This window comes from Tasmannia lanceolata, unplaced genomic scaffold (assembly GCF_043159265.1).
Source record: "Tasmannia lanceolata isolate RefF3 unplaced genomic scaffold, GAP_Taslan_0.1 ptg000009l, whole genome shotgun sequence".
Taxonomy (NCBI): domain Eukaryota; kingdom Viridiplantae; phylum Streptophyta; class Magnoliopsida; order Canellales; family Winteraceae; genus Tasmannia; species Tasmannia lanceolata.
Window position 1 is genome coordinate 68,103 of NW_027518686.1, and position 72,089 is coordinate 140,191.

The window sequence follows — 72,089 nt, forward strand, 5'->3', positions numbered from 1 at the left end:
ATTGTGGGAGAAAAAGAGGGAAAAAGGAAAATGTTGGTTTGGATCGGAGGGCTAGGATCATCCGATCGAAATGATTTTTGAGCACAACCTAATTAAGTTGTGATCAATCAAATGGACGGTTTTGATCATCCTACGGAGTGCACGTATAGCACTTTTTTTGGGAAAAAAATGGTTTTCATACATAATTTCGGTTATTCGGTTAACCGATTTTTTTTTGAGATAACAGAAAACCGAAACTGAATAACTGAATTTCCAAAAAAAAACCGAAACTGAACCGAAAAGAAAAAAAAACCGAACCGAACCAACCGAACCAAATCGGTTCGGTTCGATTTTTCGGTTATAACCGAATAATGAACACCCCTAGACCCGACCAGTGTTTTTGCGGGTTGGGTCACCCGCGGATCGGTTTTGACGGGTCACTAAAAACCCCACCCATACCCGCAAATTTGCTGGTGGGTTGGGTCGACCCGCGGGTACAGGTCGCATTTGCCAGGTCTACTAGCATGGGCTGTAATACCCGGCCCTACCATTGGGAAGTTATTTTCTTCTAAATGGGTGTCCGTATAAAAAAAATGGTAATAAATTAAAAACCCAGTATGGACTATGGAGTAGGGGTGCAACTCGGGTCGGGTTGAGGCCAACCCTAACCCAACCCGAGATAGCATTCCCTCAACCCCAACCCGACCCGACCCGAGCCTCGGGTTGAGGATGGTGAACCCTAACCCAACCCACCTCCAAATTGGGTCGAGTTGAGTCGGGTTGGGATTGGTTTCATGTAAGGTCAAACAGAAAAATACAAAAAAGAAAACATAATGGGTGGGGGAATAAGTGAATTTCCTTCAATTAGCATATCTTTCAAAATTCAAATCCTTCAACTAAATTATATCCATCTAAAACGAAATGGGTGGGGGAATAAGAGATTCAGAAACTTGGTAAACTCTCTTGTGTTTTGATGTTAGAGAGGAAGGAGGTTTTAGTTTAAAAGAAATTGAGGACTTTAGTTTTCCAAAATCAAGGGGCCATTCACAATATTTTAGGTGGTAACCCAAAAGACGAGAACGAAGGACGAAGAGACAAGAACGAAAGACTAGTCTGTTCTGGTGTAGAACTCGTTGGAATGTCAATAGGAGGCGAATTGGAATTGGAATTCGAATGGGGCACTTTGGCCATTTTCGCTGCCGGAGATGACGTGAGTTAAGGTAAATACCATGATGGCCGCCTAGCATTCGCGGGAGATGGGAAAGGGAGAGCTTGATGCCTCTCCTTGTGTTTGTGAAGCATCTGATCTTTTGAGCCTTTTTGTGGTTGATTTTTGCTTGTATCTGAGTAGTGCTTACGCGGAGGGCTCTATGTGCAGTGTTATCCTACGCGGCCATGCACGTGTTTTTAGTGGGGGAGAGTATTCAAGATGGCGTTTTGAACGTTTTTTTAGGGTCCCTTTGGAGTTTGGACTACGGATTTTTTGTCCGAGTAATCTATTCCTTTGTTTGGAGGATAACGTAAGCAGTGTGAGGACCAACAAAGTGGTAGTTTTGGACGTTGTAGCTACTGATATTGACGCTACCATGTTTTAAAGGATTTGCTAGCGTCCATGGCATAATGCATTTCGCGGAGCGTCTGTTGAATGAAAGAGACAAAATCTGGGACTATTTTGCTGCTCTCTTATGCAACCCTCATGTTTTAATAATTGCACAAATTTAGCGTAACTTTTCTTAATTAATTGGGAACCTTGACAGCTCTTTAAATAATAAAAGAGAAGATGAGTTAGTACAATTAAGAAAAACATGGTTGTGTTGATATCATTTCCCTTTATATTGGGTTCTTGGGTTCTTGACTAAGGGTGCAACTCGGGTCGGGTTGAGGCCAACCCGCCCGAGCAACCATTTGGTGAACCCGAACCAGACCCGACCCAAGTTCCAACCCGACAAGGTTCAACCCGACTTCAACCTGAGATTTTTAGCTTAAAATTTTTTTAAAAATATTAAAAATGTAGGGTTCACTCGGGTCGGGTCGGGTTGCCCAAGCCCTCAACCCGAACTCAACCCGGGTTGAGAAAACCCAACCTGAACCCGACCCAAACTCAACCCAACCCGACTTTTTCCCGGGTTGAACCTGTCGGGTTTGGGTTGAGCCCGCCCAAGTTGCACCCCTAATTAATCTTGACGTCATATTTTTGTCTCCCTTTTCTTCCCTGAGTAAGCCCCACTTTATTGTATTCATGAGAATCATGACTACACATTTAGACTACAATTGGGTCACCCAAGCAAGAAAAAGCGTGCCTTTGTGAACTTAAATGACTAAAAAAAAGGGCTTTGTACTGACTATGACATGGCAGGAAGGGTGTTTTCTAAATTACCAATTTGAAGTGATGTTGACAGGTTTGGGTGGGTTTCGAACGAAAATGCTCTCAATTTGAAAACTCAAACGTCTAAACGTTAAACTTAACGTATATGGCGTGTTTCCCAACCTCTCTCTCTCTCTCTCTCTCTCTCTCTCACCAACGGGAACAGTTGGTGGGCCCAACAGGAAACCGGAAACGTGCCATGCCCATACTTTTCAAAATGAACGCCACACCATAGGACGATCAAACCGTCCATTTGATGGCGTACAACGTAAATAGGTTGTGTCCCAACATATAATTTTTATAGGCTGATCCTACCCCTCTGATCTAAATAGAAACTACATATAATGCAACCTCTATAGATTGGAGGGTTGCGATCATCCTATGGAAATGATTTTTGGGGCACAACCTATTTACATTGTGGCCCATCAAAGGGAGTTTGGATCATCCTATGGAGTTGGTCGTATAGTAACATTATGGCCCAATCGTAGACCCCACCCATATTTTTCAAATGAAGTGTACGGTCCACACCATAGGATGATCCAACCCGTCCATGGTTTGGATCATCCTATAGTGTGGTTCGTGCAATAACATTAAGGTCCAATTGTAGGCCCCACCCATATTTTTGAAAATGAAGTGTATGGTCTTGTAGACACCCCATTTTGACTGTGCCCTAAACCATCCAATTTTGTGCAAAATTCAATCAAATGAATGAATTAGGGTCCCAAACTTCACCCTAAGCTAGGTTAGGGTCCCAGCTAGGTCTCTGCAAAATTTTGTCGAAATCCATGCGTGTTTGCATAGCGAACGAGTTGAGCAAAGTCGTAGTGCAAATTCAGAAAAAGGGGGGTGAATTATCCTGGAACGGTGTATATCAGGGTTCGAATAGGACACGATTTGGTTGTGCGTTTATCAAAAATTCGCGCAAAAACCACGCGCCCATCAATTAGTTGTGCCAATATCATTTTCCCTTTTTGCCTATAAATATGAACTTAAGTTTTTTTTTTTTTAAAAAAAAATTTCAGAAAGAGAGAGGGAGAGAAAACCGAACCGAAACCCTAACTCTTATCCCTTCTTCTCCGGCCAGATTCTATGTTTTCCGCCAAGATCGATTTCTGATCAGCCTATTTTCTTTGTGCTCATGTTTATCCTTCTCACATACTTTGATTTTCCAATCCTATTTGATTCTCTTGAAGTTTTTTTTTTAATTCAGCCATAGAACCATGAATTGGTTTAGAAACCCTAACTTGTGCTCCGATCAAGTCTTTTCTTCTCCGTTTTGTTAGATCCAAGAGATTGCAACAGTTCAAGAGCTTTTATAGGAGATTTCAAGCATAATCCTAATCAGATCCAAAAGGAATTGCAGAGAGAGTTTTGGATTTGGAAAGATCCAAGAGGAATAAATAATTCATCACCTCACAGCTTCAGATCTGTGCTTTGTCTTCTCAATTTCCACTATTTCATCTCCATTAGCAACCCTAACCTTTTCCCTTAGCTTTACCCTATTTCTTCATTTTCCTTGGAGGATTACACGATTTTGTGGTGGATCATTATTCTGTAATAATCAAATTGAAGAGAGTAGAGGAAGGAAGGAGAAGAGGTCTAGAAGTATGATTTCTTATCTCACCAGAATTTCAGCAAGGTTTTGAAGGAGAATTGGCAGATTTGTTGGCTTATAAGCAAGTATACAAGGTTCAAGGTGGAATCAGTTGTTCTTCTGATCTACAATCAGCGGCGAAAAAAAAAGGAAAAAAGAAAAAGAGGATCAAACATTCGGAGGACTTTTGGTGCCAATTTCATCATCTACGGTGTATTTGAGTTAGTCCTTTGCTCTATCACTCTGAAAAGAAAGGTAAGTACTCTGCTTTTCTGCTTTTTCTCAGAAATTCTACTGGATTCTTATTATTTCTCAGGTTTAATGGTAATTTCTGAATAATGCTTGTTTGATAAAATAAGATCCTGATCTTGTTGGAACTTATGATGATTTTCTTAAACAAGATGATTATGATTTGCTTGAATTTTGTTATAATTTTCAAAAGATCTATGCAGGTTTATGATCTCCACTTGCAATTTGTCAATAATCATCCTTGGTCAGTTCATAAATTATAATTTTGATTGTATAGGTTAGGTGTTTAATGATACTATTGGTTCTTGCAAAAAAGGGAGGGAAGGGCATATAAATTGGATATTTGTCTCACAATGTAGTGATAAATCATTCTCAAGTTCAATTCCTGTTTTTGTGCATTTTATGAATTGGGATAGCATTTTGGTCATTAGTGTTTGCACTGTCAGGCTTAGTTGTTCATGAACAAGTCGTTTGCTTTAATTGCCATAACTACTATAAACTAGAATTTTCTTGTTAAAATGATAGCTATAAAGATAAAAAGGAGGGGGAAGAGGGGGAAAATACAGTTACCCCATTTTGGTCAAGCTTGTCCATTCAGCTCACCCTACAATAGATTCCTCATATCCCTAATTTACCATCTCTTTCGCCCTGCTAATATTTTCACTTCTACAATCATTCGATCCTCCTTAAAACATTCATCATTTCCTTCTCCATTTCAAACCCTTTACCATTATCAACCTAACTAGCACCATCTTCATTTCCTTCTAATAATTATAAGAGAACTGCTTTGAGATTTCAGTATGAAATGAGGTACGAGTTAATGAAAAATAGAATTATTGTATCTGACTATGGTTTCTTGGTCATGGTCGTACCTTTTGTGAGATGAAAATATATTGCTTCTGTAGAGCTGTGATTGTAGCTAAGGTTTGGATTATATTGGGGTTAGGTGTCAAGAAATTGAATTGCTATTCACTTTTCATCTGTTAGATAATACGCCATTCATATCTTTGACGAGTAGTATGCATTTGGAAAGACCAGGTGTAGAAATATTTATTTTGATATATTAATATTAACTGTTGCTGTTATCTAGTAGAGAGCATATAATTGTTTGAACATTTGCCAAATTACTTAAAAGCCTAAATGGATTGATGTGACTAGCAGGGTATGTGATTAGATTAACATAGTGATGGTTACATGATTGACTCTTTGTGAATTTTGATCTATAAAAAATATATTAGTAAGAAGGTTTGCCTAGTCAAAGTATGAAGATGATTATAGTAGCTTCTTCATGGGTTTCTATGTACTGTTGAAGTTACATAAATGTAGTTTATTATTTTTGTATAAGGGAGTGGTACTGCAACTATATTTTTCCTTTACATGTTTTCTTAGTTTTCTTAGAATGTCTTAAATGGATAAAAGGCCAAAAGAATTAGAATGCTACGAAAGCTTGGTAGTAGACACATCCTTCTCTTGGATCAATTGTTGTAGATTAATATAACTGTGTTGTCTCTTACATTTGTGTGAGCATTGAAATTTAGGAGCCTGATGTTTAAACTGTATTCCTTTCATATTTCTTTTAAGAATTTTTTTTAGTGGTGATAGTAGGGTGGAGTAGAAATGGAATTTATGTATTTGAATTTATTAGAAAAGGGCGATGAAGGCGCTAGCCCAAGCCCATCCTTTAGAGAAACCTACATAGACATGGTAGTGCTCTCTTCCTTCTTCTTTTCTTTAGATAGAGACCCCTTATCCTCTTAGGTACCTTAAATTGTAAAAGCCTAGTCATTGCAAGGGCAATGAAGGCGATAGCCCAAGCCCATCATTAGGGGACTTGCTTAGTCCAAGTAGCACTCCCCTCTTCTATTGAAAAGACTTGCCCAGTCTTTTAGATGAGTATCCCCTAGACATTAGATCCCTTTGTTCATTGCAAGGGCGATGAAAGACTCATCTAGAGCTCTTTTTTAGGAGACACGCTATGTCTCGTGCAGAAAAGTTTACTCTCAGGGAGACAGGTTATGTCTCATGCAGAGAAAGTTGTATCCTTTAGAGACAAGTTGTGTCTCATTAGTGAGTCCTTTCCTATGAGACATGTCATGTCTCGTTAGCGCCTCTCTTAGAGTCACTAGTCTGAAAGTCAGTCCATTAGCATAGGAGTCTGTCCTTAGCTAGAGAGTCAATCTTTCAGGAGTCTGTCCTATCATCTTAGGAGTTAAGATTCTGTCCAACCTCTCACCAAGTCATGTGATTTTTATCCACTCCTGCAAGGTATAAGATGTTGTCCAACCCTTACAGAGTTGTGATTCTATTCCCCCGCAAAGCATAGGATGCTGTCCAACCTTTGCGGGATATTAGGAGTCTGTCCTACCCTTATGATGATAGGATTCTGTCATCTTGTGTCAAAAACACTTGAAAAGCATCTGAAAAACTAAAAATCTAAAAAATCTTGAGTCATTAAGAGAGTAGTTAGGAGAGTCTGAATCCGAACTACGTTGACTTGATCCCTTTCCACAGGGTACGTAGTGCAGCTTGGGATTTTTGTCCCAGGTCCAGCCAAACCTTTCAAAATAAACATTTCAAACCTTTAAAAAATAAACATTTCAAAACCCTAAAAAGTGAAAAACTCTTAAAAATCAAATATTTTTCAAAACGATCTTCCCCTAGAGTTAGGAGTCTGTCTTAGATGTTTGGGGTGTTTTATAGTTAGGTGGCTGTCCTATTTGTGTTGATATGCTGTGTCTTGTCGTGTGAGTATCCCTAGAGTTATGAGGCATCGAGTCCTGGTCGGTTAGACATTTACGCGAACCGATGGCTAGACTAGGAAGCATATAGTCAACCCATGGTTTTCTTTAGAATGCACAGCCTAGTTACACATAGGATGTAGGGCCCACCGGCATTATCTTAAGGCTAATCAACTTGCATTAGTTAGGGCATATAGGGAGTCCTAAGAGTTACAATTCACACGAACTTAAGCAATTATACAAAAAACTTTAAAAATCAGTCGAGTCTAGTGGATCGAGTCTAAGATAGCAGTTCTAGATGGTTAGGCATCGTAGTTTAGAATAGGTCATCGAACTATGTTGATCCTGATTCTTCCCGAGGCCGGGATACGTAGAGTAGCCAGGGTGGATGGCCATTCTGGTCCGAGTCAAGTATTGTATTAGAGTTTTAGGATTCGTCTTGTTAAGTCGTGTATAGAGTTGATTTGTGTTGTGTGTTTTGTTGTGTTTTCTTACTTTCATGTACAGACCCTATACCTTTAGCTGTAGCATGCATGTGCTTGCACACCAGAACTTAGACACCAATTAGGTATGACACTCATAACCTAGCTATTTTTAGGTGATACTTATTTCATTTCTTTTATGTGTCCTTACTTTTCATCTCCGAGACATGAATGATTAGGTAGACGTCTTCTCGGAGATATGTGTTCCAATTTCACATGACTTTCACCCAAAACTCTTCAAAATCAATAAGTAAATGGCATAAGAGACCAGGTGTTTGCTCTTCTGACCTTCCAAATTCGTAACTAGGCACGAACCTTATTTTATATCTCTGGTTATCCGTTGCAACAAAGCATAGTATGGGATCCAGGGCCCACTTCCTTGGATGACGACTCTTCTTCGTTTAAGGTACGCCTCAAATCTGGGCTGGTCCCCGAATCGAGAGGTATCTCATCTTACATCGCCACTCATGCTGTGAGAGGTATTCTTCTTTCGAGAGTTCCTTGGTAGAGCTCTCCATTCACGTGGATGATTCCAGAGAGACATTCTCGTGGAGGCTCATCCCCCACCTCTCTCGGATCGGGGTCCACAGGTCTAGACCATAGAATGATCCAAACCATCCATGTGAGATCCCACATCGGTTTTGTTTTTCAGCAGAAAATGCGTCTACACAGGGAATGGGGGCCTACACATATAACCCAGGAACTTTCTCTCTCCGCTTCCGATGTGGGACTATTACAATCCATTTGATGGGCCACAATGTAAATAGGTACCCCAAAATATCATTTGCATAGGATGATCGCAACCCTCCAATCTATAGAGGTTTCCATAATAAACAGTTTCCCTTTATATCAGAGGGTTATGATCATCATATGGAAATGGTTTTTTGGGACACAACCTATTTAAGATGTGGCCTATCAAATGGACGGCTTGGATCATCCTATGGTGTGGGCCATAGTTCATTTTGAGAAAAACTGGAGAGAGAGAGAGAGAGAGAGAGAGAGAGAGAGAGAGGAGTTGCATAATATGTAGTTGCTATTTAGATTGAAGGGCTAGGATCAGCCTATGGAAATGATATTTTGAGATATATGTGTAGACACCCCATTTTGACCGAACCCTTATAACTTTGTTTTAGATAAAATCCAAGTAAATTAGTGAACTAGAGTCCCAAATTTTAATATAGAGTAGGTTTGGATCCCAGGTAGGTCCTTATAAAATTTTAGAAAGATCGGATTAGAGACGGATGTAGTTTGTAGTGTAGTTTAGTGTAGTGCAACAGGGGGTTGATATATCCAACAGGGATGTGCCCATACCAATTTTAGGAGGCAACAATAAGAGTCAAATGACCTTCTCATATTTTTTTAACTCAAGCCATCACCCCTGTAGTGAAAAGAAGTGGTTAAGTTGTACAAGAGTGTGCCCGTACCAAATTTCTATTTACATCTAACAAAGAGAGGGATGGGGTAAAATTATCAAGGTGAGTGGTGTTAATAATACGGACGTGCCAATATGGAATGAGAAAGAGTGGGTGCCATTACCATTTGACCGCCGAAAGGCAAAATAGTAGTACAAAGTACACATCAAGCTGGCTGTCCATGGTGTAAAAAGGGGTGAATTGACTAGATGGAGGGGTTGACTAAGGAAGAAAAGAAAGCCATTATATCTTTGATTTTTACTTACCCTTGTATTTTACTAAAACCCCCTTTATAGTGTAAAATGGGTAGCTAAGATTTATTTAAGGTGGCTATACATGGAGGGAACAAGGGGGTGCCAATTTAGCACTTCCTGTAAAGCCATCCGATTAGAGTTGATACGAGGGAAAGAGGTTTTCATTTGGAGATTAAAAAAAAAAAAAAGGGAAAATTATCAATGGGGGACAAACATTAGACAGAATTATCAACTGGACCCAGGCTTTTCAGAAATTACAAATGGGGGACAAATCTGTCTTTTCAGTAAAAGCTGGACGAAAATACCCTTTGGCATATAAAACACGTTTTGACTTTGGAAGGGGGTTTTCAAGTCTCTACGATTGGGGTTATTAGGTATCAAAATGGGGTTACCAATTTCAGAACGGGGTTTTCAAGTCCCTGAAAATTGACCGAGAGTTCTGGAGTTTTGGAAGAGGGTTTTCAAGTCTTTAGGAATGGGGTTATCTAGTATAAAAAAGGGGGTTACCAATTTCTGAATGGGCTTATCAAGTCCTTGAAAATTGGCCGAGGGTATTGGAGTTTTGGAATGGGGTTTTCAAATCTCTAGGATTGGGGTTATCAAGTATCAAAATGGGGTTACCAATAACCCCAATCGTAGAGACTTGAAAACCCCATTCTGAAATTGGTAACCCCATTTTGATACCTAATAACCCCAATCGTAGAGACTTGAAAACCCCCTTCCAAAGTCAAAACGTGTTTTATATGCCAAAGGGTATTTTCGTCCAGCTTTTACTGAAAAGACAGATTTTGTCCCCCATTGGTAATTTATGAAAAGCCTGGTCCAGTTGATAATTCTGTCTAATGTTTGTCCCCCATTTGTAATTGGTGCAAAAAAAAAAGTTGAACGAGAAAAAAGCAGTAAAGCACGTATGTATACTGGAGGGATACATTTCAGCCATACACCCTATTTTGTGAAAAAGAGTAGTCCATCAATATAATAGGAAGGGCTGTCCAATAAAGAAAGAAGGGGACCAATACATCATTTCTTTTTAGCTACTCCTTCCATTACCGAGCCACCTTTTTGCAGGTGAAATAAGTAGTGTCAAACATGTAGAAGGGGGTTGAATTAGGTAGATTGGGATGACTCTTGGCTACAATAATACATGATAAAACAGGGGTATGCTAACATCAGCCCCCATCTATAATCTTAATCGATTAGAGATTGAAAAAGAAGAAATATTTTTTAGTCTCTCATTTGGGCGAATTACATAGAGAAAGAAAAGGGGAGTGAATTATTCATAGAGGGAGTTGTCCAAGTGGAAAATGGGGTGCAAATATGTCATTTCCCTATAAAAGAAGGGTTGAGGAACTCATCAGGGGGATTTTTTTTGTTTAAAAGAGATGAACGGGGTGCAATTACCAGTGTATGGGGGTGCTAATATTAGCACACCCCTCTTGCCTATAAATAGCCAACGATCAGGCTTAAAAAGGGAGTTTTCATTTCAGATTTTTAGAAACAAGGAGGAGGGAGAGAGTAAGAGAGATCTCATTAAAACCCTAACTTTTACTCCTTCTTCTCCGGCAATCCGGTCAGGTTCCGGCCAATCTCCGGCAACATTTCTATTGTGGTTGTTATCTGTGCTTTCATCTCTACTACAGATCCACATTGAAGCTCGTTTCCATTATTTTTTTCAATTTTAAAACCCTAACAGAGCTTGAGAGAGAGAGAGAGAGAGAGAGAGAGAGAGAGAGAGAGAGTTGAGCTCTAGATACTAAGTTTTTGGACAAAAGGCATCTTCTCCGGCAAATTGTCCGGACAGATCTTCCATTTTTAACCCCTGTTATTGTAATTTTAGTCTTTTACACCATTTGTATCTCTAAAACCCTAAGTTTACCCTATTCTCATGCTATTTTCACACAAGCCATTGAGCGGACCTAGATCTAGCAAATTTTGAAGAAACAAACCCTAGCTAAGGTTTTAACATCGTCCAACCTCAGATCTAATCCTTATAATCATAGATTTTTCTGAGATCGGAGGCTTCTCTGCAATTTGGATAGCCGAGTAAGATAAGAAGGGGAATAAAAGCGGAGAAAGAGGATCTTTGTTCTTCAATTCAAATTCTGCCTATGGTTGCTAGTTCAGTTGAAGTGAATATAGGAAATTCCTCCACTTCCATTCCCATCCGATCCTCAAATTCGTCCATCCCAGGAAACTCATTCTCTAGCTGGCTTTCAAGTATTACCGGTGCCTGTAATACTTCAAGATTAGGATGTTCATAAGGCAATCGCTATTGTTCTTGCTCTTGCTCTTCTTGATTATACTGTTCTTGTAGTGGGTTTTCGGGGAAAGGAAAATTGAGCTTCGGGGCCCACGGAATTCGATCGCCGCATTATCATATGACCTAGCGGCATCTTCCGCAGTGTCAAATGTGCCTAACCAGACTCGAACTGCTCTACGGGGGTCCCTAATCTCGGCAGCTCATTTACCCCACGGCCTCTGTCGAACGCCCGATACTTCTCATTTTCTGTGAATAATTGGCAACCCAGGCAACGATCGATACCGCAATATTGACAAGTCTCAGCTCCGCCAGAAAATGGCAAAAGACTAGTAGAACTTCCAGCATTGTCAGTGCCGGAGATAACCCGGGTGAATGTGGATATGATGTCTCTCCTTGTGGCTGTGAAGATTCTGATCTTTTGAGCCTTTTGGAGGTTAGAAGTTTCTATCTTAGAAACTTGCTAACCTTAGGTGTGGCCTTGCATTTAAGCAAGCCTTTAAGTTGGAAACTAATCATCTCGGTTTGGAATGAATCTTAGGCTCCAAAATTGCATTAAGTGGCTTGCTATTATTGTGCCTAAGATGCCAAATGAATTTGGCTAAGCTTAGAAAGTTCTATGGGAGCTCTCTTAGCCTATAAATATAGACTATCGGTCCCTCTTCCTCTTACCATGAAAAGTGTTTTTCTCTTTGATGAGAAAATACATAAAAGGAGATTTCCCAGAAGCCTAATGGTAGGGATAATGAAGAGAAGAACAAGGGGCGTTTCTGGGCCCTTCGCCGTGCTCGGAAAAGCTACGATGATCCTTGGATTACACACCAAGGAGGAGCGACAATGGCTCAAGGAATTTTTAACCCATCTCGTTTAATTCGGATTTTTCTTTGTTTTTCATTGCCCAAGATCCAATGGGATCATTAAGTTAATGTTTAAAATAACATTAACCCATCTCGTTTAATTCGGATTTTTCTTTGTTTTTCATTGCCCAAGATCCAATGGGATCATTAAGTTAATGTTTAAAATAACATTTGGTATCAGAGTCACAGGTTGTAGGTTTTGAATTTCAAAGAAAATCAAGTTTTGGGTTATTTGTGCTCGTTTGGAGGCTGCCGTAAATTCATTGCCGCCAGCTAACGGCGATATTTTCCTGTGATCGGCCTATAGTTTTGTATTCCTCTCCCACCAATGATTCTCCCACTAAAGTTTCGCATAGATCTGACATTCATAGAGTGAGAACTGAGCTTCCAAAGTCGATGGCATTTTTGGTAACTTTCAAAATTAGTTTCAGGTTTAAAACTGGATAGTGAAGAAGACGACTAATTTATGAATTTTAATATTAATAAGTAATTTGCTAGCCAACTTCTCTAAAAGCTATTAAGGCATGGTTTTGCATATGTTGAAAGCATGTCAGTTGAATTAAAAGAATAAGACATGTGTAATGGCATATTTTGAAATTAAAGAAGTATAATGAACTGGTATTTTTAGTTACATACTTTTTTAATCGTAAGTGCGTCACCCGTGAGAACGGGTCATGTTTAGAATGGGGTGATTTATCTTAAAGAGAAAGAACGTTCATAATGGGGGTGATTTATCCTGAAGAGGAATGACGTCTAGAAGGGGTGAATTTATCCTGAACAGTTTTCTAAATTTTTTTTATGCGGCCAGTTCGGCCTTCTTCCGTCCAACTCTTGGCGAACTGAAACCGGTTCCGGGGCCCTCTAGGTCCCCTCTATCTTTGGTAAAAAGAAAATATTTAGGCCGTAGCCTTTTATTTTCTATGAAATCTGAACCTTTTGGCATATTTAGGTTCCCCTAATACAAGATTTTTATGCCGTTTTTGGAAATTGTTTTACAAGATATGATTGTTTCCTAAGGTTTTCCGGCGTTCCGGATCCATTGGTGTAGGTTTCGAAGCCATCTGAGTATCGGATCTTATAGCTCATGTGTAAATATGCTTGTAGGCCTCCCTTTGTGAGTAGGTTTTGGACCCTTTAGAGTTGCAGTTTTTTGTTTCTCACAACTGATACTTATTTGGTCTTACTTAGATGCATTAATTGCAAATGTCTTTTTGTGATATGCATGTTTAGTTTACCTCAAACACATATTGTGGATGTTTTATATGCCCCTAGATCTTTTAACCCTTTTGATTCCTCGATCTTAAGCTTTTCAGGCATACTATTAATTGTGTGCATCTTGGTTTTATTATTGGATATGAATCTAATATGAAGATATGCTTTCAAGCTCCTTTTAATATCCAATTATATTTTATGTGTACTTTTGTGTTTGGATTTAGTTTGATTACTTAGAAATATTTGTGCATGCTTACTGAATGAACTTTGAATGGATTGAAATCTTGTGAGTTGCATTATTGGTTGGCCGTGGATTAACACTGTTGTTTCACGTGTATCTATTTAGTTTTCCTTGTGTACCCAACTATAGTTTATGCATGCTCATTATTCACATAAAAGATTTTTGTGCCTATATGTAAATGATTCTTTGGATTCACGCAACAAAGTTTTCAAAGGATCCTAATTGGACGTGAGGTACAAATTGAGAGGCTTACATATGTATTACACAGTAAGAGCTAGTTTGCAATCTTGCAAATTGCGTAAGGGTTTTGATCTGCCCAACGGAAGGTCATTGCTCATATGTAATTTTGTGTATGTGTTTGAAAATTTTCAGAATTATAGCCTCTAAGCATGTGAATGAGATGTTGTATTTTATAATATAAATACTTTGTTGGATCTTATATTTAGGGAGCTGATATTTCTGCTCCACTTTTAGACCAATCCACTCCAACTTGGAGTGGATTGGTCTAAAAGTGAGTTGGAGTGGATTGATCTAAAAGTGGAGCGGAAATATCAATTCCCCTATGCTTTGGATATTTCCGCTCCCCTTTCAGACCAATCCACTCCAACTTGGAGTGGATTGGTATAAAAGGGGAGCGGAAATATCAATTCCCTATATTTAATGGCCAACTTTAATTATGTAATCTCCTTAGATTGTTGTTTTGGGTGGTATAAGGAAGTTGCAAATAAATAATCAGGTTTGGAATTCTATTATGTCCAAAAGTGATGGAATTCCTAGTGCCAGGTTCATTTTCACTTGTCTCGTTGCGAGAGCTCACTGTGTGTTGTGGTTCGGCCCAATAGAAGTGCCACGATGATACTACGAGTGTCTCGACATGATCACATAAGGATATTTTGAGTGATCTTATAAAGATCTAAGAAATCATGGAATAATAGGTGTTAAAAGTAGACAACTTTAATGTTTTTTGACGACAAATGACGTTATAAAAGGGGCGAATGTGTACTGAAGGGGGGTGAAAATATCATCCCCTGGAATTTATCCTACAAGGAGTGATTCCGCCCAAAATGTTTGTCTGCCAAACGATAAAACAACGTAAATTCTTAATTTACTTTGTTGAAGAATTTAACTATTTGGTGGTCGGTTTAAAAAGCTAAGAGATCAAACTCATTTTTAAGCGTTGTATGTGTGGTGGGGTTGAGGAGCTTGGGAAACCAAGGTTAAAGTCCAAAAGAAAGAAGATCCTATTTATGAGATTTATCTCCCCTATTTATTGTGGACATGATAAGGTTGGGATATATGTGGAGTGTGGACCGATCAAAAACCAGAAAAGGATCTCTCAATGACATGGTAGGATATACGTGGACCATCAAAAGCCAGGAAAGGGTCTCTTGATGATGAGGACAAAGGGTGGTTCTTGGAGAAAATGTGTAAGCAAAAAGCAAGAGGGGAGGCTCTGGGCTTGATCGACAAGCAAGATTTTTGTCCTCCTTCTTGATCATGAGGGTATAGTATGTTTTCTTTCTCTCTTTTTGATCTATGGTTGGAATAGAAACCAAGCTAGTCTAGTCTAGGATGGTGATTTTGCTTTCATTTTTTATGTTTTGAATCTCTTAGCATGGTTAGATCGTTCATTTATTTTGGGTAAAACTAAGGAGAGGGATCACACCCATGATCCAGATTCTTAGGTTCCTTTCATTCGAAAGAAATCCCCTTTTTCTTCTGAAACTTAATTATCTTCCTGTACTTTGTTGACTTCATCTAGAAACTTGACTTTAAACAGAGAAAAGAGTAGAGAAGAAGCGAGCTGTGACTCCAACCATGGATAATTGTCAAAGAAACTCTTTTTAAAGCACGAAAAAAGACTAATTTATCATTGATTTAAAAAAATAAAAAATAAACTCTTTTTATTATATAATGAATTAAAATATATTCCCATAAGTGAAACAGTTCTCATGCAGGCTAAAATAAATAAATAAATAACTTGTCATGGAGGGTGATGAACTGTTAAAAATTTAAAAATGGAAGCTCTGTCATGGAGGTGGAAAGCCCATTTCAGTACTATGTAGTTGCAGTAATAGCAGCAGCAGCAGCAGCAGCAGTAGCAGTGAATATAAGAAATTCTTCCACTTCCATTCTCATCCAATCCTCAATCCTCAAATTCATCTATCTCAGGAAACTCATTTTCTATCTGGCTATCAGGTATTACCGGTGCCGGCGCCACTGGTTCTGGCACCGGAAAGTCGATCTGAAAAGGAAAAGATACTTCAAGATTTGGATGTTCATTAGGCAATGTCTGATTATACAATTCTTGTGGTGGGTTTTCAGCGAAAGGAAAATTGAGCTTTGCACGTGGCCCACGGAATTCAATCGCGGCATTGTCATAAGCCCTAGCGGCATCTTCTGCAGTGTCAAATGTGCCCAACCAGACTCGTACCGCTCTTCGGGGGTCTCTAATCTCGGCAGCCCATTTGCCCCACGGCCTCTGTCGAACGCCCCGATACTTCTTCTTATTTTCTGCTTGGGCTGTGAAAAGATGGCACCCCAAGCAACCATTTATACCACATTGTTCACAAGTCTCGGCTATGCCGAAAAATGGCAAAAGACTAGTAGAACTTCCTGCATTATCTCCGTCGGAGATTACCCGGGTGAAGGCAAATGCCATGATCTCTGCTTCACGCTCACTGGAGATTGGAAATGGGGAGTTTGATGTTTCCCCTTGTGTTTCTGAAGATTCTGATCTTTTGAGCCTTTTGGTGGTTGATTTTGCTTTGCCTTTTGCTTTCCTCATTGCTCTCTTTCTTTCCTATGTTGGAGAGAGTGAGGTATTCTTATGTTGGAGAGCGAGCTATTGGAATAGGGTAATGAGGGGTATTTATAAGTAGAGAGTGCTTCGGCGTAGGATGACACCGCTTAGTTGGCACTTGGGGACTGCTTAGTCAGCCCTTTGAATTTTTGGTCTTACACCACTTAGTTCACTTGGGACTGCTTAGTTGGCCCTTTGCACTTTTTGTCTTAGTTACCTGTTCTTTTGTGGGAGGATTATGTGAACAGGGGGACCAAGGACGCGGTCCTTGACGTCATATTTTTGTCCCCCTCTTCTTCCTTGGGTAAGCCCCACTTTAGTGTATTTATGACTACACTTTAAGACTACAGATGGGTGATCCCACGAAGAAAAAGGGGACCTTCGTGAACTTTTATAATTTCAAGGTCGATTGCACTCAAGGATTGGTGGACTGATCCTTGTTTTCGAAAGGCGAGCCTTCATTAACTTTTATTTGGAAAAAAAGGGAAGTGATATTTCCCGCGCGCGCACGTTCCCCTACGAGGAAAAGGACTATTACCGACGTTCTTATTCCGGCGTTTTAGAAAAAAACGGCTATATGCACAGACGTTCGTACATGGAACGACAGTGACGAATTATTCCCGGGCCCCGGCCAAAAAGAATATGCCTCGGGTATTTTACCAACGTTCCGTGAACGTCACTAAAACTTTTTAATTACCGACGGTTTTCTAAGGCCCTGTTCGTTTAAGATTATTGGACAACTGATTGCAATTATTGCAACTGATTGTGACAATCTCTAATTATAAAAATAATCTCTTATAGTATAATTGTGTTCTGCTTCATCATTTTATAATAGATTATTTACATATCTTATAATGACAAAAATACCGTTTCATAAAAAATTACAGCTTTACAACCACTGTTGGCACACACGCTTTAGCTAAAGATATTGGCCCTACCATGTTTTGATAAGTGCACAAACTTATCTTGTCTTTTCTGTTTTATGTCCACTGATGGCGTGAACCCTTTGGCTAATAATATTAAATCCCTAATTCATGACAAGGAAGATTAATATTTAATTGTCTTTAGAAAGTTAATTATCTTCCTAAAAAGAGTAGAGAAGACCATGGATAAATGTCAAAGAAACTGTTTTTGAAGTGCGAAAAAGGAGGAATGACAGAATGAAGGGCGCCCTTTCAAAAATCAGTTTCAAGGGCGCTTCTGTTGGCGGTTTCCGCTTTTTTAGGCGCCACCATAAATGCACTTTTGTAGAAATTAACCAATAGGGGCACCTTTGAAGCTATTTTTGCAAGGGCGCCCTTCATTCTATCATTCCTTCAAAAAAATATTTACTTAGGGTGACGATAAATTCGCACCCCTGTATGTATGTAGGATGATTCACACCAAGGTGAATGTGGCAGACTTTGACCCTTTTTTACTGGTAAAATATGTTCCCATAAGTGAAACAGTTCTCATGCTGGTTGAAATAAATAAATAAATAACTTGTCATGGAGGGTGATGGACCGTTAAGAAATTTAAAAATGGAAGCTCTGTCATGGAGGTGGAAAGCCCATTCCAGTACTACAACTAGAACTAGTAGTAGAAGTTGAAGTGAATATAGGGAATTCCTCCACTTCCATTCCCATCCAATCCTCAAATTCGTCCATCCCAGGAAACACATTCTCTAGCTGGCTTTCAAGTATTACCGGTGGCTGTAATACTTCAAGAATAGGATGTTCATAAGCCAATCGTTGTTGTTCTTGTTCTTGTTCTTCTTGATTATACTGTTCTTGTGGTGGGTTTTCAGGGAAAGGAAAATTGAGCCTCGGGGCCCACATAATTCGATCGCCGCATTATCATTAGCCCTAGCGGCATCTTCCGCAGTGTCAAATGTGTCTAACCAGACTCGAACCGCTCTACGGGGTCCCTAATCTCTGCAGCCCATTTACCCCACGGTCTCTGTCGAACCCCCGATACTTCTTCTCATTTTCTGTGAATAATTGGCAACCCAAGCAACCGGTCGATACCGCAATATTGGCAAGTCTCAGCTCCGCCAGAAAATGGCAAATGACTAGTAGAACTTCCGGCATTGTCAGTGCCGGAGATAACCCGGGTGAAGGCGGATAACATGATCTCGGTCTCGCGCTCGCTGGAGATTGGGAAGAGGGAGTTTGATGTCTCTCCTTGTGGCTGTGAAGATTCTGATCTTTTGAGCCTTTTGGTGGTTTGAAGTTTCTATCTTAGAGACTTGCTAACCTTAGGTGTGGCCTTGCATTTAGGCAAGCCTTTAAGTTGGAAACTAATCATCTAGGTTTGGAATGAATCTTAGGCTCCAAAATTGCATTAAGTGGCTTGCTATTATTGTGCTTAAGATGCCAAACGAATTTGGCTAAGCTTAGAAAGTTCTATGAGAGCTCTCTTAGCCTATAAATATAGACTATTGGTCCCTCTTCCTCTTACCATGAAAAGTGTTTTTCTCTTTGATGAGAAAATACATAAAAGGAGGTTTCCGATAAGCCTAATGGTAGGGATAATGAAGAGAAGAACAAGGGGCGTTTCTGGGCCCTTCGCCGTGCTCGGAAAAGCTACGATGATCCTCGGATTACTGTTAGTGAAATAATTCTGTATCTGTTGGAAAGAAAAAGCAGTAACCAGTTTGCTTCAAGGCGCGAAATCACTTTCCTTAAGACAGATTTCGCCCCCACTAGAAGTGTGCAAAGGGGATCCGCGAACTGCCTCCAAGATACAATGAAGCCAGTAGGAATGTCCTACTAATTTGACGACGCTATGCACAAGCGGAGTCAAATCCGAAATGCCCTTAGAATCTTACAAGCCTGAGAGAATCAGTCTAATTTCTGTTACTGCAGTATAACAGTAATTAGATAAACAATAAGAAAATAGTTTAGTAAAACGAATTTTGGTGGGAGCAAGAAAGAGAGTATAATGCACTAGAAGTCTTAAGAATTTATCCAGAAATGGGTAAATTCGATTGTTTTTTGAAATGGTTGGGTTCTGCAACTTTTATAGAGCCTCTGGTGTCTTTTCAGTGTGAAAAGCACCCCTGTATAGAGTCTTTCCAGATCAGTTTGAATTCTGGCCGTTAGTTCGCGCCCATATGCGATTCAACGAACCAGATCAATCCTAGAGAGTCTGTTGGGATATTTAAATTCCCGTCTTCCCATCTAACCGTTAGATGATCCATCTATGGTACAGATCGCGCCCCTTAGATCCTTGACCGTTGGGAAGGGACACAACTCAATGGATCGCACCCACTGACCGTTGGAGCACTGGGCCCGTTGGGCCAACCGTTGTGCTCGAATCAAAGCCCAACCCAATCGAACTATTCGACACTGGGGTTGGGCTTGATGGGCCTTTGAACTATTCGGCCCACCCACTAGACCGATCCACAATCGTCTAGATCCAACGGTCCAGATCAGATCTGGAAAAATTAAAGGCTCCAATCGCTCCTCGCTACGATGCGGCGTGCGAAGTGCAAAGTGCGCCTAAAAAAGTGCCAATAAAGCGCCACTATGCGCCCTATAGCCCATTGCCCACGCCGCACGTGCGCGTGCGCTTGCGCGAACGGTGCGTTGCACCGTCCCGCGGGTCCAACCATGGGTTCAACCCAATGTGCAATCAAACAAGTAATAGAAAAGTGTAGTGCTTTATAAGCCTTTCTCTTTCTTTTCTCTCATCCGATTTGGGACTATCTTTTCAACTACATTACACTATTCTCTTTCTCTTGCAAAAAGCAACTATTTCTAAAGAAAAGTTTTTCTTTTTCCAAAACACACTTAAAGAAAATATTTTCCAAAAATTGTTTTGACCAAAAACACTTGATTTTGAAAAATCTTTAACAATCCCCCACCATTTTCAAAATCAAAAAAGATTTTCTCATCAGGCTTGGAATTTGTATGCATAAATAAAGGTATCTTTCGATTTGAACCTTTACTTAGTGAAAACACATCAAAGTTAACCAGAATTGCATAGTAGACATGTCTTTGAACTAGCGATTCTATTTGGTTAACCGGACACATCTCACACATAAGAATTTATCTCTTTAAGCAATTTCTAAAAAACCGACACATGAATTGGCCTTGTGTCTATATCTTGGTTTCATGAGTGCTCTAGAAACTAGCCAGGTCTCATAGGAAGCGGCACCACTCCCACACTCACATAGGTAGACTTATCAAGAGTGCCCCTGTAACTATAACACTCCAACACTTTGTTATAAGTCTATTAAGAGCTCAAATGCTCAGCCTTTCCCTTTTATACATTACAGGTACCAAGCACTTTACCTTGGGATGGAAATATAATATATATTATAGTGCTTGCAATCACTCCATATGATGTACTTTGACTCATTGAACTCAAGACTTGATATTTATTCAAGTGTTGAGTCGAGGTTCCATCATTGGTGACTATTTGGTAATGGCTTTAACTCCATCCCTAATGATGTTTTACACACCATATCTCTCGCAAGAGCTTTAGTAAATGGATCAGCCAAATTTTGGCTTGATCTCACAAAATCAATAGTTACTACTCCATTAGTAAGTAACTCTCTCACAGTACTGTGTCTAAGTCCTATATGCCTGGACTTACCATTATAAACGTGATTATATGCCCTTGATAGTGTGGCCTGACTATCACAGTGGACATAAATCGATGGCATAGGATTAGGCCATAACGGAATTTCTAATAACAAATTCCGAAGCCATTCCGCCTCTTTACAACATGCTGCCAGAGCTATAAACTCTGCTTCCATAGTGGATGTTGAAATGCATGTTTGTTTCTTAGAGGCCCAGGAGACTGCTCCCCCACCAAGGGTGAAAATCCACCCACTGGTTGATGTATGATCTATACGCTCAGTTATCCAACTAGCGTCAGTGTATCCTTCTATTACAGTTGGATACCCACCATAACACAAACCATAGTCTATAGTTTTCTTAAAATATTTTAATACTCTATAGACTGCATTCCAATGAGAGAAATTTGGATTACTGGTAAACCTACTAAGCTTACCCACAGCAAATGCTATGTCTGGCCTAGTACAGGTCATAGCATACATAAGGCTACCAATCACACTAGCATACCCTAGTTGAGAAATAGTCCTTCCAGAATTAAGATATAACTTCCCACTAGGATCAAAAGGAGTTGAAGCAGGTGAACAATCAAAATGATTAAACTTTTTAAGAACTTTTTCAATATAATGTGACTGGGTTAGAATCAAACTACTGTTATGTCTTATGATTCTTATACCCAAGATCACATCTGCTTCACCCATATCTTTCATATCAAAGTTTTGAGATAAAAATAATTTAGTACTTTGAATACATTCAAAATCTGTACTAAATATTAACATATTATCAACATATAAACATATAATAACACCACTACCACCTTTAAAGTTACTATATACACATTTATCTGACTCATGAATTCTATAACCATTAGAGACTAACACCTTATCAAATCTTTCATGCCATTGCTTAGGAGCTTGCTTTAGGCCATATAAAGATTTGACTAATTTACAGACTTTATGCTCTTGACCAGGTAAAATGAAACCTTCAGGTTGTTCCATATACACTTCTTCATCAAGTTCACCATTTAAGAATGTTGTTTTAACATCCATTTGGTGAATGTGAAGTTTGTATATGGAAGCAAGAGCAATCAAGACTCTAATGGTAGAAATCCTAGCAACGGGTGCATATGTATCAAAATAATCAATTCCGGGTTTTTGAGTAAACCCTTTGGCAACTAACCTAGCTTTAAACTTTTCTATAGTTCCATCTACTTTGATCTTCTTTTTGAAGATCCACTTACACCCAATAGGTTTAGATCCAGGTGGTAGATCAACTAAATACCAAGTCTTATTACCCATAATAGAATCAATTTCGTCATTAATTGCTTCTTTCCAAAAAGCGACATCCTGTGACTTTATAGCTTCCGTATAGGTTTGAGGGTCACTTTCTACATTTAAATCTAACATTATAGAAGATTTGAGTTTTTCTCTTGTCCCTTCTACTAGGTAAGTAACAAAGTCAGGACCAAAACTCTTTTCACTTCTATCTCTTTTACTTCTTCTTATTTCACTAGGTTCACCATCTTTTGTTTGTGGTTCTAAAGAAAGTTCCACAGTATTACTAGGCTGAACTTCTTTTGGAATTGAAGTGAACATATTCTCATAGAAGAAGGCATCTCTAGATTCAATTATTGTATTAATTTGTAGAAAATCATTAGGTTCTATAACTAGAAACCTATATGCCTTACTATGGCTAGCATATCCTAAAAAAAATACACTCTATACCCTTCTCACCTAATTTTCTTAATTTGGGTTTAGGAACTTTAACAATGGCTCTACAACCCCAAACTTTAAGATAATTCAAGTTTGGTTTTCTTTTCTTCCAAAGCTCATAAGGGGTTACATTATTCTTTTTACTTGGTACCCTATTCAATATGTAACAAGCAGTAAGTAATGCTTCACCCCAAAAACTTTTATTCAAACCAGAATTAACAAGCATAGCATTAACCATTTCAGTTAAAGTTCTATTTTTTCTTTCTGCTACACCATTTTGCTGTGGTGTATAAGGGGCAGAAGTTTCATGAACTATGCCCACTGATTCACAGAAAAGAGGGAAATGGTATTCACCACCCCTATCAGATCTAAGGCATTTAATGCATGTTTCACATTGGTTTTCTACTTCTGTTTTATAAACCTTAAACTTTTCCAACACTTCATCTTTATGACTAAGTAAATATACATAGCAAAATTTAGTAAAATCATCTATAAAAGTAACAAAATACTTTTTACCTCCCTTGGTAGGAACACTATGTATATCGCATACATCGCTATGTACAAGGTCTAACAGATTAGAAGTTCTATCTACTGAGGGAAATGGTTTAGTTGTTAATTTAGTTTGCATACATATTTTGCATTTATCTACTAAATCAATTTCACATTTTGAAATTAAATCTAACTTAACCATATCATGCATTTTCCTAGTATTAACATGTCCTAAACGATTATGCCATAAAGATAAAGAGTCAACAACATAAGCAAAGACATTCACTTTATTGATATTGAGTTTAAACATCCCTTCATACATATATCCCTTTCCAACAAAGGTACCCCCCTTAGAAAGAATGAATTTGTCAGATTCAAATACGAGCTTGAAGCCATTCTTGTTAAGAATGCTTCCAGAAACTAAATTCTTTCGCACTTCAGGTACATGAAAGACATCGGTAAGAGTGAGGCGCTTGCCGGATGTAAATTCCAGTTCTACTTTGCCTCTTCCTTTGACTTCTGCCGTCGACGAATTGCCCATGTAAAGGACACTTCCATCTTCAATCGTTTCATAGGTCGAAAACAGATTCCTGTCTTTGCAGACATGCCTCGTCGCACCCGAGTCAATCCACCAATCATTGCCATCTTCAAGAATATTTGCTTCTGAAATCATGGCCACAAACTTGTTGTTGTCTGTTGGTGTTCCCGACTTCTTATCTTTAAGAAGTCGACATTCACTCTTGTAGTGGCCTGGTTTGCCACAATTGAAACAAGCACCCTTCCTTTTCTTATTCTTATTATTCTTCTTGTCAGGGTGTTTGTTTCTCTTCCGATTGCCTTTCCCTTGTTGGTTTGGTTTATTGACATTTTCCACCAAGTGTATCTTAGAGGAAGAATTCTCATGATCATCTTTATGATCTCTAATCCTTGACTCTTCCTCAATCCTGAGGCATAGAGCCAAGTCATCAAGAGAAATCTCCTCTTTCTTATGTTTAAGACTTTTTCTAAATTCTTTCCAACTTGGGGGAAGTTTGTCAATAATCGACGAAATTATAAAGGAATCATCAAGTAAAATGCCTTGCAAATGAATTTGACTCACCATGTGTTGGATTTCATGCAGTTGATCAATAACAGGTCTATCATCTACCATGCGATAATTCAGGAAACGACTCACAGAGAATTTTTTGCTGCTAGCATCCTCCGCCATGTACTTCGCTTCGAGTGCGTTCCAAATCTCACTTGCCGATCCCATTCCCTGATATATGTCGAACAAAGTATCCGACATAGCATTGAGGATGTGCCCTTTGCAGATGTAATCATCTTGTTCCCATTTCATTCTTGCACGAGCCTGCGCTAATGTCTCATTTTCAACTGTTGTCGGCCTTGGGAATGTGAGAACTCGAACTACTTTGAGCGACGTAAGGATGAAGTGCAACTTCTTCTGCCATCGCTTGAAATTCCCTTTGTCAAATCGCTCAAGTTTGACAAAGTCTTGGGACATTTGACGGATTGAGTACAACGCCATTGAAGCAAAGAAAAATCTGTCTTAAGATTGTTAGTGAAATAATTCTGTATCTGTTGGAAAGAAAAAGCAGTAACCAGTTTGCTTCAAGGCGCGAAATCGCTTTCCTTAAGACAGATTTCGCCCCCACTAGAAGTGGGCAAAGGGGATCCGCGAACTGCCTCCAAGATACAATGAAGCCAGTAGGAATGTCCTACTAATTTGACGACGCTATGCACAAGCGGAGTCAAATCCGAAATGCCCTTAGAATCTTACAAGCCTGAGAGAATCAGTCTAATTTCTGTTACTGCAGTATAACAGTAATTAGATAAACAATAAAACAATAGTTTAGTAAAACGAATTTTGGTGGGAGCAAGAAAGAGAGTATAATGCACTAGAAGTCTTAAGAATTTATCCAGAAATGGGTAAATTCGATTGTTTTTTGAAATGGTTGGGTTCTGCAACTTTTATAGAGCCTCTGGTGTCTTTTCAGTGTGAAAAGCACCCCTGTATAGAGTCTTTCCAGATCGGTTTGAATTCTGGCCGTTAGATCGCGCCCATACGCGATTCAACGAACCAGATCAATCCTAGAGAGTCTGTTGGGATATTTAAATTCCCGTCCTCCCATCTAACCGTTAGATGATCCATCTATGGTACAGATCGCACCCTTTAGATCCTTGATTGTTGGGAAGGGACACAACTCAATGGATCGCACCCACTGACCGTTGGAGCACTGGGCCCGTTGGGCCGACCGTTGTGCTCGAATCAAAGCCCAACCCAATCGAACTATTCGACACTGGGCTTGGGCTTGATGGGCCTTTGAACTATTCGGCCCACCCACTAGACCGATCCACAATCGTCTAGATCCAACGGTCCAGATCAGATCGGGTCGAGTTGAGTCGGGTTGGGATCGGTTTCATGTAAGGTCAAACAGAAAAATACAAAAAAGAAAACATAATCCTTAGAAAATCATGATAAAATTAGAAGACGGAGGTCAGGTTCGGGTTGGGTTGGGTTGCCAAGGCCTCAACCCTAACCCAACCCGAATTTAAACCGGGTTGGTTTTTCCCAACCCAACCCCAGAAAATGCCAACCCAACTTGAGCCAAAATCAGGTTGAACCCGAACCAAGTTGCATCCCTACTATGGAGTGCCATTTTCAAACCGAGCTTAAGTTTATAAAACTTGTAAGGGGTGTCGTTATCAAAAAGGGCTTTTGACTATTTTGGGTTTTTGGAGATAAGTAGTAAGGATTTAAGCTTTTGAGAAGTTTCCTCTAATTAGCATACATCACAAACATCAACAAAGCCTTTGTCCCAAACTAGTTGGGGTCGGCTAAGTGAATTTCCTTCAATTAGCATATCTTTCAAAATTCAAATCCTTCAACTAAATTATATCCATCTAAAACGAAATGGGTGGGGGAATAAGAGATTCAGAAACTTGGTAAACTCTCTTGTGTTTTGATGTTAGAGAGGAAGTAGGTTTTAGTTTAAAAGATATTGAGGATTTTAGTTTTCCAAAATCAAGGGGCCATTCACAATATTTTAGGTGGTAACCCAAAAGACGAGAACGAAGGACGAAGAGACAAGAACGAAAGACTAGTCTGTTCTGGTGTAGAACTCGTTGGAATGTCAATAGGAGGCAAATTGGAATTGGAATTCGAATGGGGCACTTTGGCCATTTTCGCTGCCGGAGATGACGTGAGTTAAGGTAAATACCATGATGGCCGCCTAGCATTCGCGGGAGATGGGAAAGGGAGAGCTTGATGCCTCTCCTTGTGTTTGTGAAGCATCTGATCTTTTGAGCCTTTTTGTGGTTGATTTTTGCTTGTATCTGAGTAGTGCTTACGCGGAGGGCTCTATGTGCAGTGTTATCCTACGCGGCCATGCACGTGTTTTATGTGGGGGAGAGTATTCAAGATGGCGTTTTGAACGTTTTTTTAGGGTCCCTTTGGAGTTTGGACTACGGATTTTTTGTCCGAGTAATCTATTCCTTTGTTTGGAGGATAACGTAAGCAGTGTGAGGACCAACAAAGTGGTAGTTTTGGACGTTGTAGCTACTGATATTGACGCTACCATGTTTTAAAGGATTTGCTAGCGTCCATGGCATAATGCATTTCGCGGAGCGTCTGTTGAATGAAAGAGACAAAATCTGGGACTATTTTGCTGCTCTCTTATGCAACTCTCATGTTTTAATAATTGCACAAATTTAGCGTAACTTTTCTTAATTAATTGGGAACCTTGACAGCTCTTTAAATAATAAAAGAGAAGATGAGTTAGTACAATTAAGAAAAACATGGTTGTGTTGATATCATTTCCCTTTATATTGGGTTCTTGGGTTCTTGACTAAGGGTGCAACTCGGGTCGGGTTGAGGCCAACCCGCCCGAGCAACCATTTGGTGAACCCGAACTAGACCCGACCCAAGTTCCAACCCGACAAGGTTCAACCCGAACCCAACCCGACTTCAACCTGAGATTTTTAGCTTAAAAAATTTTAAAAAATATTAAAAATGTAGGGTTCACTCGGGTCGGGTCGGGTTGCCCAAGCCCTCAACCCGAACTCAACCCGGGTTGAGAAAACCCAACCCGAACCCGACCCAAACTCAACCCAACCCGACTTTTTCCCGGGTTGAACCTGTCGGGTTTGGGTTGAGCCCGCCCAAGTTGCACCCCTAATTAATCTTGACGTCATATTTTTGTCTCCCTTTTCTTCCCTGAGTAAGCCCCACTTTATTGTATTCATGAGAATCATGACTACACATTTAGACTACAATTGGGTCACCCAAGCAAGAAAAAGCGTGCCTTTGTGAACTTAAATGACTAAAAAAAAGGGCTTTGTACTGACTATGACATGGCAGGAGGGGTGTTTTCTAAATTACCAATTTGAAGTGATGTTGACAGGTTTGGGTGGGTTTCGAACGAAAATGCTCTCAATTTGAAAACTCAAACGTCTAAACGTTAGACTTAACGTATATGGCGTGTTTCCCAACCTCTCTCTCTCTCTCTCACCAACGGGAACAGTTGGTGGGCCCAACAGGAAACCGGAAACGTGCCATGCCCATACTTTTCAAAATGAACGCCACACCATAGGACGATCAAACCGTCCATTTGATGGCGTACAACGTAAATAGGTTGTGTCCCAAGATATAATTTTTATAGGCTGATCCTACCCCTCTGATCTAAATAGAAACTACATATTATGCAACCTCTATAGATTGGAGGGTTGCGATCATCCTATGGAAATGATTTTTGGGGCACAACCTATTTACATTGTGGCCCATCAAAGGGATGGTTTGGATCATCCTATGGAGTTGGTCGTATAGTAACATTATGGCCCAATCGTAGACCCCACCCATATTTTTCAAATGAAGTGTACGGTCCACACCATAGGATGATCCAACCCGTCCATGGTTTGGATCATCCTATAGTGTGGTTCGTGCAATAACATTAAGGTCCAATTGTAGGCCCCACCCATATTTTTGAAAATGAAGTGTATGGTCTTGTAGACACCCCATTTTGACTGTGCCCTAAACCATCCAATTTTGTGCAAAATTCAATCAAATGAATGAATTAGGGTCCCAAACTTCACCCTAAGCTAGGTTAGGGTCCCAGCTAGGTCCCTGCAAAATTTTGTCGAAATCCATGCGTGTTTGCATAGCGAACGAGTCGAGCAAAGTCGTAGTGCAAATTCAGAAAAATGGGGGTGAATTATCCTGGAACGGTGTATATCAGGGTTCGAATAGGACACGATTTGGTTGTGCGTTTATCAAAAATTCGCGCAAAAACCACGCGCCCATCAATTAGTTGTGCCAATATCATTTCCCCTTTTTGCCTATAAATATGAACTTAAGTTCATTTTTAAAAAAAAAAAAATTTCAGAAAGAGAGAGGGAGAGAAAACCGAACCGAAACCCTAACTCTTATCCCTTCTTCTCCGGCCAGATTCTATGTTTTCCGCCAAGATCGATTTCTGATCAGCCTATTTTCTTTGTGCTCATGTTTATCCTTCTCACATACTTTGATTTTCCAATCCTATTTGATTCTCTTGAAGTTTTTTTTTTAATTCAACCATAGAACCATGAATTGGTTTAGAAACCCTAACTTGTGCTCCGATCAAGTCTTTTCTTCTCCGTTTTGTTAGATCCAAGAGATTGCAACAGTTCAAGAGCTTTTATAGGAGATTTCAAGCATAATCCTAATCAGATCCAAAAGGAATTGCAGAGAGAGTTTCGGATTTGGAAAGATCCAAGAGGAATAAATAATTCATCACCTCATAGCTTCAGATCTGTGCTTTGTCTTCTCAATTTCCACTATTTCATCTCCATTAGCAACCCTAACCTTTTCCCTTAGCTTTACCCTATTTCTTCATTTTCCTTGGAGGATTACACGATTTTGTGGTGGATCATTATTCTGTAATAATCAAATTGAAGAGAGTAGAGGAAGGAAGGAGAAGAGGTCTAGAAGTATGATTTCTTATCTCACCAGAATTTCAGCAAGGTTTTGAAGGAGAATTGGCAGATTTGTTGGCTTATAAGCAAGTATACAAGGTTCAAGGTGGAATCAGTTGTTCTTCTGATCTACAGTCAGCGGCGAAAAAAAAAGGAAAAAAGAAAAAGAGGATCAAACATTCGGAGGACTTTTGGTGCCAATTTCATCATCTACGGTGTATTTGAGTTAGTCCTTTGCTCTATCACTCTGAAAAGAAAGGTAAGTACTCTGCTTTTCTGCTTTTTCTCAGAAATTCTACTGGATTCTTATTATTTCTCAGGTTTAATGGTAATTTCTGAATAATGCTTGTTTGATAAAATAAGATCCTGATCTTGTTGGAACTTATGATGATTTTCTTAAACAAGATGATTATGATTTGCTTGAATTTTGTTATAATTTTCAAAAGATCTATGCAGGTTTATGATCTCCACTTGAAATTTGTCAATAATCATCCTTGGTCAGTTCATAAATTATAATTTTGATTGTATAGGTTAGGTGTTTAATGATACTATTGGTTCTTGCAAAAAAGGGAGGGAAGGGCATATAAATTGGATATTTGTCTCACAATGTAGTGATAAATCATTCTCAAGTTCAATTCCTGTTTTTGTGCATTTTATGAATTGGGATAGCAAAGTGCAAAGTGCGCCTAAAAAAGCGCCAATAAAGCGCCACTATGCGCCCTATAGCCCATTGCCCACGCCGCACGTGCGCGTGCGCGAACGGTGCGTTGCACCATCCCGCTGGTCCAACCATGGGTTCAACCCAATGTGCAATCAAACAAGTAATAGAAAAGTGTAGTGCTTTATAAGCCCTTCTCTTTCTTTTCTCTCATCCGATTTGGGACTATCTTTTCAACTACATTACACTATTCTCTTTGTCTTGCAAAAAGCAACTATTTCCAAAGAAAAGTTTTTCTTTTTCCAAAACACACTTAAAGGAAATATTTTCCAATGACCAAAAACACTTGATTTTGAAAAATCTTTAACAATTACACACCAAGGAGGAGCGACAATGGCTCAAGGAATTTTTAACCCATCTCGTTTAATTAGGATTTTCTTTGTTTTTAACTGCCCAAGATCCAAAGGGATCATTAAGTTAATGTTTAAAATAACATTTGGTATCAGAGTCATAGGTTGTAGGCTTTGAATTTCAAAGAAAATCAAGTTTTGGGTTATTTGTGGTCATTTGGAGGCTGCCGAAAATTCATTGCCGCTGGCTAACGGCGATATTTTCTGGCTATCCGCCGATAGTTTTGTATTCCTCTCCGACCAATGAATCTCCCATTAAAGTTTCGCATAGATCTGACGGTTGGAGAGTGAGAACTGAGTTTCCAAAGTCGATGGCATTTCTGGTAATTTCCAAAAATTAGTTTCAGGTTTAAAACTGGAAAGTGAAGAAGACGACTGATTTATGAATTTTAATACTAATAAGTGATTTGCTAGCCAACTTCTCTAAAAGCTATTAAGGCATGGTTTTGCATATCATGAAAGCATGTCAGTTGAATTAAAAGAATAAGACAAGTGTAATGGCATATTTTGAAATTAAAGAAGTATAATGAACTGGTATTTTTAGTTACATACTTTTTTAATCGTAAGTGCGTCACCCGTGAGAACTGGTCATGGTTAGAATGGAGTGATTTATCTTAAAGAGAAATAACGTTCAGAATGGGGGTGATTTATCCTGAAGACGAATGACGTCTAGCAAGGGGTGAATTTATCCTCAACAGTTTTCTAAAATTTATCCTGAACAGTGAACCATTCTCATAGAAGCCGTCAAACCGTTAAAGGTGGGGATTTTATCCATTTAGGTTTAAACCCTAAAAATAAGATTAAACTAAAATAATTGTGGAAGTTTAGAAAATTGACGGACAAAGGTCCGACCAAAACCCGAAATCAAGAGCAGGGTAAAACAAGCACACAATAGTAACCCACAAAGAACACACATTCGATTTACGTGATCTGACATAAAGTCCTATATCCAGGGGAGATCCAGATACATATTTCACTTATCAAGAAGTAAAGATTACAATAGGCACCTCAATCGATCCAACACTTGATCGATTTCCAAATCACTTCTTTACAACCATTTCAACAACCCCTTCTTGATTTCCTCTCTTGTAGTGTTAACACCCACTTTTGGGTTTAGTCGGTCATAAAAGACTGAGTTGTTGAGTATCAGTTCATTTGGGGTCAAAAACTATATGTCATGCTAGCATTTGATGGACGTGTAGAGCAACATGCATATATTAGAGCCTAAAAGGATGGGCGGTTATTGAAGATTTTCCCATTAGAGCATGTTTATCTTTAATTCTAATCGATCGAGTTGGACCAAATTATCAAGACAGCCGAATTATCAAAACACCATCTGATTGGATTGATTCAAGGATTTGGCACTATAGGTGCCAATCGTGGGAAGGTGGATGATAACCAAGTGAAAAATGGAGGACATGAGAATAAGGGAGCTCATCATGGGCTGTTGTGGACCCCAATCAGAGAGAGGCGGGGGACGAGCCCCCAGAAAGTCTCTAGATCATCCACGTGAAGGAGAACTCTGCCAAGGAACTCTCGAAAGAGTGCCCCTCACAGTATGAGCGGTGATGTAAAGTGAGATACCTCTCAATTCGGGGACTAGCCCAGATTCGAGGCGTACCTTAAACAAAGAAATAGTCGACATCCAAGGAAGTGGGCCTTGGATCCCATACTATGCTCTGTCGCAACAAATAACCAGAGATACAAAATGCCCGTGCCTAATGAGGAATGAGGAAGGGGTTAGGCTCCCCCAATTCGCCTAAGTGCAAGCACCTGGTCTCTTATGCCATTTATTATTAACCTTGAAGAGTTTTGGGCGAAAATCATGTGAAATGGGAACGAATATCCCCGAGATAACGTCTAGCTAATCATGCATGTCTCGGAGAGGAATAATAAGCACACACAAAAAGAAATGAAAGACATGCCACCTAAGAATAGCTAGGTTATGAGTGTCATGCCTAATTGGTGTCTAAGTTCTGATGGGCAAACATATGCATGCTAAAGCTAAAGGTATAGGGTCTGTACATGAAAGTAAGAAAACACGGCAAAACACACAACACAACACGACTCCACACACGACTCAACACGACAACCCTAGACTCTAATGTGATACTTGACTCGGACCAGGATGTCCGTCCATCGCGGCTGCTCTACGTATCCCGGCCTCGGGAAGAATCAGAGTCAACGTAGTTCGGCGGCCTATTCTAAACTACAATGCCTAACCATCTAGGACCGCTATCCTAGACTCGATCAACTAAACTCGACTAGTTTTTAAAGTTTCTTGAGTGATTTCTTAAGTTCAAGGGAATGGTAATTTTTAGGACTCCCTATATGCCCTAACTAATGCAGGTGGGCCCTACACCTTATGTGTGACTAGGCTGTGTGTCCTAAGGAAAACCATGGGCTATCTAAGTGCTTTCTAGTCTAGCCATCGGATCGACTAAGTGTCCAACCGACCACGAGTCGAGGCCTCTTAACTCTAAACATTCACACGACAAGACACAGCAAATCAAAACATCCAGGACAGACTCCTAACTCTAAGACACCCCACACGTCTAGGACAGACTCCTAACTCTATGGGAAGATCTTTTGAAAAATGATTTGCAAGGTTATTTTGAAGAATTTTTTTATTTTTAGAAGGTTTGAAAGGTTTCGAAGCTATAGAAGTTTTTGAAGTTGTAACTGAACTCAGGATGCCAGCTGCAAGCCTGAGCTGCCTACGTACCCTTCAGCTAGGGATCAAGACATCCGTAGTTCAGAAATTTTCTAAACTACGAAACTTAGGAACATGCAAAGACTGACTCTGAAAGATGAAATTACAGAATCCTAAACTCTATGACGGTTGGACAGACTCCTAAATAATATAGAGGGATAGGACAGACTCCTAAACTCTATAGGGGTAGGGCAGACTCCTAAATTCTATATGTGGGGGGGGGGGGGGGGACAGACTCCTAAACTGTATAGGGGTAGGACATATTCCTAAACTCTATGGCGGCATGATAGATTCCTAAACTCTATAGAGGGTAGGATAGACTCCTAAACTCTATAGGGGTAGGACGGAATCCTATAGCTCTATGAAGGTTGGACAGACTCCTAAACTCTCTACGACAGACTCTAAAGAGGAAGAAATCCCTTAACCTGTGAAAACTCTAAGGCAGAAAGGGAACGGGTTGGCTCAAGAAGCATTCCGTCATAGCCGTAACCCGACAAGAAGAAGGTGTACGGAAATTGATAGAATTCCTGAGTTCACACACATCTGATATTAAAACAAAGTTCGGGAGAGAATAAAAGAGACAATGACATGGAGTAAAGATTTGAAACAATCTCATGCAGACCAAATAAAAGAGGGATAGTGGGATGAAAAATTCAGTTCATGTAATTGAAGATAACAATTATAGACTATATCATTAATTGACATGCCAGAATACCAACATAATTGCTATCATGCTCTAATTATTTCATCAAAACCATTTCTTCATGATCCATCTTATATTAAGTTCTAATAATGATCTTGAATTCTTTAACAGATCTACGCAAAGGACTGATGGCTAATCTTTACTACTCTAAAAGCCTAAACCTAGAAATTTCGTCAACCATCTTTAGTCAAAATTCCATCTACGTCCTGCCTTTCATTTTGTAAACTTCCAAATATGTCCCACTTTTGCAGGGTATTCTCGTCATACCAGCCTCCTTCTTTGCCCCTCCACATGCATCTAAAAAACTTTGGATGATGAAAATTCGTCAGGTGCTTTGTTCCTTCCTATTTCCGTGTGTATCCCATAATGAGTTTTCCTAAATCTTCCATATGTCCGATTTCAAGAGGGCATTTACGCCATTTTGCCTTCTGAAAGATTTGTGTAGAAATCCCGCCAGCTGTGTAGTCTCCCAATGTCACGCGTCATGTTATGTTTTTCATGTGCTTCCTTTGGTTTCTCCGGCAGCAAATACGTGTCCCACACTCCCACTTTCTCATTGAATGAATCCATTACAAACGGATTTAAACAAAACCTCCACCCGGGTGTAGTTCTTCTTCTCGAGCTCTCTTCCATCTTGCGAGGGTTTTTTAGCTTCCGAAGCTCTATTCCATCACAGTAGGATTTTTGAATGTTCGGCATTCTGTGTACACCGCCTGATCTCCTTGGCATTTGCAAGAGGGTCTATTTTTGAATTGGGGTGCTTGCCTTCTCCCTTTTTTTCTGTTTTTCTTTCTTTTTCCTAACCTAATTTGATCTCTGTTTTGAATTTCTTTCTATGCAGATGATTTGGTGGAATATTTTGATTTTTTCCTTTTTATATTCTTCATGTGCCACTGCTGCTCCATCTCTCCAATCTGGAACTTTCGATGTAAACATCAAGGTTAGTCAAGTCTCTCTGCAACTGTAAGAGAATAAGAGATGAGATGGGAATGGAAATCTGTGTTGACCTTTTAATGAAGAGAACAATAAGTAAGGAGTGGAGAAAGCATACAGAGAGCATGAGAAATCCCACTAAATTTTTGCATTTTTCATTTTGTTGCTGGTTTTAATTTTGAGTTCTTTATCCCATTTATTTTGACGAATTTACCAAATTAAAAAATAATTTCAATGAAATTTGAAGTATCAGCCACCTGAAAAATGTATAAACTGAAATAATTTGATTTCTTTGTCTACAAGATCTTATCATTTTGAGTTATGTACATATGACAAATTCCTACACTTTAGTGGTTTTTTTTTTTTTTTGGCAAAAGACAGTTTTAGGATTCCTACACTTTTGTTTCTACGAAGGAGTTGCATATTTTATCTTTGAGGTTTTATGTAAATGTTGTTCTCCTTTCTGATATTTAGTTGACAAAATGTTTGTGAGATAGGAGCCGAGGAGGGGGGAGGGGGTCAAACTTGCGGAGGACGGAGTGAAATTTGATATATTGTATCATACTATTCTGCAATTGGTTGATAGGAAGTTCTTTAATTTTTAATTTCTGCAGTTGGATTGTATCATATTATTCTGCAATTGAATTGTTTTGCCTTCCATGAGGGGTTTATGATTTTTGTTTACTAGCTTACAGACATGGTTGATGAACAATGTATTATATTTTCTAAAATGGCTCTTCAGTTCATTCCTTTGTATCAATTTTAACAAACTTATTTCAAAGTAAAGTAGCATAGTTTGCTTACATATTGTATGCTTTGTTTTTCAGGAAAGACAATCCGATAGAGTATGCACCGCCAGCATCCATGGACAAGGGATCATGAAGACCCAAGGAATTTCCATTCTGGTAGTTGATATTTGCATTTCGTAAATTCACATATATTGTCGAATAGTTAGGATAGCAGACACTATTATTTTCAAGACCTGACTTCATATTATAAATCTTCATCTTATTCTCATCTGGTTTATGATATTTAGTGGAGCTACTACATCTTCTGCAATTATTGGCAACTGTTTCCCATGAGATTAGAGCCATAATGAGTGGTGTTTTAGGCGAGTTATGAAAGCTCTGTATTGAACTATGATTATTTGACATCAAAGTTCTTAAGTTTGGAGGTTATGGATGAATTTGTTACTGTTATGATCATATGATGTTCGAAGTCCTTAATTTTGGAGATTATAATCAAATTTAGATTGATATTTGAACGCAAGTTTGGGAATACATAGCAGCTCTTCAACGAAGTGAAGTGTCCATTGTATACTAGTTATATTCCTAGGTATGTTACATTTCATATTTACAAGAAATATGAAATCAAAGTATCAGGACTAATTGGGTTGAGTAAGTTTTCATTTCTTTGAAAACATATTTCTTTGAAAACATTCTTAGTGATGGACAGGTTAGCGTTATTGGCTTTTTACTGATCTATAATTCAGATGTAATAGAAATTTTGCAAATCGGTTATCAAACTCCTCATATTCATATTCAGCTACAATCTATAGGAGACCCTTGAACGATTCATGGCAGAAGAGAGAGAACAATTTGGGTTCTTGCCTTCTTTGCGGATTTCACTTCTGAGGATCAAATGAAGATTTCATTTCCATCAAAAAATCCATTTTTTGTTAGAGATATGTATGGTTGTTCGTTGGAGCTAAAGCAAAGTTAGCTCTGTGGAGTGGGTTTTCTTCATTTGATTTATGTATGTAAAAGTGTTTGCTTCAATGTGAAACTGTATATAAGATGATTGGTGGGTGGCTTAAAAGAGGCCCTTTGCTGCAATGACAAGCTTGTTAGGTGTTTTTCCAATGGCTCCATGGGCAGCAGATTATTTTGGAGAACATATCTGCAGTTTTGGAAACTCTAGATAGAAATAGAAAATAAATCCATCATTTTAAATATTTTAAAATAAAACTTTTAACATTATTGGGAATCTTGCTGGCCTAGGAAAAATAAAAGGAAGAAAAATTAGTCTCGAGAACAACATATGCAATTTAGAATGAAGGTAGACCAGGACGTGCAGATTTCTGAAGCCTATCATATTTATGATTATGCAATCATTTCCTGTTTAGTACTTACATTAAATATAAAACATGTATTTTTAGCTCCTGACATGTTTTCTTATTCGGTTGTTTCCCTTTGTTCTCACAGCAGAAATAAGTTCAGCATGGATGATTATATCCTATTCGATGCAGCTTGCAACCTTGCCATTCTACAAGTATATATGTTTATATTTAGGGAATTGCTAGCGTCCATCGCAAAAGGTATTTCGTGGCTGGTCCGTTGCATGTCAGATCAGCCACCTCGTGAATGGAGACAAAAGCCGTTGTCTTCATTCATGAGATGGTTGTTTTGACATGCGATAGACCAGCTGTGAAATGCCTTTTGCGATGGACCCTAGCAAATTCCTTATATGTATGGTTTCCTAAAGCTGGTTTTATTCATCTTAAGGATATCTTAAGGATATTTGACACCAAAAAGCGATGTCTATACCTTTGACAATATATTAATGGACATTTTAACTGGTAGCAGAGCACTAGACCAGAACATGACACCAGAAGACAGGTCGTTGGTCAGATGGGCCACACCAATTTGGTCTAATATGAATAAGAGGTTCAGCATCATGGACAAGAGGCTTGGTGATCACTACTCAAAATCTTCCCCCTTTCTTCTCCATCTGTATCATTGTTATACCTCTTTCAAAGAGGGTTTTACACTATTTTCATCTGTCATTTTCTTCCATCTCTATCATTACGATGTTAATAAAACCCGCGAACCACGCCTGCTGACCTCACATTGGAATTTATTACACTACATTACAAGACAAAAGCTTTAGAAACTCCCACCATTTATGAAAAACTGTAAACACAATCAAATTCATGTGAAGCTCATATTTCAATTTACATGATTGAAAAGTGGCTTCAACTGTCAAATAACCCCTTGTGCCCCTTTAATGCCATGCTTTTATGTATTTGCAGATCATATTGGACATGGTTTTTAAGACCTAAGGACAAGTGAATTCATAGAGCTTAGAAGATTAACTAGCTTTTAAGCAAGTTGTGGGCTGGACATTTTTCTTTTCATTTCTTTACTCTGCTTTGTTGGTCTCAGCTTTGTTCGTTAGTCCAAATCTCAGTTGTAGCTTTTAAGCAAGTTGTGGGCCAGATACTTTGATCTCACAACAAATTTTTATAACATTGGATAATACCATGTTAATGTTGCTGTCACAGGTACATGCCTTTGACTAGTATGATTGCTTGAGGATTTCAAAGATCATGTATCATTTTTTTCTTCTTTTTAGAGCAGAATTTAATTTTGTCTTTATTTAATTATCTGTTTGTTTTTTTAAGGGATTGATTTCTTATTTGGACGGTTTTAGGTTGTATTATGCTAAAATTGAAATAGGGACTCCTCCAAGCGGTGTCCAAAGAAGTGTGACCTCACTGCATGTTTCAATTTTGACTTCATTATATCTCGGTTCCCAAATTCTTCATCCATATCATGTGAGATTTGAGTCCGAAAAATATCCTTTCGAATGCAGATTTCAAAATAAAGATCTATGACTTTGGGATTGCACATGTATCTTTCAAAGATGCTCCTTTAGCTATCAACTATTTTCTGGATTGTATGTGTCTCTATTTCCTTTCTTAAATTTGCATTCACTATAACTTCCCCTCCATTTTGTTTCTTGTATTCTATTTAATTTTATTCTCTGTAACTTCAAACCTTTACTGAGTTAACTTTGCACAAGCTAATTAAAAAAGTTCAAGAAGCAGCAAATATGCCATTAAAGACAAAATGCATCTCCTTAATATCATATGACATTCGTCAAGAGGCTTGATGAATTCATAACTTGCCAAAGCCTCATCGTAAGAGTATCTACTTGAACTCTTATGGTAGTGTTGAATATGGTATTTTCTGTGGATGGCAATGAACCGAAAATTGGCGCTCATTATAATTCAATTCTTGGTTCAATATTTGGAATTTGCTTCTTAATTCAATTCTCTAATTATTTAAAATCAAGAAAATTTGAATTTCTTTTCACTTTATTTTTTGTTCATCGAGTTCCTACCCTTGGATAAACTTTGAAAAGAGTAAATCGTATGTTACATCCATTGACGGATTACACATGGTGTTTGAATTGAGATAAAAAATTTCATTACATGACCTTCACCTCATCCATTCCTTCAATTCAAAGTAAAACAGATATCAGAATAATGTTATGAATCATTTCACATTTGTTGTCTTTGTTGACCGTAGGGGATTATGTTGGTTGTTGGGGATTATGATCACCTATATTTCAAAGGAACCGATATGTTACCAATGATGTCACCTGTGTTTCTATTCTCTATCTTTACCTTGAATATCTCAAGATGAGAGATATGAAAATTAGAAGAGGAGCTACTACTAAAAGTTAATTTGTATAAATTCGCACTTGCAAAACATCGAGAATTTATATCACTAATATTCATATTTTCATAGAAGAACAGACATCGAACAAGCAAAATTTCGGTGTTTATGCTTTATGCAAAGTTCCATCTTTATGGAATCTCAAGGTTTATTAACTTGCTTGGTGACCACTGATACATGTGCAGGTTTGCTTGCAATCAGCTTCGCATATTTCCTAGAAGTATACATATGTATGATTTTCTTCTTTCTTTTTGATGTCTAAAACTTCTCTATTTGTTATATTGCCATCAGTCCCACGTGCAAGGCACATGCACTTTTTACTAGTAGTCTAAAGATTTCATCCCAAATACCCCCACACAAAGATGCAAGAGAGTACATTAGCATGACTTTAAAATTGAATATTTGCACTTTATTTCCAAAAGCCCACAACCCAGACAATGATATAAGCAAGGTTTCAAAACTCAACGATATAATCAAGGTTTCAAAACTCAACAGATTAAATGGATACACCCAACATGTTACCAAAGCATGCAAATGTAGAATAAACATCCTTTCCAAGCATGTGACCATAGAATTCAGTAGAATTATGCAAATGGCTCAAAGATTAATAATTTTTCATAGGCATTCCAGCAGCCATCAAAGAGCCTTTTCTTAGAATTTAATAAGGCTAAATATATTGAACTAGGCATTACCCATTTTAATAAAACTGCTCTAGATTCGTTGTGCTCTCTTTCTGTTTCAGTAGACTTTTTCTTTAAAAAAAAAACACTTCAATTGCAATCATCTTTTTTTTTTTGGTAAGTAATTGGGGTTAGGCAAGACCCCGACCAGATGCATTAAAAAAAAAGAAAAGTACAAGAGTTAAGGAGGCTCAAAGGCCAGCAAGAAGGGAACAAGCTCCCAACAATACAAAAGCCAATAAATCAAAAGAGCAGCAAAATAATAGCTAACACTGTGGTCTATGAGTCTGACTACCTCAGAAGAGGAGAACAAGCTAGGCAGCAAGCACACAATGAAACAGGAGAGCCACAACATTATTTTCGAGGGTAAAGGACTCCCAGGGAATCTTCCACAGCAATGTCAAGGAAGGGTTTAGGAAGAAGATGCACAGGAAAGTTTTCCCCCTTGACCGGGCATTCTATCTTGGAGAAAGCAGCTGTAATCTTGCCGGAGCCTTCTCTAATTAATCCTCCTAAACCTCCCCCAACATCAGAAAGAGATGCGTCTGTGTTAAGCTTAGCAACGTGGGTGGCTGGAGGGACCCAGGAACAGAACTTAGCTGGTTTTGTGGCCTTTAAACAGGAGAGGTGAAGATTACTGGCTAGGCATTTCCCTCTGAAAGATGGAGCTTCATCTAGATGGAGGTGGATACATCTGGTTCTAATGGAGAAGAGAATATCAGAGAGTATACTCTGCTTGTGAGTGGATTTCAATTCGTGGATTCGAGAATTCCTTTCGAGCCATATATGGTAAATGGCTGCATTGAAAGCAATTCTGAGAGTAGTGGTAGCTTGCAGCTTACCTTTGAAGTTATTCCTTATCCAGTCCTCTTCATCTTTCAGGGATTTGAAGGGTTTTCGACGAATAGAGAATCTCCAAAGCACGGATCTCCATATCCAAGCTGAGAATGAGCATCGGAAGAACAGGTGATCAGTGCTTTCACTCCTGGAATTGCAGAGAACACATCTTGTCTCTCTGTTTGGGCCAAGAAAAACCAATCTGTCTCGAGAAGTAAGCTTATTTTGGATAGCAAGCCAACCTATGAAACTATGTTTGGGGATGAACCAGATGGATGAGAACCATTGGACCCTTTGGGATTTGGAGCGAAGGAGATTCCAAGCGCTTTTCAAAGTAAATTTGCCATTCGAGGTGGGTTTCCAAACCGCTTTATTGCCTGAACCTGGAATAAGAATGGATTTTTTAAGAATACTGTGAATACCTGGGAGACTTTGGATGAGAGTTTGATCCCATGAGCAATTAGAGAATATCTGATCAACACTAATATTGGTAGGGGTAGCTCTCAAGGTATGGCCTTCAGGTATTGTTGAAATATTGGTCCATCTGGGTGCCAAGGCTGAGTCTAGAAGTCAATTCCCTTACCATCATCAACAATGTAGCAGATACTGTTTTTGGCCATGTCTCTGTGCTTGAAAGCAGTTCTGGCTCCCCAAGACATGATCGAAGGGGCTTTGATGGTCCAGAAATTTCAATTTCTAACATATTTTTCATTGAACCAGCGGGACCAGAGAGTGTTGTTGCCTTTGATAAGGTTCCACAGTTGCTTGAACTTGCAGGCCAGGTTGATATCTTGCAGTTTTCGGAGGCCCATTCCTCCTTCAGCTTTAGGCATGCACATTACATCCCATCCCACATTGTGGTAGGATCTCTGTTGACTATTCCCAGCCCAAATGTAATTTCTGAGAATCCTTTCGATTCGATTAAGCACTTCAGAGGGGACGTGAAAGGAGGCAGACCACTAGAGTTGGAAAGCATTAAGGACAGAATTTGTGAGCTCGATTCTACCATATCTTGATAAGAGCTTGTTAGACCACATAGCAATTTTCTTTTGAATTTTTCCAAGGAGAGGCTGGCAGTCAGCAGTGGAGAGCCTTGTAGTGATTAAGGAGAGCCCAAGGTATTTGATAGGAAGTTTTCCCTCCGGGTAACCCAGGGTTGAGACTATTTGATTTTTGAAGCGTAAATCTCCAGCTGTGAAGTAAATTTCACTTTTGTTGACATTAACACTCAGACCAGAGCAGGAGTTAAACATATTGATGTACTCTTTTATGCCTCTAGAGTTCTCAAGATTAGCATCAGCAAACACCAGAACATCATCTGCAAATAAAATGTGGGAGATAGAGACGGTTCCCCGAGAGAATGGGGTTGAGAATTTTCCAGAGAGAAGAGCAGAATCAAAGATGAGAGAAAACATTTCCATACAAATGCAAAACAGCAAGGGAAAAGAGGGTCTCCTTGCCTTAGGCCTTTAGAGGAAGGAAAGAATCCATGGGGAGAGCCATTTATCAAAACAGAGAAGTAAGCAGTTTGGATGCATTGCCTTATCCATCTACACCAAATCTCATTGAAACCAAGCTTTTCCATGAAGAGGACGAGGGACTTGTGATGAAACTTGTGGACAAGATCTTGGGCTAGAAGGATGTTGTCTTGGATAAGCCTACCCTTTATGAATGCAGATTGGTTGGGGCTGATGAGGTAATTCATAACATTTCGAAGGCGGTTAGCAAGGACCTTTGTTGTGGTTTTATAAAGAAAATTACACAAGGATATGGGTCTGAAGCTTTCAGGAGAGGAAGCATTGATGGTTTTAGGAATAAGGGATATGAATGTAGCATTAAATTCAGGGAGGAGGTTACTGGTGTTAAAGAAGTACTGGATAGCTCTAATGAAGTCTTCACCAATAAGATACCAAAAGCTCTGGAAAAACTTCCCGTTGAAACCATCAGGACCAGGGGCTTTGTCCCCATCACTAGATTTCACAACATATTCAATTTCATCTTTAGAGATTTTTCTGGATAGGAGGGATGCTTGTTCAGGGCTCAGCTTGCGAATAGGATCAAGGATGTTTATGGGATGAGAATTAGTATTCTGAGAGTTTAGCAAATGTTGATAATAGGACACAAGCGTTTCAGAGATCCGGTCAGGGTTTGATGTTAAATTTCCATCAGGGAGAGTGAGGCCCATTATGCAGTTAAGATTTCTTCGGGTTTTCATAGCAGAGTGGAAGAAGGCTGAGTTACAGTCTTCAGAGTTAAGCCAGTTTATTCTGGCTTTTTGACGGCTTTGAAAACAACAGCAGACCAAACAATCAATGACTTTGCCAAAGTATGATTGTGATGACATCACTTTTGTGTTTTAAACCAACACCATATTACCATAATTGGAATTGCTATTCCTATCATCCACTAAATGAATGCCAACAAAGTTATCGTAGTTTCCAAAAGTTGACAGGGAGTATCCAAAATACAAAAGGGTAAGGTGGGTCTAAACAACTTTTGGAAATACAAAGCATCAGCTTCCACCTATGAAGAAGCTAATGAACTCATCAATCAGTTCCGACGATTGTATTAAACAACAGCCTCAACCGTCTTAGTCCATGAGAGAGAAACAATTTAGTTCTGTACAGTTATTAAAATTAGGCAATGCCTCTTCAATAATATGCAAAATATCATTACCCAAAACCAGTAATGCAAAATATCTCTTGCCTAATGAAAACAACATCACAACAACCATGGTTTCAAAAATTACACTAACTCATCTTATCTCTTATTGCCGAGATGGCTTCCTAAGATTACGAAAGTTCCAATGAAAACTTTATTAATTTGAACAATATGGAAGATACAAAGAGCCATCGAGCTTATCCAAAACAATTTTATCAAATGGAAACCATCAAGATTATTTTGTATAACCATCAAGGCATAACTGGGTTGATATCAAAACAACGTACGAGAAACAACTTTAATACTATCATCAGAATATGAGTAGTGCTAATATCATATCCAACATAAGACAAACACATCAGGTACAGTGCCCAGATTCATGGTAATACCAATAGCAGATTCAGTGCAGCAACCCATTCATAGTAATGCGAAGATTAAATCTGGTATGGGATCAACACAATTAGCAAAATATCCAATTCAAGATAGTTCCAATGTCATATTTGCAACAACCCATGTAGCGCCAATACCAAATTTGTAATGAAATGAAAGATTACCTGAATTTGGGCAGAAAAACTAAGCAGAGGAACCTCGGATGGTGCAAGCGATGCCGTGAGAAGATGATCGGCACTGGCAAGGCTTCTGGAAGAGGAACCTGAACCTCTCTTTCTTCCTCTTTCTATCTCTGATTTTGCACCAAAAAAAAAGAAGAAGAAAGAAATCAAATGGAAGAGGGTTTGACGAGGGTTTTAGGTAGCAGAAATGGTGAATAGGAGAAGGTGAGGAAAACAGGGGTAGTGATGGTGATAATGAGGGGATGGGATCACGCAATGGTGTGAGATTGAAAGAGGAGATGGAGTGGGTTTAAATGGAATGAAGGTTGGGGTTTAGATTTAGGGTCTTACGGATCAGTAGAAAAAGGGGTTTGAGAGGGAGCTCATTAGGGTAGATGGGAAGGAGATGGTGGTTCGAAGGTGGCCAGATTTGGGGTTTCTCACCGGAGAATACGAAGACCGAAGGTGGTAGCGGCGAAGGTCAGCGGAGATGAGAGCTCCTCCCTCTGCAAATCGCCCTCTGCGGTTTTTCAAATCGAAAATGGGTTTAATGGGGGCTGATTTGGGTAGAGGTGGAAGATGGTTGGGCTGAGTTGGTTTACCCTCTCCTCTGCAATTTCTACTCCCCCTCGGTGGCTGAGATTTGGTGGTGGAGGGTGGAATAAAAGGATGAAGATGGAAGGAGGGTTCGATGTTGTAGAAAATGATGGAGATGAATGGAGGAAAAGCTGGTAGGGGACACTTGCCGACAGCCAAAAGAGATGGCCGGAGAAGACGACCGGCCTCTCTCCTTTTCTCTCTGCTGGGGAGCTAAAACAATGAAGAAGAAAACCGCCTCTTCCTCTTTTTTTCTTTTTTTCTTTTTTTCTTTGCCCCAGCCTGATGGTCTATTTAACGGGAAATGATGAATTCCCCCCCCACTCTTCTTTACTTGGACAGCCCCTCCCTATGCATTTATCATTATGTTTTTCATACTAGCAGGGGGGGCTCGGGAAACAAAAGGGAGAAATAAAAAGGAAGATTCCTTTCCCGCTACACAATCCTAGCCTTCTAATTTGATCCAAATATTCTTAGAGATTGCTTACAACAGAAGCAATAACAGAATTACCAAATTACCCTTGTAACAAATGGCAAATCCCCTCTTTTTGAGTATTGTCTTTTATAGAAAAAGGAGGGTGATATCTACACAACCAAGCTTTGATAATTCATATCCTAACACAACCCAGCTTTGATTACTGCACAAACTCTGCTTGTCTTATTTTACATTTTCCGTCCGATTGCAATGAAATTTTGCAGGAGTATCCCTGAGAACACTAACAATCTCCTGGGGAATTTGTACCAACGAATGCACGCAATAAGATGCTCAGAAACTCAAGCCTTCTTCTCATTTTGGGTCCATTCTTCAGGAATTTTTTCAACTCCGAGACCTCGACTTTATTTTAGGGACTTTAGGGCCCGGTCAAAATGGGGTGTCTACAGTTGTAATACCCAGCCCCACCACTAGGAATTATATTTTTTTTTTACTAAATGGGTGTCCTTATAAAAAAATGGGTATAAAATTTAAAAACCGTGTATAGAGTGCCATTATCAAACTGAGCTTAAGTTTATAAAACTTGTATGGGGTGTCATTATAAAAAAGGACTTTAGATTACTTTGGGCTTTTGGAGATAAGTAGCAAGGATTTAAGCTTTTGAGAAGTTTCCTCCAATTAGAATATCTTTTAAATCCTTCAACTAAATTATATCCATCTAAAATGAATTTTGGGGGGGGAGGGGGGGGATATGAGATTAGTAAACTTGGTAAACTCTTGTGTTTTGATGTGACAGAAGGAAGGAGGTTTTAGTTGTAAAGAAATTGACGACTTTAGTTTTCCAAGATATGGGGCCATTCACAATATTTTAGGTGGTAACCCAAAAAACAAGAACGGAGGAGGAAGTGAAAAGAACGAAAGTCTAGTCTGTTCTCCTTGCAAATCTTTCCACAACCCCTTCTTGATTTCCTCTTGTAGCCTTTACAGTCAATTTTGGGTTTAGGCGCGCGGTCATAGAAAGACCGAGTTGTTGACTATCAGTTCATTTGGACTTGGTCCACGAAACTATCTGCCATGCTGGCATTTGATGGACGTGAAGAGCAACATGGACATACTGAAGCCTAGGAGGATGGGCAGCTATTGAAGATTTTCCCATCAAAGCATGCTTATTTTTAAAGTCAATCGGTGGAGTGGGACCGAATTATCAAAATACCATCTGGTCGGATTGATTCAAGGATGTGGCACTACGGGTGCCACTCGTGGGAAGGTTGATGATAACCACTTAGAAAATGAAAGATGTGAGAATAAAGTAGCCCAACATGTAGACCTGGCAAACGGGTGGGTCGGGTCGGGTTGACCCGCATTCCTACCGGTGACCCGTACCCAGTGCGGGTGGGTCGGGTCGACCCGCGGGTTGACCCTCAATTTTTTCTGAAACAGTGTTTTCTATGTATGAATTCACCCCCTAATTTTCAAAAGGGACGGTACATACTACACCATAGGATGATCCAAACCGTCCATTTGATGTCCCTAGAGGATTGCTTAGGTCGGTTTTTATAGAGAAGGAAAAAAAAGACGTCAGGGCGTATCAATCAAAGGGGATTTTCGGTTTTCTTTTATGGAAAATCAGGTTGTAAATATGATATTTCTTGAGGGGTGACAAGGGATTTGGCGTCTTTGGTGAGATTCGGCCATTTGCGGAAGGAATTTGAGGGAAAAATGGGTTCTTGGAGTTTTTGGGGAAAAAAGACAAATGGAAAGAAGAAGAGCTCGTTTTAGGGCTCAATGGCATGCATTTCTAAATATAGAGGTATTCAAGGATATTCTCATACTTAAATGAGGCAGATGTTTTAAATATGAAGGAAATAAGGGCATTCTTTATTTGACTTGTCAAATGAGTTCAAACATGAAAAAAGGCATGCTTACACGCATTTTCTCTTTTAAAATAAAAACGTTAAAAAAATCCACAAACCCGCGGGATGCTCGCGTGTTGACCCGACCGACCCGTGTTTTTGCGGGTTGGGTCACCTGCGGATCGGTTTTGGTAGGTCACTAAAAACCCCACCCGTACCCGCAAATTTGCGGGTGGGTTGGGTCGACCCGCAAGCACGGGTCACATTTGCCAGGTCTACCAGCATGGGCTGTAATACCCGGTCCTACTATTGGGAAGTTATTTTTTTCTAGATGGGTGTCCGTATAAAAAAAAAATTGGTAATAAATTTAAAACCCTGTATGGACTATGGAGTAGGGGTGCAACTTGTGTCAGGTTGGGTCGGGTTGAGGCCAACCCTAACCCAACCCGAGATAGCATTCCCTCAACCCCAACCCGACCCGACCCGAGCCTCGGGTTGAGGATGGTGAACCCTAATCCAACCTGCCTCCAAATCGGGTCGGGTTGAGTCGGGTTGGGATCGGTTTCATGTAAGGCCTAACAGAAAAATACAAGAAAGAAAACATAATCCGTAGAAAATCATGATAAAATTAGAAGACAAAGGTCGGGTTGCCAAGGCCTCAACCCTAACCCAACCTAAATTTAAATAGGGTTGGTTTTTCCCGACGCAACCCGAGAAAATGCCAACCCAACTTGAGCCAAAATCGGGTTGAACCCGAACCAAGTTGCACCCCTACTATGGAGTGGGATTTTCAGACCGAGCTTAAGTTTATAAAACTTGTAAGGGGTGTCGTTATCAAAAAGGGCTTTTGACTATTTTGTGTTTTTGGAGATAAGTAGTAAGGATTTAAGCTTTTGAGAAGTTTCCTCCAATTAGCATACATCACAAACATCAACAAAGCCTTTGTCCCAAACTAGTTGGGGTCGGCTAAGTGAATTTCCTCCAATTAGCATATCTTTCAAAATTCAAATCCTTCAACTAAATTATATCCATCTAAAACGAAATGGGTGGGGGAATAAGAGATTCAGAAACTTGGTAAACTCTCTAGTGTTTTGATGTTAGAGAGGGAAGGAGGTTTTAGTTTAAAAGAAATTGAGAACTTTAGTTTTCCAAAATCAAGGGGCCATTCACAATATTTTAGGTGGCAACCCAAAAGACAAGAACGAAGGACGAAGAGACAAGAACAAAAGACTAGTCTGTTCTGTTGTAGAGCTCGTTGGAATGTCAATAGGAGGCGATTGGAATTCGAATGGGGCACTTTGGCCATTTTCGCTGCCGGAGATGACATGAGTTAAAGAAAATACCATGATGGCCGCCTAGCATTCACCAGAGATGGGAAAGGGAGAGCTAGATGTCTCTCCTTGTGTTTGTGAAGCTTATGATCTTTTGAGCCTTTTGGTGGTTGATTTTTGCTTTGCCTTTTGCTTCCTCCACTACTGTCTCTTTCTGTCTTTCTTATGTTGGAGAGAGTGGTATTTAAGAGTAGGGGACTGAGTGTATCTGAGTAGTGCTAACACGGAGGGACATATGTGCAGTGTTATCCTAAGCGGCCATGCACGTGTTTTTAGTTTTTAGTGGGGGAGACTATTCAAGATGGCGTTTTGAACGTGTTTTTAGTGGGGGAGACTATTCAAGATGGCGTGTTTTGAACGTGTTTTTAGTTGGGGAGACTATTCAAGATGGCGTTTTGAACGTGTTTTTAGTGGGGGAGACTATTCAAGATGGCGTGTTTTGAACGTGTTTTTAGTGGGGGAGACTATTCAAGAAGGCGTTTTGAACGTGTTTTTAGTGGGGGAGACTATTCAATATGGCGTTTTGAACGTTTTTGAGGGTCCCCTTCGAGTTTGGACTACGGATTTTTTGTCCGAGTAATCTATTCCTTTGTTTGGAGGATAACATAAGCAGTGTGAGGACCAACAAAGCGGTAGTTTTGGACGGTGTGGCTACTGATATTGACGCTACCATGTTTTAAACGATTTGCTAGCGTCCATGGCTTCGCGGAGCGTCTGTTGAATGAATGAGACAAAATCTGGGACTATTTTGCTGCTCTCTTATGCAACTCTCATGTTTTAATAATTGCACAAATTTAGCTTAACTTTTCTTAATTAATTGGGAACCTTTGACAGCTCTTTAAATAATAAAAGAGAAGATGAGTTAGTACAATTAAGAAAAAATCATGGTTGTGTTGATATCATTTCCCTTTATATTGGGTTCTTGACTAGGGGTGCAACTCGGGTAGGGTTGGGTCGGGTTGAGGCCAACCCGCCCGAGCAACCATTTGGTCAACCCGAACCTGACCCGACCCAAGTTCCAACCCGACAAGGTTCAACCCGACCCGACCCGAGGAATCCTTTTTGTCAATCTGAACCTGACCCCAACCCGACTTGAACCCGAGATTTTTAGCTTAAAAAATTAAAAAAATTATTAAAAAAGTAGGGTTCACTCGGGTCGGGTCGGGTTGCCCAAGCCCTCAACCCGAACCTGACCCGAACTCAACCCGGGTTGAGAAAACCCAAGCCGAACCCTACGCAAACTCAACCCAACCCGACTTTTTCCCGAGTTGAACCTGTCGGGTTTCGGTTGAGCCCGCCCAAGTTGCACCCCTAATTAATCTTGACGTCATATTTTTTGTCTCCCTTTTCTTCCCTGAGTAAGCCCCACTTTATTGTATTCATGAGAATCATGACTACACATTTAGACTACAATTGGGTGACCCAAGGAAGAAAAACGTGCCTTTGTGAACTTAAATGACTAAAAAAAAAGGCTTTGTACTGACTATGGCGTGGCAAGGGGGTGTTTTCCAAATTACCAATTTAAAGTGATGCTGACAGGTTTGGGTGGGTTTCGGACGAAAACGTCCTCAATTTGAAAACTCAAACATCTAAACGTTAGACTTAACATATATGGCGCATTTCCCAACCTCTCTCTCTCTCTCTCTCTCTCTCTCTCTCTCTCTCTCTCTCTCTCTCACCAACGAGAACAGTTGGTGGGCCCAACAGGAAACTGAAAACGTTGCCATACTTTTCAAAATGAACGCCACACCATAGGACGATCCAAACCGTCCATTTGATGGCCTACAAAGTATATAGGTTGTGTCCCAAGATATAATTTTCATAGGCTGATCCTAGCCCTTTGATCTATATAGAAACTACATATTATGCAACCTCTATAGATTGGAGGGTTGCGATCATCCTATGGAAATGATTTTTGGGGCACAACCTATTTACACTGTGGCCCATCAAATGGATGGTTTGGATCATCCTATGGAGTTGGTCGTATAGTAACTTTGAGGCCCAATCGTAGGACCCACCCATATTTTTCAAAATGAAGTGTATAGTCCACACCATAGGATGATCCAACCCGTCCATGGTTTGGATCATTCTATAGTGTGGTTCGTATAGTAACATTAAGGTCCAATTGTAGGCCCCACCCATATTTTTGAAAATGAAGTGTATGGTCTAGACCATAGGATGATTCAAACCATCCATATGAGATCCCACATCGGTTTTGTTTTTCAGCAGAAAACACGTCTACACAAGAAATGGGGGTCTACACATATAACCCAGGAACTTTCTCTCTCTGCTTCCTATGTGCGACTATTACAATCCATTTGATGGGCCACAATGTAAATAGGTAGTGCCCCAAAATATCATTTGCCTAGGATGATCGCAACCCTCCAATCTATAGAGGTTTCCATAATAAACAGTTTCTCTTTATATCAGAGGGTTAGGATCATCATATGGTATTGGCTTTTTGGGACACAACCTATTTAAGATGTGGCCTATCAAATGGACGGCTTGGATCATCTTATGGTGTGGGCCATAGTTCATTTTGAAAAAACTGGATGGAGAGAGAGAGAGGGGAGTTGCATAATATGTAGTTGCTATTTAGATTGAAGGGCTAGGATCAGCCTATGGAAATGATATTTGGAGATATATATGCAACCTTTGTGGCCCATCAAATGGATGGTTTGGATCATTCTATGGTGTTGCGTTCATTTTAAAAACTATATTAAACACTTATAAACACTCTAAGCCACTGCTTACACTATATTAAACACTTATAAACACTCTAAACCACTGCTTACCTATATAAAACACTTATAAACACTCTAAACCACTGCTAGGCTTATATAAATCACTTATAAACACTCTAAACCACTGTTAGGCTTATATAAACCACTTATAAACACTTTAAACCATTGTTTACCCTATATAAATCACTTATAAACATACTAAACCACTGTTTACCATATATAAACCACTTGTAAATAATCTAAACAACTGCTTACCCTATATAAACCACTGCTTACCTATTTAAACCACTGCTTAGCATGTATAAACAACTTATAAACACTTTAAACCACTGTTAAGCATATATAAACCACTTATAATCACTTTAAACCACTGCTTATCTTATATTAAATACTTATAAATACTCTAAACAACTGCTTACCCTATATAAATCACTTATAAACACTCTAAACCACTACTAGGCTTATCTAAACCACTTCTAAACACTCTAAACCACTGTTTACCCTATATTAAACACTTATAAACACTCTAAACCACTGTTTACCCTGTATAAACCACTTATAAGCACTCTAAACCACTGCTAGGCTTATATAAATCACTTATAAACACTCTAAACCACTATTTACCCTATATAAATCACTTATAAACACTCTAAACCACTGCTTACCCGATATAAACTACTTATAAATACTATAACTACTTCTTACCCTATATAAACCACTTATAAACACTATAAACCACTGCTTACCCGGTGTAAAGCGCTTCTAACACTCTAAACCACTGTTAACCTATATAAACAACTAATAAACACTCTAAACCACTGCTAAGCCTAAATAAACCACTATGGACGATTATAAACCACTATCGACGATTATAAACCACTACTGAGGATTCTTAACCACTACTCAGGACTATAAACAACTACTCATTTAGTGGTTTATAATCGTCAGTAGTGGTTTAGGTTACATAAACCGCAGAAGCTATATAAACCACTTATAAACACTCATTTAGTGGCCGTTCAATAGTGATTTATCGTAGTGAAATAGTGGTTTATCTTACAAAAATAGTGGTTTGCAGAATAATAACAATGATTAGAAAGTGTTTAAAGCAATTTAAATGCGATTAAATTGTGATTGAAGGCTTTGTGCAATGGAAGACAGTGGTTTAACATGAGAAAAACAGAACAAAAACAAGAAAAATGATATGAGTAATGCTTATGCAGACGGCCATATGTGCAGTGTTATCCTAAGTGGCGGCGGCCATGCACTTGGTTTATTTTTTATTTTATTTTTTGGGAGGGGAGGGGAGGGGGGGGGGGGAGGGAGGGAGGGAGGGGTATTCAAGACGGCCTTCTGATTTTTTTTAGGGTGGTTTGGACTCTACTTAAGGATTATTTGTCCGAGTAATCTATTAATTTTTTACGAGGATAACTTACGTAAGCAGTGTGGACCAACAACATGGTAGTTTTGGAGGACTTGGCTATTGATATTGACACTACCATATTTTAAGGGATTTGCTAGCTTCCATCACAAAGGGCATTTCGTGGAGTGTCTATCGCATGAGAGAGCACCCACCTCATATGAATTAAATGAATGAGGCAAAATCTGGGACTATGTGGCTGCTCTCATGCAACAGACGCTATGCGAAATGCCTTAGCAACTCCCATGTTTTAATAATTGCACAAATTTAGCTTGTCTTTTCTTAATTAATTGGCTTTTAGAGCTTTTGAGGTACCGTAATAGCATCTGACAGGTTTTTTCTGGGGAACCTTTCCTATAGCCATCCTTCGGCTTCTTATTTTTCTGTCACTTTCGCTTGCTATTCAACGCAAGCACTTCCTTACTTTCTCTTGGTTAATGAAGAGATTCTTCAGCTCCAGGAGAGATGGTTGCGTTGGCCAACCACGTATAACGGTGATAAATCCACTAAACTCGGGCCTCAGGCCACAGATCATCATTCTCCGCATCCGGCTTTCACTAATCTTAGACTTCTCATCTAATTGAGACATCTCATTACATAAGTTTTTAGCTTTCATAAAATAATCAAAGATTGATAAATTACCTTGTGTTAATGAACCGATCTCATTCTCCAAGAATTGCAACCCTGCATCGTTCGCCCGTGAAAAGAGAGATGAGAATTCCTCCCACGCTTCTTTCAGAGTTTTCGCATCTCTAATCTGCTCGGTCAACTCCTTCTGTATTGACGCCTTCAATACGTACAATGTTTTTTCGGCACGGACTTCCACTTCCGTAGCATATCCACTTCCTCTTCTGGTGCCTCGGTGTCATTGTCATTCACTCTCTCTCATAGATCTTGGCCTCGAAGATATGACTCCAAGTACAGCTTCTAATAGATGTAATTGGTATTGTTGAGATTTTCAATTCCCGGCAACATACCAACACTGTCCGCCATCTCTTCTTCGACCTCGATATCACCTCGAAGCAACCAAAGAACAAATCCGTATTTCCGCCTCGATATTCCCTCGAAGCAAATCCAAGAACAAACCAGTATTCAGACCGAACACCTCGCTCTGATACCAAATGTGAACCTAGAAGAGGGAAATTATTTGCAAAAGAGAAACATCAGATCCAACAAAAAATTTAAACGTTAAAGAAGCACTCTAAAAATTTTATTCACAAGTACTTTATTATATACATCAAGTCTGCCAGCTCGGTTGGATAACTTCAACCAAGTTTAGATAAAATCAAACTCTAAGTTTCTCCTAATAACAAACTCTTCTATACGAATCTAGATAAAACAAACTAGTATTCTAGATAAACTCAACCTCTACCTGATGGCTAACCAACTCTAAACATATAACAAAAATACAAGGACTCTAAAGAGATTCGGTGGTGATTACACATTCACAAAGGGATAAATCCCTCAAGCCGCGAAGGACCAAGGTCCCTCAACACACTCAGATATTCCCCTACCATCCAAAAAAAAATCAATTAAAGCTAAGAGAACGAGATCTGAGCAGACCAAACAGAAATTCTAACATCCTCCTTCCACAACCCTTCCCACAACAATCTCTGATCCCATGAAACCAGAAAACACTAACCCCCTCTCAAAACACCTGCCAATCAACCCCAAAAGTCCTACACCACAAACCATTTACAAACTGGAAGACCCCTCATCATGTTACTATGGGGGTGGGGCATAACAATTTTTAAATGTTACGAGACAAGATGCGGGCTACAAGCGGGGTCTTCATCACCACAACAAAGTTTAGCTCCTCCGTCAGATCTTGCAGTTGACCGTCAACAGCACTTGACTAGCAAAAACATTGACCACATTAGCAACGGCAAAGGGAACTTGAATCTTAGCCAACTCCATTCCTGCACAAACTCTCATCCCTCCTCCAAAGGGAACAAACCCTTTCTCCAACCCTCCCTTACTTTCTCCACCATTGCCCCAAAACCTCTCGGGCCAAAAACGGTAGGGTCCCACAACTTGGGGTCATGGTACACTGCGTAAATGTTCACCATCACTTCCGTGCCGACCCCCATCGTCTCTCCCATCAACTTGGTCTCCTTCGCCACCATGTGAGGCACAGCCAATGGCGCTATCGGTTTCATCCTCATTGTCTCCTTCACCACGGCTTGTAGATAGTGCAACTTTCTCATCTCTTCAATCCTCACCACCCTCTCGTGGTTGCCACTTTCAATGTTTATATTTGTAATCTCTTTATAGAGCTTGTCTTGGATTTGAGGATTGTGAATTAGGAATGCAAGTGCCCATAGAGTAGTGGAAGCGGTACTATCCACGCCAAGAAGGAACATTTCGAACAAGCTGAAGATCGTGACTTGTTCCGGAAAGTTTTGTGACAGGAGGAAGTGCAGCTAGGAATTCGGAGGTGGCGATGAGAGGTGTGGGCGTATCAATTTTTCAATGTTTAGCTTCACTTCGATGACCTGTTTGAAGGTTCGGTTGAGAAAAGGTATGTGCCGAGCAAACGGAAATGCATCCACGACATGACCATGGCTGCCTAATCTGATAGCATCTTCCACTGCTTTATCCATCCCAACCAAGAACAATTCATCTTTGAACGGATCCAAAACAAAGGCGACTCAGTAGTCGGATCGTCATTAGCCTTATACGACGAAATGGCTTGACAACGCCGGAATTCCGGCCAGCTTGCTCTTTCATGTTCCGGATCATGAGGCATATGTCGCTTTCTTGCAACTGGGTTTGGGATGAGATGTTGAGAGGGCCGAGAGGGCCGTTCTGAAGGTCTCGCCAGAGTGCCAGCCAGTGAGAGCCAGCGTTGGAGGAAGCAATTGTGTTCCCATTTGCAGTGAAAAGTTTATTGGTGAATAGCACGCTACGAGCGGCATAGTCGTTCGATTTGTTGACTAGCACTTCCCAAGCGAGATCGATATTGCTTACTATGATCATCGGCCACCAACTTCCTAACCAAATTGTCATCACATCACCATGGATTCGGGCTAGTTTGGCCAATGTGACATGGATCAAATCTCCACCATTGGATAGCGGGTGCATATTTCCGATTATCGGTAATTTTGTGGGCCCTTTTGGCCATTTCATTGTGTTTTTCGCCAGTGATCTAAATAATAATCTTGTCAACAACAGGGAGATTGCCACGGTTGTGGACAGGACTGCAACCCATTTCTTCATGTCTTCTTGCTTTCTTGATCTTTCTTTAGTCCATCTCCTCACAACTTTCTTTTATATTGCCTAAACTTACTTAACATGTTGTCCAGGCATCCAAAATTTTGCTAAGCAATTTTGGGGAAAGCTACTTGGAGGCTCACTTTTTGCGGGAGAGAAAAGCGACCTCAGATGAATTCAAATGAATAAGACAAAATCTACTTTAAAATGAGTCTGTGTGGCTGTTCTATCCTTGTTTAAATGACCAATTGGAGAAGATTTTAATTTTAAAAAGGAGGGTTGCTAATAGCAAAACATTCTAGACTTTAGTTTGGTGAATTGCTAGGATATTTTACTGAAAGCCATTTCCAGGCTCACTTTTTAGCAGATTTTGTCTTGTTCATTTAATTCACCTGAGGTGGCTCTTCTGTCATGCGATTAGAGCTTAAGCAAAGGTTGTTGGTGGATTTAATGAAGAGAATGACTACCCAAAAGTTACTACTATTATCAATGGAAGAAGGGTGTTTTGGGTCCCACAAGGGGGCATGATGACCGTTGATCCTGTGGAAGATAAATAAGGTGACCAACAAGATCTTGGTCATATCCTAAAAGGACATCCCTTGCGTAAGATAATGGATTACATAATACTTTCTTGGTTGAACCCTAAATGGTATTTGTTGGATCAAGGGCCATCCGATCAAGTTGTTCTCGATGGCATTTTGGCGGTACCTAACCTGTCTTGTACACTTGCAAAGTTCATTAGTACAGTTAGTCAATTTGGGTTTGTGAATCATTTGGTAAATGTTGAATCCTTGTGCTCACACTGATCTAATACGACGACACCAATATATGAATCTCTATGAATCAAAGAGTTAATATCATCGCAGGAAGATGATTTTCAGGGCAAGGCCTATTTACATTGTGTTAAACAAATGTACGGTTTGGGTCTTCAAATAAAGTGAACCCAAGTGATTTTTATTAAAAAAAAAAAACACTTTTAATGGCGTAAACCTTCAAAAATCTTAACTATTCAGTGTTGGACCCCACTAAGGGCTCATGTTCAAAGAGAGAAGAGAAAGGGAGTACTGGCTGACTGGCTCTAGGAAGAAGTAGGGGCTGGGCATAACTTCTTCAAAGATTTAAATAATTCCATTCTTGGGCCCCACCAACAGGGAGAGAGAGAGAGAGAGAGAGAGAGAGTAGTGGTTGTATCAAAGTTGTACCGGAGAGAGAGTAGTGGAGAAAGAGAGAGAGTAGTGGTTGTATCAATGTTGTACCGGTTAACAACCGGTAAAAGGGGGTGAATTTATCGCAACCCTAAAAATATTATAAGTGACAGATTTCAAAATTCGTCCCTTAAAATATAAATTTTTGAATATTAAAATATTTTAAAAATATTATTAGCTTCTGAAATCCATCCCTAAAAATGTACGCTAATACTATATTTTTAGGGATAGATTTCAGAAGCCACTAAATTTCTATCATTGTGATTGATTTTTGGGGAAGGTTATAAATCCATCCCTAAAACAGGTTTAACGGGTTTTCTTTTAGCGGAATTTTTTTGGTTCTTGGGATTTCTGTGGAACAAAAAACTCCCTGGGAGATTGGTGGCAAAAAAAACTCCCTGGAAGTATCCCTGTAAAATATCCCATGTTTGGTTGACTGGACTTGGTGGGAAAAAAACACTTTGTTTGGTTGCTTGAACTGTTGGGAAGAAAAAAATTCTTCTGCAAGCTTATTTTTGGTTCCTGGGAGTATTATTTTTTTCCATGGTAGGGTTTCGTGCGGGGTTATTTTGGTTCCTGGGATTCTTTTGGGCCCAGCAACCAAACATGGCCTGTAGAAATTCCACAAAAGTCCCAAGAACCAAAAAAATTCCGGCAACCAAACGAAGAAGTGGGTAGATTTTTTTTCAGAATCAAGCCAAAGAGAGAAATGAATGAAAAATAAAGGGCATTTTTACTCTTCACTTTTTGTTTTTGCTTGATAAAGGCTACTAATACTGGCACTACCCTATTTTAATAATTGCACAAGCTCATCTTGTCTTTTCTTCTTTAAACCAAAAAGCTTTCAAAAGCCAATTTAAAAAGAAAAGACAATCTGACTGTGCGCCAATATTAAAGCATGGTAGTGCCAATCATGGTTTTAAATTTCGGTTTCGTTACGAATTTCATACCTCACTGAAATTTCGGCCGAAATTTCAGGAAAATAATAATAATAATTTAAAAATGAGATTTTTTGTTGAATTTCCTAAAATTTAAGATGAAATTTCGAGAAAAAAAATGAAATTTCGACTGAAATTTCAAAATTGCGGTCGAAATAAACTAATATTTCAATTATGTGTGATTTCAGTTTCGGTTTCTACTGAAACCTGAAACCTAAACCTGAAATTTCGGATTTCAGTCAAAATTTAAAACCATGGTGCCCATATCAATAACCTTCTGTAAATTATGTCATTTAACTTATACCTATGTCTCCTCAACTTTCATCCAAATGGAGTAGTTGTTACTTGTTAATTATCACCGAATGACTCCCACTCACCAATAGTTTATATAGTTTATTTATATTTATATTGAAAATGATATTTTAGCCCCTCTTTCTTACAAAACTTAAAAGTCTGTGGAGGTGGGCATATCATTTCTAAATGTTACGAGGCAAGATCCGGGCTACAAGCGGGGTCTTCATCACCACAACAAAGTTTAGCACTTCTGTCTTATCTGGCAGTTGACCGTCAGAAACTCTTATCCCTCCTCCAAAGGGAAGAAACCCCTTCTCCAACCCTACATTGCTTTCCCCACCATTCCCCCAAAACCTCTCCGGCCAAAAACTATAGGGCTCCTTCCACAACTTGGGGTCATGGTGCACTGCATAAATGTTCACCATCACTTCTGTGCCGACCCTCACCGTCTCTCCCATCAACTTTGTCTCTTTCGCCACCATGTGAGGCACAGCCAATGGCGCTATCGGTTTCATCCTCCTTGTCTCCTTCACCACGGCTTGTAGATAGTGCAACTTACTCATGTTGGGTATATAGTATAACCTAAATATGTTCTAATATAAGCCCAATAAGATAATGAACCGGTGTAGTGGGCCTACATGGGCTAGAGTCCATTAACCAGTCAATAACCCTAGTGTATCTCTATATAGAGGGGCTGGAGGCAACAAACTAGTTATTCCAAACTAGATACCTAGGGTGTAATGCTTCAAGCAACCTTGCTTGACTCTAACAACTCATCTCTTCAATCCTCACCACCCTCTCGTGGTTGCTAAGCAATTTTGGGGAAAGCCACTTGGCAGCTCACTTTTTGCGGGAGAGAAAATCCACCTTAGATGAATTCAAATGAATTAGACAAAATCTACTTAAAAATGATTTTGTGTGGCTGTTCTATCCTTGTTTAATTGACCAATTGTAGAAGGTTTTAATTTAAAAAAGGAGGGTTTCTAGTTCAAAACATTCTAGACTTTAGTTTAGTGAATTGCTACGCAATTTCACGGAAAGCCATTTCCCGGCTCACTTTTTAGCAGATTTTGTCTTGTTCATTTAATTCGCAGAAAGCTATTAGAGCTTAAGCAACTGTTGTTGATTTAGGATTTAATGAAAATAATGATTACGCAAAAAGTTACTTCTAATATCAATGGTCTAAGGATGTTTTGGGTCCCACAAGGGGGCATGATGACCATTGATCCTGTGGAAGATAAATAAGATCTTGGTCATATCCTAAACGGACATCCCTTGCGTAAGATAATGGACTACATAATCCTTTCTTGGTTGAACCCTAAATGGTATTTGTTGGATCAAGGGCCTAGGCCATCCGATCAAGTTGTTCTCAATGGCATTTTGGCACTACTTATGCCTGTAGTTAAGATCAACGGATTAGATCATATACAAGAAGCTGAGGTGGGCCCATGGGTATCTTTTATGAAGGTTGGTAACAATTGCGGCAACATGATTTTTTTTTTTACTGCAGGACATTTACCGACAGTCCCTAAAATGTGTTGGTATGATTTTTACCGGCGGATTTTATGGACTGCCGGTATAAATTCGCCGGTAAAAAAAAAGTAGGTTTATACCGATGGTCCCTAAAAATAGGTGGTATGTAGTGTTTTTATAGGCAGACAATAAGAGCCACCGGTATATGTCCTCGGAAATACTACAAGAAAAAAGCATAGAAATTTAGTAATTTTATTCACTGGAGATCTATTTATGAGTAATTTCAATTACCGGCAGTCTATTTTGTGTGTGTGTGTGTGTGTGTGTGTGTGTGTGTGTGTGTGTGAGAGAGAGAGAGAGAGAGAGAGAGAGAGAGAGAGAGAGAGAGAGAGAGAGACTAGTTGTACCAATGTAGTACCGGTCAACTGGCAAATGTGGGGGATCAATTTATCCTGGAAGGGGCAAATTTATCACAGCCCTAAAAATATTTTAAAAATATTATAAGCGTATATCAAAATTTGTTGCTAAAATTATAATTTTTGGTATATTAAAATATTTTAGAAATATTGTTAGTGACGGATTTCTAAATCCATCCCTAAAAATGTAATTTTTGTATATTAAAAATACTATAAAAATATAAAAATATATTGTTAGCGACGTCGCTAATACTATATTTTTTGTGACAGATTTCAAAAGCCGTCCCTAGATGTCTACTAATGGAGACAGTATTAATTTCCTACACAGTAAATCTTTTAGGGAAATGATAAATGCGTCCGTTTTCATCAGCAGGGACACCCAGCAACAGTGTATCAATGACTGCAGAGTGGCTGATGTACTTCACGTCAGAGGATTCAGTGGATTTGATTTCCACGTACACTGCAGTTAGGTATCCCTGGTGATGAAAAGGGGTGCATTTATCATTTCCCATCTTTTATTGTGATTGATTTTGGGGGAAGGTTATAAATCCGTCCCTAAAACGGGTTCAAGGGTTTTTCTTTTAGTGGTTAGATTTTCCTTAGAATAAAGCCAAGAGAAAAACAAACGAAAAGTAAAGGGCAGTTTTTACTCTCACCCTTTTTTTTTAGCTTGGTATAGGCTACTGATATTGGCACTACCCTATTTTAATAATTGCACAAGCTCAGTATGTCTTTTCTTCTTTAAAATAGCTGTCAATTCCCAAAAAGCTTTCAAAAGCAAATTTAAAAAGAAAAGACAATCTGACTGTGTGCCATTATTAAAACATGGTACTGCCAATCATGGTTTTAACATGATTTGACGTCAAAAAGCATTAAGTTGCCCACTGTTCACCCGTTATAAGGGGCGCAAATGCGTACTCCAGGGGGAGTGAAAATATCATTGCCCTTTCTTTATTACAAAATTTTGTCCGAAATCTCAGTCATTTCGAAATTTCGGTTGAAATTTTGGGGAAATAATAAAAAATAAAAAGAGAGATTTTTTTGTTGAATTTCATAAAATTTCGGATGAAATTTTGGAAAAAATGAAATTTGACCAAAATTTCAAATTTTCAATCAAAATAAAGTACTATTTCGGGTATGTTTGATTTCGGTTTCAGTCTCGACCGAAACCCAAAATTTCGGACTAAATTTCAGATTTCGGTCGAAACTTAAAACCATCGTGCTAAAATCAATAGCCTTCTTTAAATTTTGTCATTTAACTTATAGCTACATCTACTCAACTTTCATCCAAACGGAGTTGTTGTTAGTTATCACCTAATGACTCCCATGTTGGAAACAATCCATGTTCTGGAAAAATTCGTTGCTATATTTATTAATGTTAAATGAAAAATTAAAAGGGACATGTTTCCGCTATGTCATGAGTACAAGATTACAACTTTCTCTCATCACCCTTTCTCTCTCCTAATACCAATCCATATCCAACTAAATCAATCTAAACAATAATTGGAATACATCAATTTGTAAATATCTTCTGATGTTCTTCAAGTACCTTCGATGTTCCCTTGTGTCGCTTCGGCTCATGATTCTGACCATCGGGAACCTGTTCATTGCCAAGGGATATAAAGGAAGAGATCGGATCTCTAGAGGGATCCATTAGCACAAGTATATATGTAATACACTGAATCAAAAGAATAAAATAAGATTAAATGATAACATGAAAATGTCTTGAACCAAATAGAGCCATTTACCAAACAAAAGATGCATGAAAGCACCCTCTACGAATCATCCACAAGCGATTCACCTGCTCCGCTGACTTTGGAGATACACAGGAGAGGATCAGGAGTCTTCTGCAATCTTCAACTTCACAACACTTGAGTGTCTCTCCAAAGCTTGGACACCAAGTATTCCTACGAAGTTCTAAGGAATAAGAGACCTGACTTGCTTGAGAAAACTAAAAGAAACCTTTTGAAAAACTTTAATTGGAATCATTCAAGAGAACTTAGAAAGAGAACCAACAAGAGCACATAAGAGAATACCAAATGAGGCTTGGGGGTGTGCTATTTATAGAGTTCCAAATATGTCTCTTGAGTTAAGAAACAATGAATGTTAGTTAAGGGTGAGTCATCTTCACACGGGTTAATGGTGAGTTTATTGATAGAGAAAATGAACCATGCACATGTCCATTCGTGTAATAATTACGTTGAACAAAAATCCAACATGTACTCTATATATGCATATGCAATAAGTGCATACATTGAACATAAAATATAATCCGTGGTTTACATGTGCACAATGCTCTCTAAATAAATACCATTAACCAATTACCTTTTAACCCTTAATTTTTGTCATTTATGCCCCTTCTCTTGATTCTAATTCCCAGGTTTGCCCTTCATTAATTTTTGACAAATTCAAACATGTTTGACTTTAAGAATATTAAATTATATCAATTCTAATTTATATACTTAATATATATATATATATATATATATATATATATATATATATATAATCTTTTATATGAGGGCAAACTTAGGATAAAATAAACATTTTTGAAACCAAATATTTGTTACAAAAAACATGGCTTTAATAACCAAGGCTCCGGGACTTTCTCAAGCTTGTTAGGTCATATCCCAAAGTTCTTCACTATGTCTTGCTCATAGCGTGCACAGGGGTGCATTAGAAGTATGACAGCATCCTGATTCACACATGGGCTGCACTGGCCTGTCACTAAGGGAGTTAATCCTATCACTCCCATAAGCCTGAGCTCATTTAGGGCATGCCTAATGTGTCCACACTTTACCCTAGGATCTCTATCCCAGTGTGGTAGGTGGTCCATGGGTAAGTAACATGCACACTTGCTACTAACGGCTCTATTGTCATCAAGCATTTTTATGCTTGGTTAGAACTTGTTCTTTAAATATCACAAATATTGAATTGCCAAACTATTATTTTATTAATAAGAGCAAGTAAGGCGACTAAATCTTACATCCCACCCACCAATAGTTTATATAGTTTATTTATATTTATATTGAAAATGGCATTTCCACCACTTTCTCAACATTTTAGCCCCTCTTTCTTACTAAGCTTAAAAGCCTTTGTGGGTGAGCACATCATTTTTAGTTGTTGGAGGCAAGATGCGGGCTACTAGCAGGGTCTTCATCACCGCAACAAAGTTTAGAACCTCGGTCATATCTGGCAGTTGACTGTCAACAGCATTTAACCAGCTAAAAGCGTTGACCAAATTAGCAACGACAAAGGGAACTTGAAGCTTAGCCAACTCCATTCCTGCACAAACTCTCATCCCTCCTCCAAAGGGAAGAAACCCCTTCTCCAATCCTCCCTTACTCTCTCGTCTATTACCCCAAAACCTCTCGGGCCAAAAACGGTAGGGCTCCTCCCACAACTTGGGGTCATGGTGTACCGCGTAAATGTTCACCATCACATCATTGGGGTACCCCCACCGTCTCTCCCATCAACTTCGTCTCCTTTGCTACCTTGTGAGGCACCCCCAATGGCGCTATCGGTTTCATCCTCATTGTATCCATCACCACGGCTTATAGATAGTGCAACTTACTCATATCTTCAATCCTCACCACCCTCTCTTGGTTGCCGCTTTCGTTGTTTATATTTTTAATCTCTTTGTAGAGCTTGTCTTGGATTTGTGGATTGTGAATTAGGAATGTGAGTGCCCATAGAGTAGTGGAAGCGGTGCTATCCACGCCAAGAAGGAACAGGTAGAACAAGCTGAAGATCGTGACTTGTTCCGGAAAGCTTTTTGACAGGAGGAAGTGCTGGTAGGAATTCGGAGGTGGCGAGGAGAGGTGTGGGCGTATTAGTTTTTCAATGTTTAGCTTCACTTCGGTGAGCTGTTTGGAGGTTCAGTTGAGAAAAGGGATGTGCCGAGCGATTGGAAATGCATCCACGATATGACCATGGCTGCTTAATTTGATAACATCTTCCACTGCTTTATCCATCCCAACCAAGAATGATTCATCTTTGAAATCAGATCCAAAACAAAGGCGACTCAGTAGTCGGACCGTCGTTAGCCTTATATGATGGAACGGCTTGATGATGCCCGAATTCCGGTCGGCTTCGTCTTTGATGTTCTGGATCATGAGGCGTATGTCGCTTTCTTGCAACTGGGTTTGGGATGTGAGATGTTGAGAGGGCCAAGAGGGCCGTTTTGAAGGCCTCGTCGGAGTGCTTGCCAATGAGAGAGCCGGCGTCGGAGGAAGAAATTATGTTCCCATTTGCACTGAGAAGTCTAATGGTGAATGGAATGCTACGAGCGGCATAGTCACCCGATTAGTTGACTAGCACTTCCCAAGCGAGCTCGATATCACTTACTATGATCATCGGCCACCAACTTCCTAACCAAATTGCCATCACATCGCCATGGATTTTAGCTAGTTTGGCTAGTGTGACATGGATCAAATCTCCACCATTGGATAGCTGGTGAATATTTTCGATTATCGGCAATTTCTTCAACCCTCCCGGCCATTTCGTTGCGTTTCTCGCAGGCGATCTGAACAGTAATCTTGTCAACAAGAGGGAGATTGCCACAGTTGTGGTTAGGACTCCAATCCATTTCTCCATGTTTTCATGCTTTCTTGATCTTTCGCTAGATCATCTCCTTACAACTTTCTTTTATAATAAGTAAGCTTACCTAACATGTTGTCCAGACATCAAACTTTTGCTAGGCAATTTTGGGGAAAGCCACCTCAGATGAATTCAAATGAACAAGACAAAATCTACCTAAAAATGACTGTGTGGCTGTTCTCTCCTTCTTTTAAATGACCAATTGTAGAATATTTTAATTTAAAAAGGGATATTTTAAAAATCTATATTAGCAACCCTCCTTTTTTAAATGACCAATTGTAGAATATTTTAATTTAAAAAAATATTTTTAAAATCTATATTACAACCCTCGTTTTTTAGATGACCAATTGTAGAATATTTTAATTTAAAAAAGGAGGGGGTTGGAATGTCAAAACATTGGAGACTTTAGTGTTAGAAATTTGCCTTATTTCCCACCCACCGTAGTTGGCTTGGGTGGAAAGGCAAGAGGCAAAGATAGAAACCCTCTTATTTGGGTTTCTTGGAAACAATTAAAAAGAGGAAGTGGCTTTCTTCTTTGGAGTATGGCAAAATCAAGAGAGAGAGAGAGAGAGAGAGAGAGAGAGAGAGAGGAGAAATAGGGTTTTTCTCTTTGGTTTCTTCTTGGGTTCCTTCTTGGGTTCCTCTTTGGTTTCTTCTAGGGGCTTTCTCTTGGGTTTTTCTCGGGTTATCTCTTGGATACGATCTTGGTTTTGAGAAGCAAGGAAAGGGTTGTGGGTTTTGGTTTAAATCCATTGTAATCCTTGTATATAGTTTTTTCTAATAGTAGAAGATCGTGTTTCTCGCCCGTGGAGTAGGCTTTGCCAAACCACGTAAATCTTCGTGTTTGTTGAATTGCTAGGCAATTTACGAAAAAGCCATCCCTCGGCTCACTTTTTAGCAGGTTTTTTCTTCATTTAATTCACCTGAGGTGGCTCTTCTGTCATGCGATTAGAGCTTAAGCAAAGGTTGTTGATTTAGGATTTAATGAAGAGAATGGTCTAAGGCTGTTTTGGGTCCCACAAGGGGTAATGATGACCATTGATCCTGTGGAAGATAAATAAGGTGACGGACAAGATCTTGGTCATATCCTAAACGGACATCCCTTGCGTAAGATGACGGACTACATAATCCTTTCTTGGTTGAACCCTAAATGGTATTTGTTGGACCAAGGGCCTAGGCCATCCGATCAAGTTGTTCTCAATGGCATTTGGCACTACCTATGCCTGTAGTAAGATCAACGGATTAGATCATATACAAGAGACTGAGGTGGGCCCATGGGTATCTTTTACGAAGGTTGGTAACAATTGCGGCAACAGGATTTATTTATTTTTACTGCCGGACATGTACCGACGGTGCCTAAAATTTGCTAGTATGATTTTAACCTTCGAATTTTATGGACTGCCGATATATATTCGCCGGTAAAAAAAACAGTAGGTTTATACCTATGGTCCCTAAAAACAGGGGGTATATAGTGTTTTTACAGGCAGACAATAAGAGCCACCGGCATATGTCACTGGAAAATACTACAAGAAAAAAGCATAGAAATTTAGTAATTTTATTCACTGGCGGTCTATTTATGAGTAATTTCAATTACCGGCGGTCTATTTTTGAGAGAGAGAGAGAGTAGTTGTACCAATGTAGTACCCGTCAACAACTGGTAAATGGGGGGGGGGGGGGGATCAATTTATCCTGGAAGCGGTGAATTTATCACAGCCCTAAAAATATTATAAGCGTATATCAAAATTCATTCCTAAAATTATAATTTTTTGTATATTAAAATATGAGGAAGTCTAACGTCAAGCGGTTAAAAGCCGCTTGAAGCAACGCGGGTTTTCTACTGGCAGTAAAACACCTTGCTGTCATCCCCTGCTTTTCAGTACGATTAATACATTGGCAAAGAATCGGCCCTTTCCTCTTAATATAGCAATAAAATCTGCCATCAATAAAATCCTTAAATACAAAGGTTTTTTTTTTTTAATTAGATTTTTTTTTCCCTTGAGAGCATGTTAGATTAGCTTCTTAAAATATATAGAAATGGCTATAGAAATACTTCTCTTCACTATGGAGATGTGGACACGTCACCTAGGATCTCTATCCCAGGGTGGCAGGTGGTCCATGGGTAAGTAGCATACACACTTGCTACCAATGGCTCTATTGTCATCAAGCTTTTTCATACTTGTTTAGAACATGTTCTTTAAATACAACAAATATTGAATTGCCAAAATATTATTTTATTAATAAGAGCAAGTAAGGCCACTAAATCTTACATCCCACCCACCAATAGTTTATATAGTTTATTTATATTTATATTGAAAATGACATTTCCACCACTTTCTCAACATTTTAGCCCCTCTTTCTTACTAAGCTTTAAAGCCTTTGGGGGTGAGCACATCATTTTTAATTGTTACGAGGCAAGATGCTGGCTACTAGTGCATATTGCCGACTATCGGCAATTTCTTCGGCCCTTTTGGCCATTTCATTGCCTTTTTCGCCAGTGATCTGAATAGTAATCTTGTCAACAATAGGGAGATAGTAATCTTGTCAACAATAGGGAGATTGCCATAGTTGTGGCCAGGACTGCAATCCATTTCTCCATGTCTTGTTGGTTTCTTGACCTTCTCTATTGCATCTTCTCCCCACCTTCATTTATATTACCTATTCTACGAAAATGGCATCACCCATATTGGTGGGCCCGATGCCACTTGCATGAAGAATGCCACTGGGTGAGATGGTCTCCAAGTGCGAGTCACGCCTTCTCTAGAAAGTCTTGGCTGGCCTCAGCCTAAAATCTTTTGCTAGGCAATTTCGAGGAAAGCCACGTGGCAGCTTACTTTTGCAGGAGAGAACAGCCACATCTGATGAATTCAAATGAATAAGACAAAATCTACTTAAAAGTAAGCATGGCTCTTCTCTCTCTCTTTAAATGGCCAATTATAGAAGCATTTAAGCTAATAAAGAGGGTTGGGTATATCAAAACATGGGATTTGCTAGCGTTCATCACAGAAGGCATTTCGCTGATGGTCTGTTGCATCTAACAGCAGCCACAGAGGCTCATTTTTCAGCAGATTTTGTTTTCTCTCACGAGGTGGCTACGGTCAGATGCAACAGTCCATCCGCAAAATGCCTTCTGCGATGGATGCTAGTAAATTCTCTCTTGCAAAAGTGAGCCGCGTAGCTTAAACAAAGGTTATTTTAGGTAACATGTGTGTAGTATATATTTTTCTATACTCAAGGGCTGTAGGTCAAAGCATGTATAGTTATAAACTTATAATACACTAAGTGAAGGTTCTTAGTCACAGAGGCCTTCATTATACATGATGCTTTGTTGATTGCCTATCACCGACTTTTTACAATTTTTTTTAAGTGAACTAATAAGTATTTCATTGTTGGCATTTTGAAGAAGAAAACAATTAAAAGTTGTTTCTTAATTCTAATTATTTATAATTTTTCCGTCAAGTTTCAAAGAGTGTGTTTTTATTTTCTTACCTTCAAAACAAAAAGACCCACATTAGAACTCTTTTAGAACTCTTAAAACAAAACCTTGTGAGGAGGAGAAATTACCAAACGTCTAGCATTCCCTCACACTTGGCGCGAATGAGTTTTTTTATTTGAGAAAAAGAAAAGAAGACTATGCCGAAGCCAAAGAAAAAGAAAAATTGTAAGGTATCCAAAGAATTAGAGCAAAATCACCTTAAAGAGAGCGTGCCACATCTCACCACATCCAAGTGTTATCCTAAACTCATCAACTTTCATTATTTACAGTTAAGTACTCTTATGATTAAGGACAACCAACAACAATACTTAGTGGCCAAAAATACATAGAATTGTCCATGGGAGATCCAAGGTCGCAAACCCACTCAATTAAAATGAAAGTAAAATCCAAGAAATTGAGCAAGAACAAGACATACTATTCTGTTGAACTCAATACACTTTCCAAGAGCTTAGCAAACCAACATTAGTACAGTTTTTTCTTCTCCTACTTGCTCTCTATCCTAAAAACTTTCTGTATAGCATCCTTAACTCGTTCTGCGACTTCAGGACTGAATAATCTAGGCAAGTTGGCAGAAATATCCATTTCCACAGCATTCCTCTTAAGCAAATCATCTCTCCTAACCAAAATCTCCCTCTCCATCTCTCCAATTTCTCTTTTTCCACCACAACTCTCCAACCAGATCCTCAACATTTCTTTAACAACATCCCCCACATGGTCCCTCACCATCTCTTCCATGTTTTCGCAGTTTATACTCACCGAAATGGAGGTGGGCGAAAGAATGCCTCGGAGATAAAGATTTGAAGAGAGGTAAGGTTGAGTCTCAGGGAGTTTGTCTAACTTCTGCCTCTGATTTTCAATTAGGGTGTTTTGGTAGAAGGTCTGGAGGTAGTCTGGGTGAAGAACGAGGTCTTTACGTGGGAGCAAATCCATGTAGAGAATAAGAGAATTGGGGCTGCTTTGGATGAATTCCAAGAGGAGATGTGGGGCGTCGGTTGTGGATTTGAGGAACGCGAAAAGGGTGGTTATGTCGAGAGAAGACCCAGATGGGAGCTGGCAATGGAGCCAACATCCCACCATGAAATCGATCTGTAAAAAAGTAGACAGAGAAATGAAATCAAAAAACTTCTCTTGAGCGAAAGATTACTATATTAAAAGAGAGAAGAGTACATGGGCAAATCAAAGGGCAATGATTACCCAACATAAAAGGAACCCCGCAAGGCCCCTGATTTAGCCAATCAATCTAGCACTCAGGAATATGGACAAAAGAAATAAATCTATCATCACACGTAGAAAGAAAAATATGAAAACTTGTTTTTGTTCTCTGGGTTGCCCCTTCTCAGGTGCTCCCTTTTCATTTAATACAAATCGCTATTTCAAAAAAAAAAACGAAAAATATGAAAACTTGATGATGAAAACTGATGTCTAAAAAATCAGATAGAGGAACAGGAAAAAAATTACTTGAATTGGGGTTTTTTTTTTCTTTGATAACATTGCGTCCCGTCACGGCCCCCACCCCAAATTTTAGGGCAGGACTATTCCCTACAGATGGCGAATCAGGCAAGCTGGGGGATTCGAACTCGCGACAATGGGGAGCATACCCATGACTTTAAGCCAACGAGCCACACCCTTACTGGTTTGAATTGGATATTTGATTTGACTAGACAGAGAAACAAAATCAGAAAATTATGCTCTGTTTGGATGCCAATTGCAAGGGAGCCTTAAGCAATCCTCAAGCAAAATAATGCACTTTGGTGTTTGTTTGCCAATAGCATCACAATCCATGGAGACTACTTGACAAAAATCATAGCTAATTATTGCTTGTCTGGTAATGTGGCACCCATGAGCTCTCCTTATACCCTCCATGCCTCATTTCTCCAAAATGGTAAAATTCTTCAAGTAGAATTTTGCCTTTTCTCTCTTTCTCTCACTTCCCTCTCTCTCTCTTCTCTTTCTATATATTGGTAATGTCATCCTTTCCCACTACTAACAAGATTGGCAACCAAACACTACTTATCACTATTTTACCAAGTAAACCCTTGGTAGATCAAACATTACAAAAGTTTGTCTCCTCCCGAGTGACTACTTATACTACCAGTCTACATGGTAACCATCTGCATCCAAACAGAGCCAGTCCACAAAAGCAAAATAAATCTGAAATCAGAAAAATGAAAAGATGTAGAAGTGCTTAAAAGGATTTGGGCACCGTCCCCTTAATGGGTAGTTTTACTGGCGAGTTCTGTCCAGGTCTCAACAAAAACTTACTTGAACTGAATTTTAAAGGAAAAAGTAAAAAATCAGACAAGAGAACAGAAATTTAAAAAAAAAAAAATTTGAATTTGATTTTTGTTTGGATGGTGGATAGAATATAAATACCGTGGATTCGTCTTGGCCTAGTCTGATGTCAAGGGAGCCTTGGGAAGTTCTTGTCTCGTTCTCGAAGGAGGCAACGTTGGGGGCAATAGAAGAAGGGAGGAGTTGTGAGCCAAGATGGGTATCAATTGAGGAGAAAAGATCGAGCATTAGATTGCGGTGTGAGGTGGAGAGATGTGGAAATTCAAGGAGTTTTGATCTCCATTTGAGGGGATTAGATGATGAAGTCATAGAGCAAGAGATAGAGGTTCTAAGCCTCGATCTTGTCCTGGGAGGAGATGGAGGGGTTGGGAAAGGGAAATGAGGGGCGTGGTGGAAGAGGGAGACCATCTCTACATAGTTCAGAGACTTAATAAGCGACGACAAGAAGATATTTATGTTAGTTTGAGAGCAATATAATATAATGTGTAGAAAAGGAAATAAAAGTTGTGGTGTTGGATTATTGTTTAATATCTAACAATAAAAATGAAGTGTTCTTATTTGGCTACACGTGCATAAAGAGACAAAAGGAGGGAGCACCAAATAAGTTTGGTCAAAATTTGGGTTCTTTTGAAATGACCAAAAACCCCTTAAGTCAGGGGTCAATTATCAAAGTAATAGCTAACAGCTAGGGTTGCAACTTGGGTTGGGTATCACCGGATTTGAAAATAACATGGGTCGGGTTTAGAAATCATGGATCTTGAGTTAGGTCAGGTTTCATGTTGAGAAACCCGACCCAATCCGAGGAGTTCTCGGCAAGAGGACTTACTAGACAAAGGCAAGAGGACTTACTAGACAAAGAAGCTAGCATGGAAGAAGATCCATGACCAATAATCATGAATCCGAGTTCGGTGGCCGGGCATCAAAATACACGCATATCCGAGTGCGTTTGGTACATCGGGGCACCAGAGTTTGTTAGGTCTGTTTTGAAAATTTACCCACGAACTAAGGTGGTGTTTTGGTCATTTCATTAGAGCCAAAATTTTGCCCAACATTTGGTGCTTCCTCTGTCTCTTTTTGTGTTATGGTTCCCGTTTTGCTAGAAATTCTCTGATTATTAACACTAACTAATACTATTACAAATTCTCTGCCTCATTCCCCAACCTCCCCATTTGCCTTCCTTCCAAAACAAGATGAGTCTTACGAGCTGTAACTCTTGCATGACCTCCTCCTATGATCTCCAAAAATGGAGTTCAAAACTCATTGAATTCCCCCATGTCTCCACCTCTCACCGCAATCTAATGCTCGATATCTTATCCTCAATTGATACCCATCTCGGCCCACAACTCCTCCCTTCTTCCATTCCCCCCGATCTCGCCTATTTCGAGAATGACTCAACAACTTCCCAAGGCGCCCTCGACATCAGACTCGGCCAAAAGGACTCCACGGTATTTATATTCCATCACCCATAAAAAAACCCAATTCAATATTTTTTATTTTTGTTCCTCTTATCTGATTTTTTTTTCCATTGGAAGAAAAATCAATCCAGTACGAGTTTTCTGATTTGTTTCTCTGGGTAAGCAAATCAGAACCCAATTCAAGTTTTTTTTTTTTTCTGTTCCTCTATCTGATTGTTTACACTGATTTTCAACATGTTCAAGTTTTCTGATTTTGCTTCTCTATTTATATTCTATCCACCATCAAAACAAAAACCCAATTCAAGTTTTTTTCCCCTCTTATCTGAGTTTATACAGAGTGGTTTCCATCAGAAGAAAAACCCACTTCAAGTTCTCTGATTTTACAATCATTTTACATATGTTTTCATACTTTTACATGAGTTTTGAGAGTGGTTGCATGTAGTTACCTCGTAGAGTACTGGTGAATTATAACTGAATTAGTCAACATGTATAGCAAGTAATGAAGTAGTCTCCTCGTAGAGTAGTGACAAGTAGCGTTTGGTGTTCAATTGAATTAGTTTCCTAGTGTGGAGTGTCATTGCCAAAATAAGGGGGAGTAGAAGTGTCATTACCAAC

The 72,089-nt window shown here is 39.3% G+C and overlaps 2 protein-coding genes, 1 long non-coding RNA gene and 1 pseudogene across 22 annotated transcripts in view; 2 read left to right on the forward strand and 2 right to left on the reverse strand.

The window, feature by feature from the left end:
* The first annotated feature begins 14,835 nt into the window (after positions 1 to 14,835).
* On the forward strand, positions 14,836 to 39,333 carry LOC143885794 (uncharacterized). 20 transcript variants are annotated; one of them, XR_013253605.1, is made up of 5 exons: positions 14,836 to 15,143; positions 34,478 to 34,576; positions 35,397 to 35,474; positions 37,601 to 38,247; positions 38,883 to 39,333. It is a non-coding gene; the product is annotated as an uncharacterized LOC143885794 (long non-coding RNA). The 20 variants fall into 20 exon arrangements; XR_013253600.1 differs by lacking the exons at positions 37,601 to 38,247; positions 38,883 to 39,333 and adding exons at positions 33,748 to 34,393; positions 36,774 to 37,592 and having other exon boundaries at positions 14,836 to 15,148; XR_013253601.1 differs by lacking the exons at positions 37,601 to 38,247; positions 38,883 to 39,333 and adding exons at positions 33,748 to 34,393; positions 36,774 to 37,592.
* Positions 39,334 to 54,755: 15,422 nt separating this feature from the next.
* LOC143885761 ((S)-canadine synthase pseudogene) lies at positions 54,756 to 55,220 on the reverse strand (annotated as a pseudogene).
* A 12,764-nt stretch (positions 55,221 to 67,984) lies between these two features.
* On the reverse strand, positions 67,985 to 70,508 carry LOC143885795 (red chlorophyll catabolite reductase-like). The gene is made up of 2 exons (XM_077389857.1): positions 70,141 to 70,508; positions 67,985 to 68,853 (listed from the first exon to the last, which is right to left on the reverse strand). Exons 1-2 carry the CDS (start codon positions 70,465 to 70,467, stop codon positions 68,251 to 68,253), a joined length of 930 nt encoding a protein of 309 aa, XP_077245972.1. The 5' UTR covers positions 70,468 to 70,508; the 3' UTR covers positions 67,985 to 68,250.
* Positions 70,509 to 71,175: 667 nt separating this feature from the next.
* Positions 71,176 to 72,089, forward strand: part of LOC143885797 (red chlorophyll catabolite reductase-like) — a 6,706-nt gene continuing 5,792 nt past the window's right edge. Inside the window, exon 1 of the mRNA XM_077389858.1 lies at positions 71,176 to 71,504. Coding sequence (XP_077245973.1) covers positions 71,250 to 71,504 — 255 coding nt within the window. The 5' untranslated portion in view covers positions 71,176 to 71,249. The remainder of the gene's footprint in view (positions 71,505 to 72,089) is intronic.

Bases quoted from the DNA above. Each gene is read 5' to 3' on its own strand.
- LOC143885795 (XM_077389857.1), bottom strand. From the start codon at position 70,467: ATGGTCTCCCTCTTCCACCACGCCCCTCATTTCCCTTTCCCAACCCCT. The intron at 68,854-70,140 runs GTATTTATATTC...ACTTTTTTACAG, and splicing joins TAGGCCAAGACGAATCCACG to ATCGATTTCATGGTGGGATG.